Here is a 71,771-nt window from a genome sequence, read left to right as displayed (position 1 = left end):
GTATCTTCAACAATGATGATTAAACAAAACAAATGAGGGACCCTCGGTCTGTCCCAGGCTGACATTTAAAATTTTACTGTTACCACGCTCTTTAAGATAGTAGTGTTTTTCTCCATACCCGTTTCCCACAGAACCGTAAAGATTTGACATTGCTTTCCACCAAAAGTTGAGTAGGGTTCATTACAGTCTGCTAAGGCAATGTCTGATCTACTTGGTATTAAGTGAGAAGAGCGGACGCTTAAGATTATTTAAGGGGGTGGGAGAGTAGAAGAAACTTTTTTTTTAATCTTTGCTGATGCATAGATGAAGAGAGATGGAGTTTGTTGCCAGCACCTGCTCCCTTCCTAAGCTTGAAATAGTCATTCCTCTGAGTCACCGTGAACCACTCTGGTTCAAATTCATTTCATTGCTTGGCCTTCTCCAGACTCCAGACTAACTGCAATTTCTCTCCCAGCAACGAAAGGCTATGCATGAGTAATCCTTGGGACCGTCTGGAAGAAAGAACTCTGAATTAAATCTACCAAATTTACTTAAAGCAAGGTTTCTTAATCTTCTAGGGCACTGGTTCTTAACCTGTGGGTCGTGACCCCTTTAGAGGTTACATATCAGATATCCTATATAACAGATAGATTATGATTCATAATAGTAGCAGAACTACAGGTATGAAGCAGCAATGAAATAATTTTATGGTTAGGGGTCACCACAACATGAGGACCACTATTGAAAGTCACAACATTAGAAAGGTTGAAAATACTGTAAACCTAGAGGTTTCATGATCTTTCAAAGATATTTTGTGGGACAGATAAGCACTGTATATATTAAGGTGTTCACAACGTTTTGATGGGTGGTTATATTGGGCAATGGGTGTGTATATTATCTAACATACTTATGGGATTTGGAGGATAAGAAGATTTAAAATCTATTTTCTTACCAGTTTTCAAGTGTACAGTGCATTGCTGTTACATATCATGTCTAAGGGTTAAAGAGTAGAACACACCCCTAGGGGCTGGGATAAACCCTGGGAAGAGGAAGAGAGAAAGGTTGGGAAACAGATGCAAAACACCCACAGCAGGGACCGTTCCAATGTTCTGCTGCTTGGGATGATAACTGTAGTTACAACAACTAACCACACCTTGAAACAGCCAGAGAAGGGTGGGAAGGTGCCAGCCTGGGGAAGCTTTCACAGGTTAGTGTGAACATCAATACCTCCTTTCTGTAACTGGCTTATTCTGCTTAATGTCCATCCTCACGGCACAAATAACAGGATTTCTTCCTGACCCACAGTGAAATAATATCCCTTTGTGTAAAATTGCTCTCTTTTTTTATCCCTTCCTTTTCCACCAGATGTTGTGGTTGACTCTCTATCCCAGGGAAGGATAAACCTGGGAAGGCAAGCAGGTCTTTGATATGTTGATTTTCTTTGGTTTGTGCCTGTACCCAGTCATGGGATAACTGGGTCGTTGGCGGCTGTATTGTCAGAGGTTTGGGATAACCTTACACGGTTTACCGCAGGGCTGTACTAACGTCTGCTTCCACAAATTCCCCCAGTTTTCTATGTTCTTGTTCACATTTGTTATTTTTTGACTTGACGGATAAATCATTCTAGCTAAGATAAGTTCTCACTGTGACTTTGAATTGGGTCTCTTTAATAATTAGTAATCTGAAATTTTTTTTTAAGTTTTTGTCTCAATTATTCATTTTGTTTCTGGCTGACTTTAACTGTTAAGTAAAAACACGAAACTTGTACATATTAATCTGGAGCCATGTGATGTTATAGTACTTGTTTTAAGTCGTGTGATGTTTAAATTGGGCTAAATATGACTATCTCCTCACACACTGACCATATTACAGCAAGGTCTTTCCCAGATGTCCCTTCCAGATTTTGGAAAGGCACATTGTGTTGCTGTCATCATGGTCACCTCTGCTACACCACCCCGAACTGCTCGCTAACATTCTATCTTACACCTGCTGGGCATTTTGTATGTTCTTTTTACAGAATATAGCTACCTAAGCCATTTGCCTATTTCTAATCCGACGACGTAAGCACTTTGCTAGTAGCCTATGCCCTTGAGATTTTTCTTCTCTTCTTCACTAACTTCCCTCTTAGAAATATTGTTCCTGCCGCCCATGAGCACTGGCACCTTGTCTCCATTGTTCAAACTCTTGACACATTTGGTGGTTTATCTCTAGATTTCTCCTCCATCTGTTGGTTATTTAGAAGCATGTTGCCATGGTTCTGAGCCCTAGCTGCATCCTGCTGTGGTGAGATGCCCCTGCTGAGAGTTCAGTCTTGTTAAATCTGTAATGACTCTTTGTTGCTGTAGGAATTCCTACCGCTAGTAGCCTTTAAGTTACCCACCCACTTGGGTGAGGCCTCTTAAAAATATGCATATGTAAAGTGTGCATCTGGCCTCTTTTCTGGTGGCAAGATTTGGTTCCTGTTCCCCGTTTGTGTAAAGGACTCTAATCTGTGAGTCTACCCCTAAATAACTAGCCCTCTATTATACTCAATTCTGAGCTACTGTGGGATTTCTTTTAAGCATCCTTCTTCATCTGGTGCCCCACATGGATCCGAAATCCACACCTACCAGGTAGACCAGCTTAAAGGCCTAACTGGTCCCACCCTTGCTCACCTGGCTTGCTTTTACCTAAGTGGTTTTTTGTTAAAACACACACACACACACACACACACACACACACACACACACACACACACAGCAAAGCTAACTATGTGTGTCAACTTGAAAATTTCCCAAGCTCGCACACACACCCCCACTGCCGTGTTCCCTGCTGTGGGACGACTTGCACAGCTTCCTGAGTTCTGGGCTTCTTTCTCCATGTACAGAATTGATTAAATTGCTTTTAATTGGTCAAGCAAAGCATATGTCTTAGTATTTAACCAGTACCAAGGCAAAAATAAAGAAAGAAAAAAGTTGCTCAGGACTGTTTGTGGCATCAGCTTGTGCTCCTGGTTACAGCTCTGCAGCCACAACACCTGCTGGACAATAAAGATTATTACACCTAAAACAATTTACCAGATCATATAACAAGTAATTAATAAATCAATAAACTTGAAAGTTATATAATTGCAGACAACATTACCATGGAAATTTTTAGTACCTTTTTTGCTAATACTATGGATTGTATTCTGCAAGACTTATATGGTTATTGTGATACATCCATTTATTGGATATTGGGACTCGGTTTTTTCTTCATGTTATATCCTGAAGAAAATGGTTTGATAACAGAGCCAAGAATGAGGAACTTTAAGAAATGATACAGTCTTTATAGACTAATAATGAACAACTTTCTGATAGGATTAATACCATCGAAAACCAAAATTTACCTGAAAAAAGTAGTATTATAGAAAAGGGTAACATGTCAAAGGATATTGAGAAATTATCTGAAAGAATTTATATTGCTGAATTTGACAATCAAAATTTGTTAAAAAGTTATGATAGGTTAGCAGATAGAGTATCTCTCCTGGAAGGCAATGCTATCCAAATAATGTGCAAGGATGAGGTATTATCTTTAAAGGAGAAACTTCAGACTTTGAAATCACATGTGCAGACTGAGGACCAGAGGCTAGGTGACTCAATGAAATCAGTAGAAATATATATAGGCCTGGAGATTCAGGCTTTACTAAAGACAGTAGTAAAAAGATTGGAAACGATTGAGGAAATTATTGGAGCTGATGAGCAGGCAAACAAGGTACAAGGACAGGATTTAACATCACCAGTAGCTGTCAGATATGAGTTACCCAGGGTTTTAGCTTCCTACCCTGTAATCTACTCTGACAAAGCATCAAGTTCTAAAAGCCCAAAAGGATCCAAAAAAGATAGATGGATATTTATAAGAATGAATGATCTAAAAAAAATTAAGCAAGCAGTAATAACTTACAGCTTGCATTCCACATTTGTTAGGGAAATGGTAAAGACATTGGCTTCTAGAATTAAAGCAACACCACATGGCTGGCTTCAGTTAGTTTCAGCAAGCCTCAACTGATGTTTAAATGTTATTTCAGGGAAGAGGCTAAAATTTTAGAACAACATGGAAAAGCAAAAGAACTTGAGACTTCCCAAGATCAAATTCTTGGTGAGGGCACTTGTGCTGACCCACAGGCACAAGCTCTTCACAATGAACAAATTTTGTCCCTATGCCACAAAGCAGCCTTAAATGCTTGGCACAGGATTCAAGAACTAGAAAAATGAATTGAATCATATACTAGGGTTAAACAGGGCCAGAGAGAAACCTTTAATGACTTTTTACAAAGATTAACTAAGGCTGTACAAATATGAGTAACAGACCCAGAAGCTAGATGAGTACTTATTGAATCTCTGGCTTTTGAAAATGCCAACTTAGAATGCAGAAAGATACTTGGGTCTTTAAAGGTTAGATCAACACTAATGGATGAATGGATCCTGCATACAATGAACATTGAGGCATTTGAATATAATACTGAATCTTGGATAGGAGAAGCAATTTCCAAAGGAATGAGGAGATATCAAAATACCAAATGTTTTAATTGTGGTAGAATAGGACATCTGAGAAGGAGGATTGTAGATAGGGAATTCCTAGGAATAATATTTCCTCTGGGAATGGCAAGAATAAGAAGACTCAGCCTTCAGGTATACGTAGAAGGTGTGGCAAAGGTCAACATTGGACCAATGAATGCAGGTCATCAGAAGACAGACAAGGCAACCCAATACCATTGGGAAACTCCTTGGGGGGGGGACCTCTCGCAGGCCCCCAAGTCAAAAGTGGTCCAGTCATTCCCAGTCACTGTGGAGGACATGACTCACCAAGAAAATTTAAAAATCCAGAGCCTTCTGTAAAAGACCATACTGTTCTGGATGATGTAATAAGCACGGAGGATAAGTCAAAAATTTCAATAGAAAATAGGAAATGTATATTCTGGCAGACTTCTATAAATGATCAAGGACCAAAGCTAAGAATGCATATAAATGGCATTGTAGTTATGGGTTTGATAGACATGGGTGCAGATGTATCATTACTCCAGAATCTTGGCATCCAAATTAGCCTCTTCAAGAGGCAGATATTCAATTACTAGGAATTGGAACCATATCTCAGTGAATCAAAGCACAAGATAGTGAATGCATAGGGCCAGAAGGACAGAGAGGAGGGCTGAAGCTGTATGTGTCTAATATTGCAGTGAATTTATGGGGTCATGACCTGCTGCAGCAATGGAATAACCGGATTAATATTCTTGCAGTCCCAGAAACTCATAATTCTGGGAACGATATTATAAGATATTATATACAAAGGTCACCCAGCCATTCAGGCTGTAAAGAACACAAAGCAACTAGCAAACCTTTAGAGGTATCAACATCCCTACCTTTAAAATGGTTAACCAAAAAACCAATATGGATTAAACAGTGGATGTTAACAGAAGACAAATTGCAGGCTTTAGAACAGCTGGTACAGGAGCAACTAGATGTTCACCATATTGAAGAATCAGCCAGCCCTTGGAATTCTCCTGTATTTGTTGTTAAAAAAATCTGGTAAATGGAGAATGGTGACAGATCTAAGAGCTTTCAATAAGGTAATTCAACCTATGTGCCCTCTACAGTCTGGAATTCCTCTGCCTTCTCTATTACCAAAGGATGGCCTCTTATAGTTACTGATTGAAAAGATTGTTTCTTCACTATACCTTTAGAAGAAAAGGACAGAGAAAAATTTGCCTTTACGATGCCTACTTATAATAATTCTCAACCTACTAGCAGATACCAGTGGACCATCCTTCCACAGGGAATGCTCAATAGCTCTACCTTATGTCAATACATTGTAAGTCATCAATGGAAATAATATGTAAAAAAGTTCCTAAATCTATAATTTACAATTACATGGATGACATTTTGATCAAACATAGATAATTAGAATTTTTGAAGAAGTAAAGAAAGTTTTGCCAAAATGGGGATTACAAATTGCTCCTTGAAAAAAAAAATACAGAGAGGAGAGTCTGTCAATTACCTAGGTTATAAAATAGATTTACAGAAAATTAGAACACAAGAGGCACAAATTAGGAGAGACTGATTGCAGACTCTGAATAACTTTCAAAGATTGTTAGAAAACATTTCCAGTCTACGACCAGCTGTTGGGATAACTCCTGATCTAATAGTTCAGTTAAACAAAACCTTAGATGGTAACAAAGACTTAAATAGTCCCGGAGAATTAACAGTTGAAGCGGAAAAGGATTGATTGTTGTTGAAAAAATTACAGGAGGAACATTTAGATAAGGTGAATCCAAATCTTAATTGTATTCTAATCATATTGCCTTCCAGAATTTTCCCTACAGGAATTTTAATGCAGAGAGATGATATTATCTTGGAATGGATATTTTTACGACATAAACCAAGTAAAAAATTAAAAATTTATGTGGAAAAAGTCTCTGAATTAATTATAAAAGGAAAATTGAAACTTCATCAACTAGCAGGTATAAACCAAGCAGAGATTATAGCACCTTTTACTGCTGATGAAATTTAAAAACCATGGGGAGACAATGAACCTTGGCAAAGAGCTTGTGATATTTTTTTAGTAGTGATTAATATCAATTATCCCAAAAGTGATAGACTTAACCTTATAAAGAGAATTTCTTAGATCCTTCCCTGCATTGTATGGCACACACCGATAACTGGAGTCCATACATTCTATACTGATGCAAATAAATCGGGAAAGGCAGGTTACAAATCAGAAGTTTTAAGTAAGGTGGAACAAAGCCCTTATAATTCTGTCCAAAAGGCAGAATTATATGCTATTCTCATGGTTCCAAGGGATTTTAAAGAACCTCTTAATATAGTTACCGATTCACAATATGCAAAAAGAGTTGTCTTGCATATTGAAAGCAGATGTTACAGAATTGACTTCATTATTCATACAGGTTCAAGACATAATGAGGAATGGGCTTTGTCACATATACAAAACATACATCTGATTCCATACGGGTCTGCCAGGTCCTCTAGCACAAGGTAACCAGGAATTGATTGATTACTGATTAGAAGTGTGTTGAAGGCCTCAGGATTCTATAAGAAACAACATGTCAATAGCAAAGGTTTAAAGAAAAAGTTTTCTATTACATGGCAACAAGCTAAGGAGATTATAAAGAGATCTCCTATTGCTCTTTCTATAACCAAACACCGCTACCTGCAAGGAGTAACCCAAAGGGTACTCAAAGGAATGAAATATGGCAGATGGATGTATTCCACTTTGCAGATTTGGAAAATTAAAATATGTATACCACACCATTGACACTTATTCAAGTTTTCAATGGGCAACTGTTTGAGCTCAGAAAAGACGGATTCAGTAATCACATTTATTAGAAGTTATGGCTATCATGGGTATACCTGCACAAATAAAGACAGATAATGGTCCAACATAAGTCTCTAAGAAAATCAAACAGTTTTTTGCTTATTATAATATAAAGCATACTACAGTTTACCACACAATCCTACAGGTCAGGCAGTTGTAGAAAGATCAAATTGAACTATAAAGGATATATTAAACAAACAGAAAGGGATGGAAAATAACCCCAGAAATAGATTGCATAATGCTTTATTAACCTTGAATTTTCTTAATACTAATGAGAAAGGGACAAAAGCAGCAGAGAGACATTGGATAATAGAAAAGTCTTCTGAATTAAACCAGCTGGTGTGTTTCAAGGATGTGTTGACCTCACAATGGAAACTAGGAGATGTGTTACATTGCGGAAGGAGTTTTGCTCTTGTTTCCACAGGAGAAGAAAAACTATGGATACCATAAAAATTAATAAAGATTTGCTTTGAAAAAAGAGAAATCTCCTGGAGAAAAAGAAATGACAGCTCATCCACAGGGGTGACAACCATACAGGTGGTGAGGAAACCATATAGGGTTGGGGCAGGGTTCTGCTCTTGTCTGTTTGGGAAAATACGTGTCTTCAAAAATACAAGAAAAAAAAATACAAGAGACCCTGGATGTTTGGATGCTGAAAGAAGGAAAAATAACTATCCAATAAGGATCATCAAGAAAAAGGAATATGACTTGTAAGGACAGGTGATCAAAACACACACACACACACACACACACACACACACACACACGTTCCCTGTTAGTGCAGAGGACTGTAATCTGTGAGTCTACCCCTAAATAAATAACCCTCTGTTATACTCAATTCTGAGCTAGTGTGGGATTTCTTTTAAGCGTCCATCTTCACTTTGTGGCCTGACAATTGATGTGACCTTGAGAACCTTCCAGATACATTTGGAAGGAATATGTATTTTCCCTCTGGTGAATAGCGCCCTGTGTGTGTTCTTCACATTATTTTTATTTGCTGGGTAGTTTAACCAAGGTTTTCTTCCACACTTCCTGCTAGATGATGTGTCCTTGTTGGCAGTAGGGTGCAGGCACTCTCTGCTGTTAAAGTACACTAGACTCTGTTGAGATCTACCAACATGGTTTGACATTTAAGTGTCACAATGCTGGGCACATATATAGTTATAGTTACTATATCTCTCCAGTGAAGTCAACCTTTACTATCACATAATGAAGTTTTGTGTCTCTTTGTATGCTTTTTACATAACATTTGTTTTATTGAATGCAAGTACGGTAGCTATTCCTGTTTTCGTTTGGATTCCATTTTCATTAAATATCTTTTTCTACCTTCTCAGTGTGAATCTCTGCGTGCCTGGCTTACTTTGTTTTTTAATGATAGCTCTTTACTGTGTAGCTGTAATACACTAATACATGAGAAACACTTCTATTGTCAATGCTTGAAGAAAGATATGCACTCTGTAAATGTTAATTTGTATGATTGTTGCTACAAGTTTAACCCCTAACAACATTAAGACACAGATGGAAGAAAAGATAATTGGGGCAGAAACAAACTAATACTATAGGTATTGAGGTTTAGAATCTGATCCTAAAGGAGTACTGAAGTTTATTCTATTTTTCTGTACAATCAAAAAGCATTTACTGGGCACCTACATTCTAGACAGATATCTGAGGCTGGTTGTGTGTGTGTGTGTGTGTGTGTGTGTGTGTGTGTGTTATGGGAAAAATAAGTTATATTATTACCATAGAATGCTAAATAAAGGGCAAGGATGATATGAATTTAGAGTCATTTGTTACCACAAGAATAAAGAAAAGATTTCTTCCAAATAATGCTCTTAGGGAGGAAAACTGACATCAACTCTTAGTAATCAGAGAGGCATACCTTTAATCCTAGCCCCCAAGAAATAGATGCAGGAGGTTTGGAAGTTCAAGACCATCCTCTCTGTAGTGAGTTACACTAGCCTAGCTTACAAGGGACCCTGTCTCAAAGAAACAAAACAATTTTTTTAAAAAAAGCAATTAACAAAGAAAATGTATTAAGGGTTTGAACTTCTTAAACAGAGAGACAGAGGAGGCACAAGAACAGAGTACAACAAGGTTCACTCATTGAGTTATGAACATATTCCTTCACTAAGAAATGATGAGCCAGGCGCTAGGGAATGTTGAAGATCCAAGGATGCACCCTGTTCTTATGGGCTTCATCATCAATTAGGAAAATACAGGGAAGCACAAATATAAATTATAAAATATAATGGGAGGGAGTGTCTGGCTATTTATGAGACAAGCTTGTTGCTGGGATGTTTTGAGAGCGGCTGTGGGAAAGAAAGTAAACAGTTATCACAGAGACAAAAAGAATCCTTTTCTTCATCCAGAGTGCGCCGACCCCTTGTGACAGGAAGCCTGCGGCTGAATAGCTGTCCGTACTGGAGAACCTGAGTTGACAGAAATTAAGACTCCTGTGTGAACCTGGCATACTCAGAAAGTGCACACAGTGGAGGAAGGTGACCTGCTGGGAGTGGCCGAGAGGCAAAGCGGAAAAGGTAACCTCTTTGGGGATTGTGAACCAACAGCCGATGCTCGCAGGGATCTGATATCACGAATATCGCCTTAAACCCTATAAACCAGAAGTGTTGTCTGTATTGGGCTCATGCTGGCACTGTCAGCTGGCTTAGGTCTTACAAGTGTCCATATGCCAACTTGCCCTCCACAAATTCTCCAATACCTGAGTTACAATCACTGTGAGCTAGGTTCAAAATTCAAATCACAGAAACAGCTTAAAACGCAGTTGCTAGAATGACCAGAGACTGACTATCAAGTAAGTCTATTTAATGTTTCTAAATTAAAAACTCTTTCAAGTATGATGAAATCATATAAGAAGTTATTAAAACCAGTAAAGCAAATGCCAAGAGAGAGCCTATCTATAAATAAACAACGCGGCAGATAATTGCACGTGTTTGGGACTGGTGACTTTTTCTCTCTAGAGGTTCACTTCTTAATTGCTAGCATGGGGATAGCTCCCTAATTGGGAGCCCACAATAATGTCTCCCTAATTACATCTTTCTCTCTTCCCTCACCTTAGGTTATCTGAAATGTATGAAAAAGAGAAGCTAAAACTAAGAAATAGCATGAGATTTCTAGAATATACCACTTCGCCAAACAGTATCCCATCTGCAAGTTCACCAGCGTACATCTGTCCATGTGCCCCGCCTTGATTTACGAAGGAATGCGTGCCTGCTCGTGCCTTTGGAGTTCTTGGAAGGGACACAGAATCAAACATGCGTGAGTCACTGACTTGTCCCGCTGACAAAAATGTTGACCTTTGATATTTGTTGTCGCAGCAGCCTACTTAGAAGTCAAAAGTGTTCATGAAACCCTTTCTGGAGCTCCAATATTAATGAAAAATTCATGAGCTCACAGATTGCATAAGTCCAGCAGGAAAGTGTTAGCAATACTTTCTATTTATTCCCCCATCTGCCTGCGTGATTCATAATTCCCCTCTGCCCCTCTTCACTGGTGCAATCTATAGCAAGATGCACTCGTGTCGATTATATAAACCCTTCTCTGCCTAGTCATTTCAAAGTTAGAACCACGGACGCCATGTGTTAGAAACCCTCCACAATTAGCCAGCCCGTGGAAACTCCTCAGTGCCGTGGACTTCTAACCCAGGGGTCCTAATGGTAATTCCACCTGCTAAGGGGGCCCGAAGAGGGCCTAATGCCACAGCTGTGGAACTGTGCTGCCGCCTACTGCCTGGAGGGTGTCAATGCAGGGGGAGGGTTCTAGAGTCCGGCTGACAGTCCTCCGGAGAAAGTTATTCAGACACCGCTAGTACCGAAAGCTACTGCGCTAAGAAATTAGACTCTAGCCTAGGGGTGGCGTTTAACTCAGAGGCAAATGCGAGACTCTAAAGCTGTCCTTGAGCCTGACGGCCAGGTCAGATATTGTGGAATAAGTAAAAGCTGCTTGCAATAAGCTGGGGAGTGTAGCTTGCTTTGCATTTATAACAAAGTCAAGAAGGGATAAAGAGCCAGGAATGGTGTTCCTTGGCTCGAGTCAGAGTCCTCTCTTGGCAATATTGAAGATGCTATTTTTCAACGTACAAGTTCTCTCACTTTCCAAGTGAGAATAATAACAGTACATGGGCATCGCCAGGTGGCGCTGTGAAAACTATGTTGGTCAAAATGGTACCAACCAGGAACTAACCACTCCTAGCTAACCACACTTCTATGCTGCTTCCTTCCTATCACTAAAGTCAAATTCTACTGTGCAGAACCAGTTCGCTAGTATCTTAGCCACGTTCTGACACTGTGAAGGGACACCACAACCAAGGCACCTCGTAAAAAAAAAAAAAAGCATTTAATTGGGACTTGGGTACAGTTTCTGAGGTTAGTCCGTTATCACCATGATGAGAAGCATGGTCACATGCAAGTGGACATGGCACTAGAGAAGCAGCTGGGAGCTCTACCTCCTGATCCACAGGCGGAGGAAGAGAAACTGGGCTTGGCACGAGCTTTTCAATCCTCAAAGCCCACTCCCAGGGACATGCTTCCCCCCAACAAGGCCACACCTCCTAATCCTTCTAATCCTATCAAAGAGTTCTACTGCCTCTTGACTAAGCATCCCACTATGTCAGCCTCTGAAAGCCATTCTTACTCAAACCACCACATCAAGTATCAACATTTGCAACAAAAAAGAGAATATTTGGTAAATGAAATGAGCTAGAACAGCTTGAAAAACAGCCCTCTCACGTTCCTTATGCTATCAATTTAAGGTGCTTTTTTGAGTCTGAGCACCCTTGGCATGAGCATCTAATAAACATCATATCACAAACCACTGTAAGCCAACTACAGATGTGAGCTAGCGCCCTGCTCTGTGCCTCCAACGTAGTAGCTCTTATTCCTGATACTTGACAGGAGGAACCTGAATCTGTGGATCATTAAACCACTTAAGGCCATTTGAGGATGGGCATGGAGTTCTAATTGGCATCAAGAACTATAGTGATATTTCATTTGCATTTTAATAAATAAAGCTTGCCTGAAGATCAGAGAGTAAAACAGCCCCACTCATCAGCCTTACAGACCAGGCAGTGGTGACACCTTTAATCCCAGTAGCCACACTAGTTGCCCTAGAAACAGGGTGGTGCATGCCTTTAATCCCAGTGGTGCATGTCTTTAATCCAAGCCCTAGAGAGGAATATAAAACAGGAGGTGACAGCTCTCACTCACAGTCTCATTCTAAGGTTCCTGGAGGCAGGAACACCATTTCAGACTGAGATAAATGTAAGAGCCAGTGACTGGCTGTTTTGCTTTTCTGGTCTTTAGGATGAATCCCAATTTCTATTTCTGAGTTTTTACTATTCATACTACAAAAAATTTCCCAATGGTGTTTCTTGACATGCTGTAGGAATTCCTACTACCAGTAGCTTTTAAGTTACCCACCCACTTGTACGTGGCCTCTTATACTATATATGCCTATGTAAAGTATGTGTCTGGCCTCTTTTCCAGTGTTCCCCATTCCAGCAGAGGATTGTGATCTGTGAGTCTACCCCTAAACAAATAACCATCTATTATACTCAATTCTGAGCTAGTGCGGGATTTCTTTTAAGCATCCTTCTTCACTGACACGAACAGATGAACTTCTCTGCCCTGAAATAACCATTCTGCTAAGAGGTGTGCTAGGCATTCCAAGTCTTGATGAAACAGAATTGAAAACTTCACAGTCTCCAAGATTGGAAGTACATAAATAAATAAAGATAAGTTGACCTTATGCAGTGAGGTCACATCTTTCACTTTACAGAGGATCTTGAGTGGTACCCAATAAAAGGAAATTTAAATAAACTAACTAGAGCCCCTTCACACATATCAAATAGAAATTCAATTTATAAAGGAACCGTTGGCAGGTGATCTTCTCTGTGTGTCATGAGCCATGGGTACTTCTCTCAGCTAATGGCACGTTGACAAGATGAGAAATTCTGGTCATAGTCGCTCTCAATAAACAGAATCAACAGTGTTCACCAGATGTGATGGGCAAGGCCAGATGCACAGAAAAGCTCTTCCTAACTTAGGCTCGTCCAAGATAAGCTACTGAAAAAGCACAGTGACTGTGTTGCATAGAAAGTGGTGCTCTCATTAGTAACGTGTTTTTCATGACATTTTGGTCAGACATGTTTGCAGTATCCTCCCCTCTTCTCTTTGCTTGGTTAGCTTGCAATTGTCTGTCACACCTCACCTTGTGTCCCATCTCCCTGGATTGAGAGCAAGCAAGTGCTCATCTTAGATTCCGCTACACACCTGGGGCTGAATCCTCATGTTACTCTGTGCTGAGGTAACCTGTTTCCTCCCTTGAAAGGACACGGTTTTCACCAGTGCTGTGCCAGCACCTAGGACTGTAGCTATCACATGCGTGAAGAGGTCAACATTTGTTCATGGCATATACCACGGTCTTCACCACACATACCAAGGTCTTCACCACACATACCACGGTCTTCACCACACATACCACGGCCTTCACCACACATACCAAGGTCTTCACCACACATACCACGGTCTTCACCACACATACCAAGGTCTTCACCACACATACCAAGGTCTTCACCACACATACCACAGGCTTCACCGCACATGCCTCTGGCTTCATAGCATCTTCCATGGTCTTCGATGGAGACTTGAAAGGAGACACATTTCACAGTATTGGCATCTGGTCAGCCAGCATCCATTCAATTAACAAACACTGGGGGCACGGAAGTTACAAAAGTGGACAATGCAGAATGAGAATGTCCCCCAAAGGCTCAGGTATTTGATTACTTTGTTGTCAGTTGGTGGAGCAGTTTTGGGAGGGTTAGGAGGTGTGGCCTTGCTGGAGAAAGTGTGTCACTGGAGGCTGGCCTTTGAGAGCAATACACTCTTTCTGTTTCGTGCTTTCAGTTGACAATGTGACCTCTCCTGCCACTGGCTGCCATGCTGTCCCTGTTATCAGGGACTCTAACTCTCTGGAACCATGAGCCAAAATAAACTCTTCTGTAAGTTGTGTTGATCATGGTGTTTTATCTCTGCAACAGGGAAGTCATTAATACAGCAAGCAATAAAGCTTCTCAGAAGCTGTAAATTTCAACCAAATACACACGCTTGTTGTATTATATTAGCTGATGATAACTACCGTGGAAAAAATTGAGAAGACTAAGAGAGGACAGTGTAGCTTGTACCTGCAGTTTACAAGTGTGGTCATGGTGGTCATGCTCCCTGACCAAGGCCATTTGAACCCGGGCCTGAGAGAGAATAGACTTAGCCACAGCAGGAGGAGGAACATTCTAGGTGGAGATGAAAGCACCCACACACCGTTTCTGACATCAGAAAGGCCTTGCTGGTTTTCGGATTGTGTAAATGGTGCAGCCCTTACACGGTGCAACATAGTAGGAACTGAATTAAAAGACGTAACTCAAGGTTCAGCCCATAGCTCAGTGGTAGAGTGCTGGCCTAACACAATGCTCTGGGTTCCACACCCCCAGGAGAAGCAGCTGGGTCCAATGAGCACCAGCAAGCATCACCTTGGAGTGAATCATTTGTGTGATTTGTCTCACTATCAGTATTGACTTCTTGCCTTAACAAAACGACTTCCGTGGCCAGGTGCCGTGGATTTTGCCACGCTTGCCCCATTGCAATCAGAGCGAAGTCTGATGAATGCTCACTGTGTAGTGACTTACACTGTTCCTCTATCTGGGAGCCTTCCACACCTGTGTCCCTCTCGGCTCCACAGGCAGGATTCAGGAGCAATCCCTTTTGTCCAGCAATTCTCCTCTTCCTTACTTAAGGAACCTCTGGAGCTGGAATCAGAAAGCCTGGGACTACAGTTTCCAAAGCATGAACCTTGGCATTGTTCTTCCAGTTTGTGACAGGTCAGATAATTCTCCTTTTCTAAGTCGTGAGTGGAGGGACGGCATGATCCACCCTTCAGGAGTTTTGTAAGAAAATTGGTTATTTAAAAAAAGAATTAAAATGATACCTAGTGCATAGCAAATGCTAAAGAAATAGTTTTAGTGTTTTGGGTGTGTATTTAGTGCCTGACCACTGGCTGAAATGCCTATACATAGACAACAGGTCTATGTATCGAACTTGCTCAGGGAGCTCTTCCCAGTTGGATTTGCATTGTTGGTCACTTGCACCTGTGAAAATTAGAAATGAAAACTCTTGAGTGAGTATAGAGCGCCACAATGTGGTTCCAGTAAGTAAGGACACATACATGTTCATTCAGTGTCGCATACAAAAGACACCCTGGAGGTAAGTGTCTAAGTCCTCTGGTTCTTAAAATCTTTCCAACTCCTTCTCCATAATGAACCCAGACATCACACATGCTAAGTAGATGTTCGACCCCCGAGACACACCATCAGCCCCGCATCTGTGCCAGTGTGGACAACGCCAGAGAGCAGTGGCGAGAAAACAGACAACAATTTCCTTTTGATGAATTTCGGGTCAAGCAATGGCATGGTCTGTTAGGTAGCAGTATTTTCATGTATTTGGGCAAGCTTCATCTCTGCTTCCCTGTGACAGGCGCTGATGCCAGGTTGCATACCTATTTCCTGTGCTCCATAGAGTTCATAGCAAGTTTGGGAGGCAGACAAGGATCACAAGTCCTGGGCAGTGAGACAGCACTCGTGGGAAGTGGAGAGATGCTTGGAGGCAGCAAGCTTTGTGCTGAGGGTGAAGGGTAATGAGCAAACGGCCCAGTGGGCACCACTCAGGAAGGAGGAGCTAGACACAATTCACAGCCCAGACTGAGAGTTTTAGAATTGGGAAGTGGCTCTATGTTATGTGTTGGGCAGACCACTCACTTTTAGGATCTGTTATGTCTGTCTTAGTGTTCCCTTCTCTTCCTATGTCTCTCAGTAGAAAAGAAATAGGCTCTTTTCAATCATGTCACAGCTTCGATAGACAATAGTAGTTTAATTTTCAAAAACAAGGCTCGTATTATTGTCGTACAATCACATAATGTTATGTACTTATTCTCCAGTACAAGATATATTCTGAATTTTGTCCCATTGGAGAAATGAAGTTGCATTAAAAGGCAAACTCAAGAAGGAGGCACTGATGTTGACAGAGGTTTCCTGTCCTGCCCAGTACTGCAATCTTTCAGTTCCAAAGAAACACACAGAGGTCTACATTAATTATAAACTGATTGGCATATTATCTCAGGCTTCTTATTAACTCTTACATCTTATATTAGCCCATAATTCTTGTTTGTTACCCACATGGCTTGGTACCTTTTATTAGCAAGGTGTTCTCATTTTGCTTGCTCTATGTCTGGGTGATGACTGCAGACTGAACTTTTCCTAGAATTCTCCTGTTCTCATCACCCCACCTCTACTTCCTGGCTGGCTACTGGCCAATCAGCATTTTGTTGAAATAATACAAGTTACAGGATAAAAGACCATTGTCCCACAGCACACTAGTGCATAGGAAGCTACTGATTTTTTTTTTCTGTTGTGTCTTGTCACGTCACTGAAAGTGTTTATCACATCTAAAATTTTCTGACATCTGTGAGCTCTTTAAATAAACCCAATACCAGTAATTAGGGGGAGTTGGGCTTTTTTCCTTTCCAATTTTTATATTTTATATTTTTCTCACTTTATTTCTCTAAGACTTTGAGCACTAGGTAGGATAAGGGTGGAGAGAGTAACATTGTATCTTATTCCAGCTATTATAGGAATGCTCTCCATTTCCCCCATTTAATATAATGTTAGCTACAGGTTTGTCATATTTAGTCTTTATTAAGTTGAGGTTGATTCCATCTAAATATAGTTTCTTTGGGTCTTTGATTGTTAAGGCATATTGAACTTTCTCAAATGCCTTTTCCAAAGGTGTTTCTATTTCTATTTTTATTTCTCAAATAGCTTTTCTGGAGCTATGGAGATGATCTTTTGATTTCTGCCTGTAAGTCTATTAATATGGTATATTTATTGGTTTATGTGTATTGAACAAATTTTGTCTCCCTGTGATGAAACCAACTTGATCATTGCATATGACCTTCATGTGACCTTGAATTTGGTTTGCAAGTATTTTGTTGAGAATTTTGTTTATCTGATGATTTTTCTACATTTGTTAGGGAAATTGACCTAGAGGTGTGTGTGTGTGTGTGTGTGTGTGTGTGTGTGCGCGCGCGCGCGCGCATGTGTGTTTTTTTCTCTTTTGTGGAACAGTTTACAAAATGTTGGTTCCATTTAAGTTCAGTAGAGCTCAGGAGTGAACCCAGCCATAACCGGGCCTTTCTGTGTTGAGAAAATTTTAACTACTGTTCAGTTCTGTGGTTCATTTGAGGTATTTTAGCTGTTGGTTTCTTATAGCTTTAAATTTGGTATTCATATACACTTAAAATTTATTTCTTGTAGATTTTTTTCCAACATGTAGGTTATCTTTTAATGGGGAACCTCCTTTAGCCAATAACCTTTAAGAGGCTGGACCAGGTTGGGGGCATGATCTTTTGGGTACCCAGAGAAAACCACCGGCCTGCCCTCTCTCTCTCTCTCTCTCGCTCTCTCTCTCTCTCTCTCTCTCTCTCTCGTTCCCACATTACACACCTGAGGTTGGACTTCTCATTCCTGTTCCGAGAGTTTTCCCCTTACAGTAAAAAATAAAACTGGAATCTGTTGGATTTATCTTGGGATTATTTGACTTTCCTCCTCATCCCCCTTTTTAGTAACAATGTTTCGGGGTGTTACTGAATGATGTTCTGGCTTTTACCGGAGTCTACTTAGCAACTCTGCTTTATCTCTCATTTTAGTAATTTGGGTTCTTTCCTTTATCTATATGTCTGTCTGTCTTTGTCAGCATTCCATTGCTGTGAAGAGACACCATGACCATGGCAACTCTTGTAAAAGAAGGCATTTAATTGGGGTTGACTTACTGTTTCAGAGGTTTAGTTCATTGTCATAGTGGGAGGGAGCATGACAGCAGGCATGGTCCTGGAGAAGTAGTTGAGGGTTCTACATCTGGATCCTCAGGCAGCAGGAGAGAGCCACCTGCTCATCCTTTCAAATAGTGCCACTCCCTGGTGACCAAGCATTGAAATCTATGAGCTTATTGGGAGCCATTCTCATTTAAACTACCAGACTCCAAACTGACTGTCTGTCTGTCTGTCTGTCTGTCTGTCTGTCTATCTATCTATCTATCTATATCTATTGATATAGATAGATATATAGATTTGAAATATATATTTATCCTCTCAGCTAGGGAGTTGGCAATCTTTTTAATATTTTCAAAAATACAACTTTTTATTTGTTAGTTCTACAAGATCTATTTTTTGTTTCTTTATCATTTATTTGTGCCCTGGTCTTTATCACTTCTTGCTGTCCACCTGGTTTGGGTTTCGTTTCTTGTTTTTCTATAGCTTTGAGATTATTTGTTTTAGATCACTGCTTTATTTACTTATTTGTGATCTCTCTAATGTTTTAGAGTAAGTGGTTATAGACGTAAGCTTTCCTCTTAGACGGCCTTGGCTGCTCCCAGAGGGTCTGGTAGGCAGGGTCCTCTTTCTAACTTGACTCTAGAAAAGTACAAATGACTTCCTGGGTTCTTCAGTGACTCACTGTTAATTCAGAAGTGTATTGTTCAATCTCCGAGTATTTACATATTTGTGTATGTGTGGGGGGGTATCCTTGCTAGTTTTATTACACTGTGGTTTGAAAGTATATCCATCAGGTAACTCAGGCTCACAAACACAGAAACTGCACATTCTTTCTCATCCTTGGGTCCTGGCATCTACTCTAGAAGGAAGTGGGGAGGGTGAAGGAATGGCATGGGAGATGTGAGACAGGGAATCCTGGGGTGGGAAGGGTACCCGTGACACGGGGCAGGAGATGTAGGAGAGGGACATGTGGAAAGATCAGGCAGAGCAGATAGGTTCGAAAATACCATAAAAGCCTCCCACTTTGTGGTAGTTAAAAATCAAGTTTAAAATGTTAAAGATGGACATAAAGTGATTTTTGGAAGAATGTTTCCATCTAGTGGTCAAGTTGAGAAATTCATGTAGGCATGATTGTGTTTTCTTAAAATTTATGTTATAGTTTCCTGTCCACTAACTGTTATAATTTCTTTTTGAGCTCAGTTATCAGGATTCCAAAAGGTCTTCACATTATTTGGCCAGGTTCCCAAAGGAAGCAATTTCTCCAGGGACAAGCAAGCTCTGAATTTGTTAATCATTTGGTAAATCTTATCTCATCTGATATTAACACTCTGGACTGCACTTGGATACTTAAATAACGCTATGGACCCTTGACGACTGTGCAATTAACATGAACAGTAAAACTCTGATAGCATCTCACAGCTCCATCTGCTGCCCTGGTTCTAATACTCCGTGCGTCTCCTCATTCTTCCTTTCAGGGAGTGCCTGGTTTCCTTTTAGGGGGTCACCTGTGTTTCATCCATTTAATGTCATATTCCGAGAGCTCATAGAGCTGTATGTCCTTGTAGCTCATTCCTTCAGTGCTGTGCCCTAGCTCTTCCTCTGTGACATTGTGTTTCATCCTCCACTCTCCTCGGCAATGGCATTTTCCCCATCAGTTTTGCTCTTATACCCAAATACAGGGCAAGTTCCCAAGGATCATCTCTCAGTAATGCATTCTTGCTGGTCTCCTAAAGTACCATTCCCTGACCTTTGGTCATCCTGTTTCCCCATCAGTACCTCCTGGTCACCCAAGGCAGGGACCCATGACAGACAAAGGAAATGTTATATCCAAGTCCATCTTGGCAAACAAGTGCCCTTTTTTTTTGTTTTGTTTGTTTGACTGTTGGTTTACATACAGGAGCATGAGCTAGAGTTTGCTTACTGGCGCTTGGGTGATTCTAAAACAGTTGCATGACCGAAGAGTTCCACCCAAGCACAGCCTTCCAGAAGATGCATAAACAGAACCCCACTCCATCAGCCCATACACTTCCATACTCTAGTGTGCCTCTGGAGACTGCTGCAGCTGGGAGGGATTCATGGAGGACTTGTGTGACCGAACCATTGTGTCAGAAAGATACAGCCCTACCGAGAGCGCCTTATAGTTCTGATTTTTGCCATGCCTTTGCATGGCTTGGGTCCCAGAATCCTGACAAAGGGTAGCAAGAGGATGAAGAAAATACAGACATAGACAGGTTGGGATCAAATGGTCTCTGATAGACAAGCTGCACCATCCATTTTATTATATACAACTGAACACAGAGATGGGGTTATTGAATAAAGCTAAACATAGAGGCAATTTTATTATATATACACCTGAGAAAGGAGGCAGGGTTATTAGGCACAGGTGAACAGGAGGCAGGCTTAGCTAATCTGAGTAGGAGGAGCCTGTTGGGGAGTAGTCTTCAGGCTGTAACATCTTGGGTGAAAAAGCTATGGTGGAATTTTGTGCACACACTGTCGTCATTCCCATTCAGGCCTGGGTATAGCTTTGTCGCCCCTACATCTAAAGTACTGGTTCTTGACTTGACCCCACGCATGTCAACAATACACATGAGCTCAGGGCTTCACTCACTCCCTACAGCTTTTAAAATCACATTATATACTTGGAAGATATTTTTACTGTGATTGACTTATGGGTAGCTTTTCTGTCTTTATCATGACTTTGTCCCACAGAACACCTGGTACATGCATAAACATATGTGCATGAAAGCTAATAACAAGCAAGGAGACAGATGCTAAGGGAGGCATGATTTCCCAGAAGGCTGGAATCACAGGAATGCAGAACTTTTATGGTAATGTCACAGTGGTGAGGAGCCATATGAAAATCAAACTGTAGTAGGATTTGGTTGAGAGTCCAGCCACCCCATCAGGGGGTGTGGTCAGTGTGAAGGCAGGAAAGACACAGGGGAAGTCAGTAGACACAGGAAGGTGTGAGGACCAGGGAAAGCAGGGATGCTGAACACTGTAGTGGCAATAGGTAAGTAAAAGAAGACAACTGAAATATACCAGGGTTGGGTAGATGGTTTAGTAAAGGCAAGTAAGAACAAAGGAACTAGAGCAAAGCCTTCTCAATAGTCTGTAGCCAGAGTTTCCCTGTCCCACAGAGGCTCTCAACTAACTGACTCAGAGACTTAGCATAAATTATAAATGCTCAGCAATAGCTCAGGTTTATGACTAACTAGCTCTTAAAACAATGCATTTATGTGCTGCCACGGGGCTCATGGCTTGTTACCTCATTTTGTATATGTCCTGCTTCCTTGGCTGCTGACTGACTGGCAACTCTTCTGACTCCATCCTTCTTCAACCCATCATTCTCAGTTTGGCTTTCCCACCTAACATTATCCTGTTCAACTATTGGCTAGTCAGCGTGTTTATTAAACCAACCATAGCAACATATATTCACACAGAGGGCAGAAGGATTATTCCACAACAATATACTTTTTCAGGTCTTCAGATACACTGTGTTCCTGACTACTCAGTATCTTCTCTCTGTTCCCCTGTCTGTCTGGCCCACCCTGTATCTCTGGTGTAGGAAGCCTTTCTGTTTATGTGTTGTCTTCATTGGTTAATGAATAAAGAAAACGCCTTGGCCTTTTGATAGGGCAGAACTTAGGTAGGTGGGGAAAACAGAACTGAATGCTGGGTGGAAGAATGGCGGGGAGAGAGAAAAGCCATGGATCCTCCGCCTGAGATGGGCGCCAGTTAGAATCTTTCTATTAAGCCACAACCATGTGGCAATACACAGATTAGTAGAAATAAGTTAAATCAAGATGTGAGAATTAGCCAATAAGAGGCTAGAGCTAATGGGCCAAGCAGTAATTTAATTAATACAGTTTCTGTGTGATTATTTTGGAACTAAGCTATCTGGGACAAACAAGTGGGCCCTTTCCCTTGCAACATATCCCATGCACTCTCTTTTGTCTGACTCCTTCTCTTCCCTTATTCGGTTCAATTCACATGTCTTCTAGAGAGCAGCGACTGACTCTCACATTGAGATAACTGCCTTTAGGAGACATGGAGGTCCCTGTGCTCACAGGTAAGCACTAGGAGAACTAGGAATGTCAGACACACAGGGTTGTCTCTTCAGAGAGAGAGATGTATAACCTGCTTTCCACCCAGAAGGCTGGGAGTGGATTGGTTAATAGCCTGGTGACCTTTGCCCTATCTATGTGACTGAGACCTCACCAGATCTCTCCCCAGGTCCTTATTACGAGCTTGTTTTTCTCAGTCAGTTTCTGCAACCTATCCTTATGGAAGATGTCACATGTAGTTTACCAAGAATTTCTATATAGTCATGTCTTAAGCTTTGCGTTTGAGTAACTATCACCAGGAAAATTGTTCACCAAATTGTGCTGTGCTTAAATATTCCTAAGATAAACTACTTGGAATCAGACTCTTGAAATCTGAAACATCAGCCACTGAATCATGTTGAACTGAATTTCCTTTCCACCCGTTGCAGAATGACACTCTGCTGGCCATGGTGTTTGCAGAGATCCCCATACCTGCCCATTAATGTATAACCTAAGCATCACAATAGTTCCTAAATTACTGTTGAAGCTACCTCCCCAAATTCACATCTATAAAATGTTAGCAAATGAGTGTACATTCACTGGAGGGTTCTTGGAAGAGATGGTACCGGCAAGCAAATTACTCTATAATAAAGTGTGTCTACCAGTGGTGTGCATCTGAACACCACACACACACACACACACACACACACACACACCATGCACAGAGGGCAGAGGGTGGTATCTGAAGCCCACAGGAAGAGCAAGGTTACAATAATAATATCATATTTTTTATAGTTGATTCCCTAATGCACGTCTTCATCAGTTTTTTTACCTGATGTAACAGCTGCCGAGCAAGAGACTCCCCTCTTCTTTCTTTCACTTACCAGCTTTTTCTAAACCCCAAGTCTCCCACCAAATAAATATCAGTCTTGCCAAACCTACAATTAAAGAGACGTTGACAATTACCAGCATCTAGAATAGTAAGTCAACGTGTCAGCTTGGCAGATAAGGTCCTGTGCATTACACCTTGCCCTCCTTCCTGTTTCTCTCGGTTCATCCACCCTTAACTCTGTCTTCCAGCATTGCCCCTGGCAATACTGTCAATCATCCTTCCTTCTCAGTTCCCCGGCTACACAATGGCCTCTCCCAGGCATAGTTTTATGCTCTGAGCAGCCTCTCTGGTAAGCAAATCCTCCACAATCATCCTTAAAGAGAAGTTTGAATACTCACTCAACATTCCCCAGACAACTTCACAGGTCACAGGCTCCTCTCTGTTTCCACAGCACTCTGTCCATCCTAATTCACCTTGTGGAACAGTTGCAATTTATACACCACCTTTGAGTTTCTGAGCTCAGCTTCTGAACCCCTCTACAGGTTGTGTAACTGAAGGTGGAGGTCAGGAAAGCTCTGGACGCATTAGAATATTCTTGAATGTGCAGTGACCAAAATTCTGTCCAAAAATCAAACACATAACAAGCCAGGGTGTGTGTGTGTGTGTGTGTGTGTGTGTGTGTGTGTGTGTGTGTGTGTGTGTGTGAGAGAGAGAGAGAGAGAGAGAGAGAGAGAGAGAGAGAGAGAGAGAGAGCGAGCGAGCGCTCTCCTGCGTTGCTCTGTGTGACTTCACTGTGGCTTGGTTCTGAACAAACAGATCGAGCACACACACTTTGTAAGGCATGTGAAGTCACGGGACCCATCAGAGAGGAATGCTGCCCAAAGCATGAGGGTACAGACTGGACACTCATGCGTGGTGAGCTGTAGTGTTTCCACTGCTCCTCGCAACTTCTTCTCTCACAGAAACACCATGGTGTGACCTAGACATGTAGACGTCCAGGGTTTCCCTATTCCTGCTCCTCAGTCTGGACGAGGCTAGAAGGCCCAGGCACCAACCTGTGTGAGACTGCTTGATCTCAAACCGTAGTCTGAGTTGCTCACTTGAGATTCATAAAAAGTGAATCAGTGAATGTTGAGCTGTGTTACAGCACTGTATCTCATGACTTGGAAAACAGCCCTGCATGTGCTTCTGCTGTTTTGAACTTTATCTTTGTGCACAGCAGCCTTCTCAGTATGGACCATAGTGAAACCAAACCAGAACACTGCTGAAAAACATCAGAGGTGCCCTGTAGTCTCCAATAATCAACCAATATTCAATTATGCATGTAAAAATCAGCAAAGACACCTGTCTCAGTATACAAATGGCAAAATTATCTTTACCAAAGAAATGCCTTGTAGTAAATTTCTATCATGCTTTTTAAAACTTGGGTTGGTGATTACTGGTGGAGGGGGCACCTGGGCCTCTGTGTTCATGAGGTGCACAGAGGACAGGTGATGGCGCCGGTTCTCTTTCACCTTCATCTGGGTTCTGGGAGTCAGATTCAGGTACAAATCTTGGGTAGTAAGTGTCTTAACCCATTGAGCCATCTCACTCTCCTCTTTCTGACTTATCAATACATATTTTTATTTGTATACTTTTTCACATATGCATTTGCACAAGGGCTTGCAGAATTTTCTGGGGCTAAAGGATCAGGTCACGAAAGGGAGGTGTTTAAGAAGCTCTGCTTCTTGTGTGCTTAATGAATGACACATGTGTTCAGTAAAGAACAGTTATGTGCCATCCCAGTTAGCAGGAGCTTGGAATTGGCCTCCAGGGTAATGGAAACCAGAGGAAAGACAGTTCTGCCTGTGGTAAGGATTTGTCTCAAAACTAAAGCTCTCAGTTAGAGCCTCCGATCTATTTGCCTTCACCCTTTTGCTTTGCTTCTCTTCCCATGGCTCTCTCAGCTTTGGATTCTGGACTTTTGACCACTTCTTTCCCCTAGTTAGTTCTTCTGAATGTCCTTCTGTGTGCTTGATGGCTCACTGTTAGTCTGCCCTCTGATTCCTCCGAGTGGCACTCAAACCACCTTGCCCAGGGTCAACTGTTCTCTGACCACTGCAGACGGACGTCCTTCACCTCAGGACACATAGGAGGATGGGACAGAATGTCTGGCTTTGTCCATTCCAGGCTCACAGAATGTTCTAGATAAGTTACAAGAAGGGTAGTAAATGAATGAATACGGAGTTTTACACTTTTTCTGCCCCTCAGTGCCTAGCAACTTCAGCAGCGCGCTTACCTCCACAGAAGAGTGAGGGGTCTGCCCTTCTGTGCCCCTCCTGAGAAAGAAAACAGTTCAATCGCAGCCATCCCTGTCGGTCATGTTGCATAGGAAGGAGTCAGGTTCCTCCAGTGTGAAGAAGGACAGAGCAGGACATGTACAGAGCTTGACCCTGCATGGCCTCCTGACCCTGCATGACCTCCTTTTGGCCTAGAGCAGGAAAGGCTGCTTCCCATTCACAGTTCTGCCCTGACCTTTAAAGGGAAAATATCTCAAGAGCAGAACACAGAACAATGTGGACACTGTGAGCTTGTGGCTGTTGTGTATCAAATGGAACACAGAGAGACTTTGTTGAATGTTTTGCCTCTTGGAATTCTGAATCACTGTCCATTGTCTCGTACCTATGACTAATTTGATCAACGGCAGGAGAATAGTTTTTCTCTTTGAACAGAAAATTCTCTTAGTGGTTCCTTGTGTTGTTTTTTCTTCTGTAAAAGTAAAACTTTTAATTTCTGACCTAGGATTGCTCTAGATTGCCCAAAGAGGCCCCATCATATACTGTAGACCTATGCTGGTTACCCTGAAATAGTATTTAATAATTAAATAAATTAAAGAACAGAAGGTCACCCAACAGATGTAGACTATCATCCTGGGGATGATAAGTTAAATCCCGTTTTAGTTCTGCCTACACGTAAGAGATAAAAAGCCCCAGGATAATGATGCTCCCATCCTCCTGAGGAAAAGCCAAATAGTCATTTCCTTTTTGAAAAAGACTTATTTTGGTTTTTTATTATGTGCATGTGTCTGTGTTGGGGGGTGTGTTTTGGAGAGAGGACCACTTGTTTTTGCCAGCTGCCCGGCAAGCTTAGTCCTGAAAAAATCACACAGAAACTGTATTAATTAAACAACTGCTTGGCCCCATTAGCTCCAGCTTCTTATTGGCTAACTCTTACATCTCAGTTTAACCCATCTCCATTAATTTGTGCATCACCATGAGGTTGTGGCCTACCAGTAAAGTTTCAGCATGTCTATCTCCAGCAGCTCCATGGCGTCTCTCCCACTCTGCCTTCTTTCTCCCAGCATTCAGTCCAGGAAACCAGAAGTGGGCCAGGATCCACTGACACTGGAGTCACAGGTGGCAGTGAGCTGCCTGGTGTGGGCACTGGTGCCCTGACCAGGTCCTCTGTGAGAACAGTGTGACTTGTGAGCAGTGAGCTGTCTCAGCAGCTACAGTCTTTTCAAGAGTTCACCAGGGCCCAAGCTACCAAGAAACAAGGAAAGCTGTCTCTGTGAGAGCAGCTCCTCTGGGGTGGGGGCGTTTTACCTTTGGTACAGCCAGGGTGGCCCCTCAAAGAACAGCCACAAAGAAAGGAGTTGATGTGTTGAGTTTTAGTGAAAATTCAATATGCAGAGCCTGTAATTCACTCCTTGCTGTGACCATATGTGGCAGGCAGCAGCCTAAGGAAGGAAAGGTTATTTTGTATTATAGTTTGAAGGGCTATGGTGCATCTTGGAGGGGAGGACATGGCAAAGGCACAGGATGGTGGCTGCATGTGCAGTAGGACTCCGCACTTCCCATCTTGAAAGACCAGTAAGCAGGAAGAAGGCAGGCAGTGGGGCTGGACTGTTAAATCTCAAGGCACACCCCCAGTGCTCCACTCCCTGCAACGGGTTTCCATGGCTCATTGTAGTAGAAGGCTGCTTGTTCATTTCCCGGCTGCCCAGACTCCCAAAATAACCACACAGAAACGGTATTAATTAAATCACTGCTTGGCCAGTCATTATAGCATAGTCCTAGCAAGCTCTTACATAGTAAATTAACACATTTCTATTATTTTATATTTTACCATGAGGTTCGTGGCCTACCAGCAAGGTTCTGTCCCAGCATTTATCTCTGGCGGGACTACATGGCTTCTCCTGACTCCGCCTTCTTCCTTCCATCTATCTGTGTGTGCATGCCCAAGACAGTCCCTTTATTAACCACTGGTATTCACAGCACACAGAGGGGAATCCCGTATCAACTCATGGGTTCACAGCTGTACAAAACTGCAGCACTAGCTTTGGGGGCGGGGCATGGCAGCAGGTTCAAATGCATGAGCCTGTGGGAGCGTTTCTTTGTCATACCACAGCTTTTGAAAGACTGTTATGGATTTCCAGTAGGAGGTTAATCCGTGTTGTTAATGTTCTCATCTGCTCCTTCCTTGACTATTTCTGGTTCTGAATAATGGAAGCTGTCTCTCTGTATGAACACTCATTTCCATATTCTCTTTCAATTAAAGTTAGTATCCTGGCTAGTTTTATGTCAACTTGACACATCTAGAGTCTTCTAAGAGGAGGGAGCCTCAACTGTGAAAATGTCTCTATAAGATCCGGCTGCAGGGAGGCCTACAGGGCATTTTCTTACTTAGTGACTGATGGGGATGGGGGAGCCCAGCCCATTGTGAGTGGTGCCATCCCTGGGCTGGTGGTCCTGGGTTCTCTGAGAAAGCAGCAAGCCAGGGGAAGAAACACTCCTCCATGTCCTCTGCATCAGCTCCTGCCTCCAAATTCCTGTCCTGTTTGAGTTCCTGTCTTTACTTCCTCCATGAATCAAATAAACCCTTTCCTCCCCAGGTTGCTTTTGGCTGTGGTGTTTCATCATTGCAATAGTAACTCGGCCTATGACAGCAGCTTTCTTTCCCATCAGCCTCTCCCACGGGTTTGCCTCATAGCTTCTCTTGCCCCTCTACAGCCATTCTAGAGCATTGTCGGGAACACGATCCCTCTTCAGCATCACAGCAATTTAAACTCTTATACTTTGTGAATTTCATACATGAATACAATGAAATCCAATCAGAACTATTCCCCCCCACCCCCCCCGCCAGTTGTTTGAAACTTCTAGCAAGTTTTTGGATGATTTTAAACCTTACTCTTCTATTTTCAAGGTGGTCCTAGGGCCGATTGGGAGAGTGTTCTGCGTGTATGAAGTTCTGGTTCAGTCCCTACTACTCCCAGTAAAACAAGAATACATACATGCATATATGTGAACCATAGTAAACCCACAATCAGCACAGGTTAACTTCAGTCTTGTCATCATTAGCAGCTAGGGTACACTGCCATAGAAGACTTTAAAAGTATGGTTTAGGGGATGGCCATTAGGTCAGTGGTGCCTAACAAGCATAAAGCCCCTGGTTTGGGGCTGCAGTACATAATGCCGAGAGCAAAAAATCCGAATCAGTAAACAAAAAAAAAAAAAAATGGTGTGTATCTGCGTTCTAGAAACACTTTGCCAGACATGGGTGTTTTTGCTTTCTGAGCAGTGGCAGCATGGAAGTTCTGGACTTTGCAGGTAACGAACTGTGCATGAGACATCAACCCAAACAACTGCCAAGCCTCCTTTGCTCTAGACCCGCCGCCCCCGACCCGCCCGCCGCCTGGAACTCCTCCTTCTGTCAGGCGCCGCCCACTCCGTAGTCAGCGCTGCGCCGTTTTGTCCCACGCGGCTACCCGTCCTCCCGACGGCTGTGGCGGCCGCCATGGAGGCGAGTGGGCCCTGAGGAGAGGCCGGGTTCGGCCGGCGGCCTGTAGCCGCGGGAGGCGGAGGCCGGAGGCACGCAGCGGGGAAGGCTGGTGCGAGCCGGGACGCCGCGGGAGGCTCGGTGCTCCGTGTGTGCTCCGGCCAGCGACCCGCTGCTCCTGGCTTCGGCCCCGGCTCCGGCCGCAGACATGGCGGGCGGGCACTGCGGCGGTTTCGCCGCGGCGGCGGCCAGCAGCGGGGAGATAGTGCAGCTGAACGTAGGGGGGACCAGGTGAGCAGGCGGCCGCGCGGGGTCGGGTGGGGCGGGATAAGCCCAGGATACGCGCTGCAGCGGGGGCGCTGCCTGCAAGTCCAGGTGGAGTGCCAGCTGCTTGCAGGGCGGCGTAATCACGGCGACTAGATGGGGCGCTCGCTGCAGCCTAGGAGGCGTCTGCACCGCCAGGTGGGGTACCCTCTGCAGCGTGGGAGGCGTCTGTACGGCCAGGTGGGGTACCCTCTGCAGCGTGGGAGGCGTCTGCAGGGCCATGTGGGTACGGTACCCGCTGTGGCAGGGCTGCGTCTTCACGACCAGATGGGCTGCCTGCTGCAGGCAGGACGGCATCTTCATGGCCAGATGGGGTACCTGCAGCAGGCGGCGACGCATTTGCACGGTCCAAGCAGCCCCTCCCATTCCTCATAGTCTGGTCCCGGGTCTAGTGTGCTAGAACGCAGTCTTCTTTATTTCTCCTGGTTCCTGAGTGTCGGGCTAGAAAAGCCCAGTGGTACACTGGGTCTGCCTGAGCCAGTGACTCCCGGCCTCTCGCCTGCTAAGCAAGCGAGCTGATACTGGGCTGTGAGCATTCCAGCAGGCTGTAGTCAGTTTCTCTGGGTGCATGGGCAAGGGTCTGTCTGTTCCACTTGTAGAGGAGCGTGTGGCTTGTGAGCACCTTAGGTGTTGGCAAGAGAAAACTAGCTGGACTCTTTTTATCCTCACTTAGGCCCTCCACTTCCATTCTGTGCCTTTTATTAAGTTTGTAAAACAAAAACACCTCCCCCAAAACAACAACCAAATCCATTTTTGTAGGTTCGTCATGGCTTACACATTACTCTTCTCGGAAAAGGGTTATGTGTTGGCCCTAGTTGAGGGGAGCACGGGTTTTAGGCACATAAGGATATAGGGAGTGGGGTACTCTGTAAGACTTTAATGATGTAACGCTTTTGCTTATTTCAAAACTAGAGATTAGCAGCAGTGGAAACAGTGCTGTGACCCTCTGGGTGCTGGAGATTTGTCTTCCTGCTCGCTCTCCTTTTCCCTCCAAAGCAGAGTGTGAACAGGTGAAGCCGTTGCACCTCGCTCTCTCCTTTTCCCTCCAAAGCAGAGTGTGAACAGGTGAAGCCATTGCCCCTCTAACCGCACTGTGTGCATGCCAGGTCACACACAGCTGTGTATCTCCTAATGTAAGAAATGTGGTTTCCCTGCCCACCTAAAATTACATGAACGTACTGCGAGTAGCTCGGTACACAGAGGAGAAATACTCCGCACAAAGTGGTCTGAGGCGTGTGTCACGAGGAGCAGGATTATGATATTTAAAATCTTGACGCTGGATGGCTGACATATTTCTTGTCAGGCATTCAGAAGGACAGAGCATTTTGACAAATCCTAAGCTATATTGTTAGCTTTGAAAAGATTTTGTCTTAAGTGTGTGTGTGTGTGTGTGTGTGTGTGTGTGTGTGTGTGTGAGTGCAGGTTCTGTGGAAGTCAAGACTCCCTTAGAGCTGGAGTTTCAGGTGTGGTGAGTTCTCTTGTGAGCCACCTGACATGGGTGCTGGGAACCGAGCAAGAGCAGCAAGTGTTTCTAATCACTGAGCCATCTCCTCAGGCCTTGTGTTGTTATTTACTGTATACTGGAGATGGATGTGGCCAGCAAGCATGGCTAGGCTGATAGAGGCGCTCAAGGAAGCAAGCCTGGCAACCTGAGTGGCATCCCTGGAACCTGTGTCCAGGTGAAAGAGGAAAGCTGACCCCACAGAGTTGGTCTCTGACCTCATGTGCGCATCGTGGGATGCCCCTCCCCACCCCATCCTACACCTGTATCAATAATAAAAAATAAAATAAAATAATAAAAAAGAAAGTGGGTGTCTTAGCAGCCGATCTCCAAGGACTACAAGTATACTCAAGCTTCGAGTCTTCTGTGGAACTTGATTCTGAATTTTTCAAAGTGCTAACCAGTGGAGAATACAAAATTGGCAGAATTTTATTACTGGTTTAAACATTTTAGAAGACAGATAAAGGTTGTTAGGTGGGAATGAAACAGTTATTAGGGTTGAATACATCACAAGCAATGGCAGCATTTGATGCCAAGGGTTGGAGCCCCACCTTCTAGGTCTTCATCGACCTACATACCCTGTTAGAACTTGAGAGCTAAAAGAGGGCAGAAGTCATGCTTATCTTGTACATGTTGAACACAGTTAAGACAGTCAGGAAAGTAGGGATAGTGAGTGGCTGTGAGAGTCAGCAAAGATGCTGATGGCTGAAGATGGCCTGTGGCTTGGCTTGAAGCTCTGAAGTCACAGAGTAAGACGACAAAGTGTTTGTCCCGAGCACAGGAGAAAGACAGAAGCAAGCTGCTCAAGGAATGAGAAGAACAAGCAAGTTTTTTGTCTGACTCAGTACTTGATGGGGATTTCTTTAAAAACTGGTAGTGTTTATTATTACAGCATCAGTGAAGAATCCCAGTGCCTCAAGATCTATTTACTTAGGTATCAATTTAGGTAAGAGAGGGCCACTTGGTAGGGACCCACTTATGGGCAGTTTGGGAAAGAAGCTGGTTTCTTCTGCGCATAGCAGGCCCTCCCTCTGAGTTAGCACCCTTGGGCAAGTTGCTTGGCCGTGCTCAGTTCCCAGAAACAAAGTAATAAATAAATAGTACCAGACTCAGACTGATAGAACTTGAAATAAACGTGAGGGTTAGTGGCATCATGGTGATATTTTATAACAAATTATTTGACTTGGGTTGCTTTCATATTCTCAGGTTAATTTAGTAGCAAGCCACTAGAGTGGAGGGTAACTGGATATACTAATTTCTTTAGTCATCTTTTTGATATGTTTACCATCCATCTATCTATCCTTGGCATACTTCAGATATAAGATAAAAAATAGGAAAGGCTCTCATATATATGTAACAGAAAGCTATGTTAATCGTATATATCACATATATACATATATATGTGTATATATATACATTCATGTCTCTTTGCCCAAAGTTGCAAATTATCTTCTGGGGTTTGCTTGATACTGATTGACTATATAGTGCAGGCTTCCTTCCTGCTGCCTAACTGTCTCCACCTCTTGAGTGCTGGGATTACAGCAGTGTGCTACCATGCCTAATGGGGGATTATGATTTTAAGCAGGCCTGTGTACTTTAACATGGTTTCCTGAAAGTGATGAACATGGACTATCAGAAGCAATAAACTATGTACTTTTTTTTTTTTTTTTTTTTTTTTTTTTTGCTGTGACGAATACTGACGAAAGCAGCTCACAGAGGTCAGAGCTTCTCTGGGCTCCTTTTGGGGGCTGCAGGCCATGGTGCAGAAGCTTAATGGGGTGGCCACGCTGTCTGCACTCACGCAGGGAGTGATGCCTACTGCTGTTCAGGCCCTTTCCTTATTATTCAGTCCTTTCGCCCAGAAACAGGCAGCATCGCTCCGTGGCCTCTGCTTCAGTTCCTGCCTTGAGTTCCTGAACACCAGCCGACGGAATGGTGCTGGTTGTTTTTATTTTGTATTGTTTTATGTCTGTGTAAGGGAAGAGAGAGTTATCTAGGAAGAGGGAACCTCAGTTGAGAAATTGTCTCCTGGGGCTAGAGAGATGGCTCAGAGGTTAGAGCATTGCCTGCTCTTCCAAAGGTCCTGAGTTCAATTCCCAGCAACCACATGGTGGCTCACAACCATCTGTAATGGGGTCTGGTGCCCTCTTCTGGCCTGCAGGCATACACACAGACAGAATATTATATACATAATAAATAAATAAATTTTTTAAAAAAGAAATTGTCTCCTTCAGATTGGCCTATAGGCAAATCTTTGGGACATTTTCTTGATTAATTGTTGATGTGGGAAGGCCCAGCCCACTGTGGGTGGTACCTCTCTTGGGCAGGTGGTCCTGGGTTGTGCAAAACAAGCTGAACAGCTGTGAGGAACATTTTCTTCATTGCTAATTGATGTAGGAGGCTGTAGGTGGTTCCATCCCTAAGTAGGCAGGTGTAGGCTGTATCAGAAAGGGAGCCAGCAAGTAGCATTGCTCCATGGCTTCTGCTTCAGTTCCTGCCTTGCTTTCCCGCCTTGGCCTCCTTCAGTGATCAACTGAGACCTGGAAGCCAAATACACCCTTTTCCTCCTAGGTTGATTCTGGTCAGTGTTTTATCACAGCAGCAGAAATGAAGCCAGGACTAGGGTGGATCTCCCACTTCATTTAATCTAATCTAGAATTTCTTTGCAGGCACGCCCAAAGGTTTGTGCATTTGCTAAGACATACTGCTAGGAAATATTGGCATGCTTTCTTGAGGATATGAACTCCTTCCTATTTATTATATCTTTATGTATTTATTTGAGACAAAGTCTCACTGGCCTCTAATTTGCTGTGTACCTCAGACTGGCATGAAGCTCAGACCATTCTCCTGCCTCCACCTCTGGATTAGTAGAATTACAGGCATGTACCACCTAACCTGGTTTTAGCTCCTTTCTTTGTCAGATTAATGAGCATAGGAATTGCTTGACAACACTTAGATTATTTATGACTTGTGAAATTAGTTGGGAGTTAGCATCCCTGTGTCTCTGTGAGATCTTTCAATGGAACATATGTAGAGATCTATCTACAGGAAATGAACTATTTTGGGCTGGAGAGTTGGTTCAGTGGTTAAGAGCACTTATTGCTCTTGCAGAAGACCCAGTTTTGAATTGCAGCACCCACATGGTATCTCACAGCTGCTGCCCAGTCCCACTGTGTCATCAGCACGCACATGGTGCACATTGATGATGTGCAGACAAAACACTCATACACACAGATAATACATAAATCTTCAAGGAACCATTATCTCCCTTTTTCCCTCTGTAGGTCAGTGTGAGGGCGTGTTTTTCTCACAGACTGAGTTTGTGGGTGGAGGAGGCAGAGATAAATTTTTTCTCTTTGATTAAGAAGCTTCCTTTGATAACAGTAGGCAATGTCTGTGAGAGAATTGGGTGGTGTCAGACATCCTTATGGAAGGGAACTTGTCCTTTTTTCTGCTGTTACTGACATTAGGTGACAAGGCCTGGTCTTGCCAATGGCCACATGGACAGCTTAGTAACATGTTTCCCAGTACTTTATATAGAAATGTTCTGTTGTAATCATAGAAAGTCCACAGGTTTTACAGAGGAATCCGTGTCTGTCTGTACAAAGCACTTAGTTGTGCATCTGATTATCACACCTCTATTTCAGAGTAGCTGTTGGGTCTGTGCCAGCGTGAGACTACAGGATGACAGGTCATTCTGCAAACACTGCCACCTATGTTTAAAAACATCATCATTACTGTTATAAAACTCCTGAACGTAGCCTTGAAGTTGTACAGTTTTTAGGAATGTTTGAAGCACTTGCTTGTCTCTGCTTAGTGTGCACTCGGCCTCTGCAGTTCTCAGCTTGGCCTGCAGTTGGCTGACATCGGCTGTGCCACTTGGAAGATGAGAAAGGAAAGGAATGACATTGAATGACCGGCTGGGATGAGCAAGGAGCAAACAGCACCCACTTATGAACTGGAGCTAGCTTAAGGTGCTGTATAGAGAGTGTCGGATATAATTTACACGAGTTACTAGTTGCTCAGAAAAGGGCCATACAGGATGGAGTGTCTGGAAACAGCGCTGTGGATTTGGTAACCTCATAGTGTCAGCAAGAAGGCTGGTATTTAGAGTATTGGCCATGGAGAAGGTGGCTGTGGGGCGAAGACACAAGACAGAGCACAAAGTGGAGAGACAGCAGTGGCACCAGAGATTCGCACATAGCTGAGCCCACAAGTTGGGATTTGTTGTGATGAACTAGAAAAGTTGGGGTTTAGGAAGCTTTGCTTTTGATTTTGCTGTTGAAAATCTTAACTCTGATTGCACAGCAGGAAAATTTGTAAGTAGTCATACCCGCTTGTGTGCGTTGCTGTCTCCTGTCGCAAGGTGTTCTCAGTTATAACTCAGGGTGGTTTCAATTGCAGGTTCAGCACCTCAAGACAGACACTTATGTGGATTCCAGACTCCTTTTTTTCCAGGTAATTAATGTGATTCTTTGTTATTATACACTTGAATACTTGCCAAAATATGAAATTTTTTCCTTATTAGTTAAATTAAGTTTTTTTATTGTTAAAAATGTTAACTCTTAAATTAGAAGTTTTATTGTTTTCATACCATTGAGAAGGTTCTACTGTGTATACCAGTCTGATCTTTAACCCTTGTTCCTCCTGCTCAGCTTTCTAATTGTTGGAGTTATAGGCTTACACCCCACACCTGGTTCAAACAGATTGTTTTTAAAGTTGGAGATAGAAAATTTGCTTGTATTGGCTTTGGCATTTAGTAAGGAAATTGCTTATGTTCAGATTTTGTAACTAACTCTAGCTTGTTTTAATGGCTCCTAGTTTGCTGAGTGGGAGAATTTCAACACTTCGGGATGAAACTGGTGCTGTAAGTATAATGTGTTTCTAAATTCAATCAGCAGATGTTTATAATTTTTAGTGTATAGTGACAAGAAGGGTCACATTTTAGTCAACATAAAGTTAGTGTGGCTGTTTTTGTGAATTGTCACATACAGGGTTTCTAAACTGTAGAGAGACCCTTAAGCAGTAACTATCTATTGTATACAGCAGTTTGAGGTGTTTGTGATCAGAGCCATTATAGAGTATAACTTGTATTGACAATTGACAGAATAGTTCTTAGTCAATAATTGAAACTTTAGTAGTCAATAAATATAAATAAGATATTTTGGTATTAGAGTGGCAGGAACTTGCAGGTGGTAGTCTCATAAGTTTTATGAACTGTGAAGCAATACAGTGCGGGAACAAAGGCCTGTGCAGTTGAAGCCAAGAGGTTGGTTTCTGCTCTGAAAACATTGCTGTGGATGCAGTTGTGTTCAGGTAACAGTGTTAACGAGAGTGACAGCCCACAGAAGCATTTGTAGTTGTTTACTTGATGAGATTTGCAGGCAAAACAAAGTAGCAAATCAGATGTGTCTGCATGAAATTATCTTAGTTAAAAATTAAATTAAAAACCCAGTTCTTGGTTTTTCTGATGGAAGCATCTTTGTCCTCTGTACTCTGTGGTCCTCCATCAGTTATCCTCCTGCCCCTTGAAGCAGAGGTGGTGAGGTTGTCAGCAGAGCCTGGGCGGGTCCTCCTTGTGAGTGACAGCATAGGGGAGACACAGAACACCCTTCACCATTCCTGGGTATCACAGAGGCTGCTGCAGTGTGTGCTGCCATAGCATGAGGTTTCCCGGGTGCCTTCCCCCAAGCCTTTCAGTAACTAGAAACAAAAACACTTACGATGACACTGACTGACCACGGCTACACCATTTCAGTTTGAGAAGCATCAAAACCAAGGAAATCTCAGTCTGTCTCTGTTCCTCATTGGTGTTTCAGGTGTTGAAGGAGGGACATACCTTTTTGACTTGATAATAAAACAGTTCTTCACTTGCAGATATTTATTGATAGGGACCCGGCAGCATTCGCCCCTATTTTAAATTTTCTTCGGACAAAAGAACTCGACTTAAGGTAAGAGTCTCGTCGTTTCTGAGGCCTTGCTGGCAGCCAGTGTTTGGGCCTGTTCACAAAGTAGCAGCTTGCCCTAGACTGCTTTTTAGCTGGTGTGTTTGTACTTACCAGCACACCGTGTTCACAGTTAGTAAGATACAAGTGTACAGCGTGTGACAGTCATGGCGGGTAATTACTGCGTCGTCTCCTCAAATGATCTTGTGTTGGGAACCTTTAGTGCGTCCTTGGTAGCTAATTGTAGGCCATAGCGCCAGCCGTGCTATGCACTTTGGCTGACTCTCCACCTGCTTTGTTACCTGCTTCTTGCACTTTCTTTCCTCTCAGTCCCCCTTGCGGCCTCTGAGCATCTCTGATCTACCCTGTGACAACAAGCATCCTCAGCTGAAGTTGGATGGGTACAGGCCAGCAGGCCTCTTTCCTTCAGGATGCTGTGGCAGCTCCCTGGGCAGTTCCCTCCTTTGCACTGCTGTATGCCATTCAGCCCTGCAGTCAGCAGTCAGTCTGATCAGGCTGCTGTTGTGCTGAAAACAGATTATTTCAGACAAATGACTGGTGGTTTGGCCTTGCTCGTCTGTTTTCTGCCTGAGCTTCAGCTCTCTGGTGTCTGTTTCTGCTGTGTTTGCATAGGACTTTGTGCCCGCCAGCGCCTCAGCTCTTGCTGTGTATTCTTACCTTTTTACTGATCTTTCTCCAGCAGACCTCAGCTCCAGAAGGACACCCACTCTTCACTGTGTCCCGAGTCCAGCCTTGTGATAGACATGTAGTAGATTATGGATGGTTATGGATCATGAACGGTTACTTAAACCTTATTTGTGAATTTGCCGTCTTGAATTGGTTTACATTCCTACCAGAAACATTAGTATTTTTGGAAAGGTTTTTGTAGGGTCATCTTTTAGGAACCTTGGAGTTACCATTAGCTGCTACTTCACTTAATTTTGGCTCCTACTCACTGAAGGTGTGCTCTTTTCAGACGAAGCTGTATATTCATTTATTTTGGTCCAGTTTATTCTCTTATATGTATGTGTATATATATATATATACACATACATATACACACACACACACACACACACACACACACACACACACACACACACACAAGCCAGGCACGTATTACGTCAGTGAAGAGTATTGAGGTATGCTTGTTTGTGTTTTCTGTCTGGGCCTGGAGTAAGTAAGAGATGGGCAGTCAGTTTCCTTAGAGAAATTAATTCAAAAGTCTCTGTTTACTTGTGACTGACCCACAGTTCCATCCACAGGAAGGCCCCTGCTTCTTCGCCTCTCTTCATGGCAGCTAACACCTTTTGGTGCTTAAAAGAGGCCCAGCAAATTTAAATTTTATGAGTGGTTTCTTTTAAAAAAGAAAGGAAGAAATTTGTAAAAAAAAATTCTTTTAACCATTTCTTGCATAACATTTTTGTATTGCTTTTACCACTAATTACGAATTTGTTTCCCAGTTGTTCAGGGGACTGCCTGCTGCTCCTTGAGGAGTCCCCTGTTTGTCCTGAACCCTTCGTTGTCTTGGGCCTTTGCCACTGTACCACTGACTTTTGGTTTTAAAGGAGAGTTGGGAAGTTTTCAGCATTTGTGTGTGTGTGTGTGTGTGTGTGTGTGCGCGCGCGCGTGTCCGTGTCCAAACTAAGGTTGATGTCAGGCACCTTGATCTCTCTCTGCCTTTTATTTGGAGGCAGGGTCTCTCAGTTGAGCCCAGATCTTACCATTACTTGGTTTAGTTTAGCTAGCCACTTTGCTTTAAGGTCCTCCTTCTCTGCCTTCCACATTCTGGGGTTACAGGTGGGCTACCACACTCATCCAACTGTCATTTCTGTGATGTGGATGAGTCTGAACTCCTACCGCTTGTGTCCTCATCTTTGGGCTGCAGCTGCCCTACTCCAACCCTTCTTAGCCAATACCTTCTCATAGCAGTTAACTCAGTTATATATGCTAATGCTTCTTAGAGGAGGAGCAGATCACAGCTGAGCTTTCCAGTGCCTCAAGAGTGCTGTGGGCTCTGGAGCTTCCTCTCCTTTCAGTTCTTTATGGGTTCCTAACTTCACTAGGGTGCGATAGCACTGTCTTGATTTGGATAGTGCCCTTGCTGGCCCTTTAAAACCCAAGTCTCACTTGATTTTACTTCACACATTGCAGGTGTGGAAGTGAGCACTGTTGTAGGCACAGTCAGGAGGAGGGGGAGCTTACAGGGTCTTACAGTACAATGGGGTAAGGTTACAGTATGAATAGAAAGAAATCCAGTAAGACAGTGGTTTCTGCTGCTTTCTGCTGGTCAGATTTTCCTTGATAATTTGTTTGTATTAGCCCTCAAATCCCTGTTGCTCACACAAATATGTATGGTCTTTATGTTGGTAACAAAATTTTTTTATTTAAAGTTTTATTTATTGTTTTATGTAGGGGTGTTTTGTCCACACATGAGTCTACACCACGTACATACATTGTGCTCTTGGAGGTCAGGAGAAGTTGGAGCCCCTGGAAGTGGAGTTTCAGGTGGATGTGAGCTGCCCTTCAGGTGGTAGGAACTGAATCCGTCTCCTCTGAAGAGCAGTGCACAGTCCTAGCCTCGAACACCTCTCCAGCCCCAACAGAACACAGTGCTCTGTGATGTTTCTTTCAGGTGTTTAATGGCGTTAGGAAAACAATGTGAGAAAAACAAGATTTAAGCTTGACGCCTGCCCCTTGAGGAGCCTGGTGCTTTCTCAGTCGTCTGAGTGGCAGCCCAGGCTGTCGATGTCAGGAAGCTCACAGCCTTTCTTCGTTTCTTTGTAGGGGAGTGAGCATCAGTGTCCTCAGACACGAAGCCGAGTTTTATGGGATCACTCCGCTAGGTACGTGTTGATCTCCCAGGATTTACCCTGCCTGCAGACTTGCCCAAAGGCAGAGTGTCCTCTATCAGGTCCTCCTGAGAGTGCTCAGTGTTTCCTAGTAAAAAGATGACCTCAGCTGTGAGTTCCCTTAAACGTTCCTCCTTTCTCTTCTCACCGCCCTTAACTAGAGAAAGTCTACGTGAGCAGGTCTGTGTGTGTGTGTGCATGTGTGTCCCCTGACGAGCTTGCGTTGCCTCTTACAGTGCGAAGGCTGCTGCTGTGTGAGGAGCTGGAGAGGTCATCCTGTGGCAGTGTCCTGTTCCATGGCTACTTGCCCCCACCAGGTACTGCTGCTTGCATTTGTTCAGACTTGTTGAGCAGGAACAAGCAGAGAAATTAGAAAAACCATCTTGGTTATTTGAGTTTGGATAAATCTGAATCTCATCAGACTGTGTCCTTTTATGATAGTGAAGTCACACAGTATGTAGAACAGGCAGGGGTTGACGCCTTCTTCTGTAGGGCCAAAGAAGCAAACCATGGCAGCCCCACAGCTGCCATGTTACCACTGACCCCTTAGCCCGAGGCCTTACGCCCTGGAGCTCTGTGGAGTTTGGTTAGTGTCCCCTTGGTTACTTGGTTACTTTGCCTGTGCAGCACTGTGCTTCTGAGGGAGGTGTTGCTTTAGAGAAGATCCTGCTGACAGCATGAGGAAGTGAAGCCTGGAGACGGTGAATTTGGACATGGTTAGGATGGCATGTGACTACCATAAGCCCAAAGAGCAGCTTAGACTAGACGGATTGACTGCTCACTACCCTGAAGCTGGGCCAAGGGCACATCATATGCTAAGTCTTAATCTCACTGGCTGTGAATAGCAAAACTTGCAGGAATTGGTTGGATTGTTTCTTATTTTTTTATTTTTGGTTATAGTTAAATTGTTTGCCATACACTGACATGCTTGGGGACTGGTTGGAGGTGTAACCTCACACTGACGTGCTTGGAGAACTGGTATAGGTGTAACAAAGTTTAGATGTTCATGTCCTTCTGTTACAATGACATATTTTTAATTTGTAGAAGGGAAACAGATAAATTTGTGTCTTCTCCTTTGTAGGCATTCCCAACCGTAAAATAACTAGCACAGCTAGATCCTCAGTGGATGCTAGGAATGGACTGAATTCTGTGGAAGGCGAAGCCCAGGGAAGCGGGACCCAGCCTGTGCTCTCTGGAAATGGAGATGAGACTGTTAGGCTGGGTAAGCCAGGGGTAGGGTGGGGGGTTGGAACCCAGAGGAGAGCTTGTACTTGGTTCTCAGACAGGCTGTGTGAGTTTTGAATATTACTCTTTTGCTCCACACAGACACAGACCACACACACACTCTTAGGGCACTGTGTGTTATACCCATGGCTATAGTACTGAGTGTTGTGATACCAAGCCATATCTAGACTCATCATTTATATCTTGGAAAATCTCATTTAACACACATTTTTATTTGAAGTGTAATATGATCCTCTGACTTTGTTTTTTCTCTTTTTCTTTTGTCTGTAGAGCAGTTGACAAACTGTTGAGAGCTAGCTAGTGAGTTCCCATTAGGCTGCTGGGGCTGTGTGGTATCTGTTGGAACTACTTAACACTGCCTCTGTCTGGTGCAGGCAAGCTCTGTTGTAATAATTTATGAGCCTGCTCTGCTCTGACCCCCTTTCACCCAGACAGGCAGAAAGCCTCAGAGCCAGAACTTTCCAACTCATTTAAGATGTAAATGCTTCTCTCTAAAACCGGCAGGGTTTCCAGTGGACCCACGAAAGGTGCTAATAGTCGCTGGCCACCACAACTGGATCGTAGCTGCGTATGCACACTTCGCTGTGTGCTACAGGTACCTCGTCCTTAAGCATTATTTGGTTTTATTTTAGATCATTTATTGTATATTTAGGTTGAATATCTGTTTCTTTTAGTCATCAGTTTTTCTCCTGTGTGTTTCCCATTTCACTTGGTAAAAATTTGTTTTTACTTGATACCTACTTTAGCCTTACTGAATGTTTCCCAGGTGGTAGAAACTGATGCAGATGAGATATGTTGTTTTTTTCTGGCTGACGACATTAGGCAGGATTATTAATGTGAACCCTCCAATCTCTTTTTTATGATGAGTCAGTCTTGTGCTATGCAGTAGAGTGGAGCTCTGTGCTGTATAGCGGTCACACTGTGGGGCGGAGTCAGGTAGGGCTGCTGTGTGTGAACGACACAGCCCAGTGTCTGTACTATGTGGAGTTTGCAGTTGTTGGATTGGATTGAAGGGCAATGGGGAAGAGTGCAGGGTCCAAAGTTGTAGGAGGAGGAGGAGCGGCAGGCTGCGTCCCACAGCCCAGCTAGCTTAACCCCCAAAATTATCACACAGAAATTGTATTACTTAAATCACTGCCTGAGCTATTATCTCTAGCCTCTTATTGGCTAATTTTTACATCTTGATTTAACCCATTTCTAATAAATCTGTGTATCACCGCAACGTTGTGGCTTACCAGGAAAGATTCTAACCAGCATCCATCTCAGGCAGGAGAACCATGGTGTCTGCCATATTGCCCTTCCCAGCATACAGTTCTGTCTAATCTGCCTACCTAAGTGCTGTCCTATCAAAAGGTCAAGGCAGTTTTTTTATTCAACCAATGAAAGCAACACATAGACTGAAGAACCTTCTACACCACAAAGTGACTTTGTTTGTGTTTAACTGGGGAACATTTGGCTCTCTCTTCAAAGCCCCATGGGCTGTGGACCACAGGCAGTGCTATTACTCTGATGGAAGAGGCAGGAGAGGTGGCCAGAATTTACTCTCTTTAAATTTTGTTGTTGGAAAGTCAAAGAACTTAGAGATTTTTGTCATTTTGGTTAAGGAAAAAAAATAGCTGAAGGTTAAAAGTTTAAAAAAAAATAGCTGAAGGTTAAAAGTTTAAAAAAGGTTAAAAAAAAAATGGGAGTTGTTTATAGTCCCATTGTAAATACTGCAACCTGCCACGCAGGTTTGCCTCTGTAAATACTGCAATGTGCCTTGCAGGTTTGCCTCTGGAAGGAACTGCATGCCACCTGCTTGGGCATGGCTTTGGTTGTAGTTGTGAATAGGTTACTTTGTTCTGACACTTTACAGGGTTTTATGGAGAACGGTGTGGTGGCTACTGACTCCAGTGTGGTTGGGCTTTAGTTCCATGTCCCATTTCCTTCCTGAGTTTGACAGTCTTTGAGTAAATAAAGAACTGTGTAAACTGCTGCCCTCTTGCATCTGGACTCTGTTTTAGATTCTTAATCTCGGCAGAATTTCCTTTGTTGTAGGTGGTATAAAAGTTAAGAATGTGTTTGCTTTCTTCCAAGTGAGTGAGTAATTATGTTGACATCATTTATTATGTAAGTCAGCTTCCTGCTGAATGTGAACCCCCACCGTGTGTGTACATGGATGTGTACATATGTCTGTATATCTGTGTATTCGGGTATCTTGAACTCCTATATGCTTAATACTTAAACACACTTGTTTAATTTGAGAAATAATGTGTTTAGTAATCATACTTAACTAAACCTTGAGGTGAGGTTCAACTATGAAAAGACGATAGATACTCTCTGCCCTGCCTTCCTAACTACAGTGTCATCTGTAAAGAGCTGGGTTGTTAGTTCTCGTTGTCGCGCTGAACCTATTTTCAGTTCCAGGTCACCTCCGTGGAAAATTAGATAGCTGGTAGATTTCTTTGCACGCATTTCAATTTGAAAACACCAGTTCACCCGCCTCATTGGGTTAAAGTCTGCTCCAGTGTAGTCGTGCTTTCAGACTGTATTTCATCCTATAAGGTCCTGATTGTTGCAGACACACAAGTAAAAAGTGTGCACTCTGGAAAAGAGTGTTGTGTGTCCCTACATCTTTGCTTACAAGATCACACCCTCCTCTCTGTTCCCCACATGCCTGTTGGGATCTGTGGGGAGCCGCCCTGTGTCCACATCGCCACACAGCATGTGGCATTAGTCTTGAAGTGTGGATAATCCCTGCTTTGTGCCCAGTCTGAGAGGGCCTAAAAGTCCACCTTTCATTCCTCAATAGCTGGCAGATTTAGTTTATTGGATGAGTATTTTTATTTTATCTTAATACATCACCCCATCTGGTGGCCAAAAAGGGTAATTACAGACCTTAAATTTGGAAAACATATCAATTTATTGCTTTGAAGCTTAAGGCAAGAAAACATTAATTCTCAGTTAAGGCTTAATTTGGGAGCTGTAGTTGCATTACTTGAGCATACTTATTCCAATGAATGTGGTGGCCCATGCCTGCGCATGTGCCAGTTAAGCAGCATATGCTCTACCATGACCCCCAGCTTAGCTTTCACTGCCTGCCAGTGTGAAAAAGCACACTGTCCGCGGACCTGTTGGCGGGACCAGGGTGTACTTTTGCTGACTCCATCTTGTGATGTAATCAGGCTGTAACCTTGGGGGCAGTCACATAGAATACCTGTCAGGAAGACCTAAATTCCCATAGGACAGAGAAATGTATTAAAAGTAGGAGCCAGGCATGGTGGTACCAGTCTACAATACCAGCTCTTGAGAGTCTGAGGCAGGAGGATTGAGTTGGAGACATCATAAGTTCTACTTCAGGCCAGCCTCAGGTACATTAAGAAAGACCTTATCTCAGAAAGAGGGGAGAGGAGGAGAGAGAGAAAGAGGATAACCAAAGAAGCACCTGTAGTTGCTGGGGAAGCTGAAAGATGTTCTTGTCGGGGAATCAGCGGCCTTGTGAAGTGCCACGTCTAGACTCATATAAACCATCTCAGAGAAGACTTCTCAGCCCCACTGTGCATTTGCTCTAAGAATTTAAGGTAGTGATGTGATGTCATCTGGGGTACAGACGACACGTCACACTAGTGACTTCATTAACATGATGTCTAACAGGAAGGGATACAGATTCCATCTAAAATTCTGTCTGTGGTTGGCTGTCATTGTCCATACAGAACAACAGTGTAGTGGCTTTGGGGGTGTGAGAAATACAACTATCTTCATTTTTTTAATTTTTAGAACATTTTATAAAACTTAAATTCTTTGGAGAAATATATATTCTAGTCCTTTTTGTGGTCACATGTTCTATGTTTTGGGTCCATGGGAGTCGTTCTAAGATGAGGACAGACTACCACAGTCTAATAAACCAGAATCAAACTTCATTACAGGAAAAAATAAAAAATAAATCTCCATGGGGCACAAAAAGCTTGTCAGCTAGCTGATACCACAGCCAGAGATGTGGATTGTAAGGCTGTGGCAAAGGCTGATTCTTGACCTCTTCCTTTTATAGCAAGCATTAGGCAATAACAAGAGAATTTTTACAATCTCTGGGTAAAACTCAGATACTAATTGCCCTTCTTTGTAATTTCCATTAACAGAGTTTTGCAGTTAAATTAGTGTTTGTATTTAGTCCATTGTTTTGCCCCGGAGTTCCCTGATAGTAGTGTTTTCCAAGGCTCTGCACCTCCCCTGACACTGACAGTTTCGCATAGCAGGGAAGGGTGTGGGACAATAGAAAACCAAAAAGTCAAAAGTCACGTACATCCCATCATTTAAAAGTCAGTTCACATCAATTTCTGGTCATGAGTGGCCAGGGGGTATCTAAAAGCTGATCCTCAGTTTGCAGAGGGCCACTTCAGCCTCACAAATAGGGTTATGGGCTGTAAAGCAGAGCAACCCACTGTTAATAGTTAATCCTTAGCTGCTGAGAACCAAACTGCTGACAGTTTGCTCTCATTCTCCTGGCTTACAACTTTGTATTTCTTTATTTCTACATTCTTATTTCTGGAATCTACATTTTTATATTCTTAGACTCTTCACTATGGATGTAAATGTAAGATCAGGAATAATACTGTAGATTGTACCAGGCTTTCTCTTTGGGCCACCAACCAGTTCCCAAATCGTGACCCAGGGATTTATTATTATTTGTGGATGTTCAGCCTAGCTTGAGCTCATTTCTGGCCAGCTTTTTAAACTTAAATTAACCTGTTTCTCATTATCGACCTTTGCCCTGGGGCTTTTTACCTTTTTACCTTCTTGCTATTTCTCTGTCTGGCTCACTGATGGCTGCTTGACTTCTTACCCTGGATGTGTCTCTTGTTCTCTTCTTCTCTTCTTCCCTTGAGCCTAAAATTCTCTCTGCCTGGCAGCCCCACCTATCCTTTTCCTGCCTAGCTGTTGGCCTTCAGCATTTCATTAGACCAGTCAGGTACCTTAGTCAGGCAGGGTGAAACAGACGCAACACATCTTTACATCATTAAACACATGCAGCATAAACAAATGTAACACGCCTTTGCCCAATAAAAATAATATTCAATAACAGGAGATGATGCATCAGTTGCATTCAGTAAATATAGGTAGGTGGAGAGTGTGGTCTTTTTTTGCTATGTTGATGTCTGTTCCTTTTCTCATCTACCACTAAGTTTTCTTTTCATGTTTATTCTTAACAGAATCAAAGAGTCTTCCGGGTGGCAGCAAGTGTTTACAAGCCCTTATCTGGACTGGACCATTGAACGCGTGGCTTTAAATGCAAAGGTGGTTGGAGGTCCTCATGGAGACAAAGACAAAATGGTGGCCGTCGCCTCAGAGAGCAGCATCATCCTGTGGAGCGTTCAGGATGGAGGAAGTGGAACTGAGATCGGTAGGAACAATTTTACATTGTGCTTGGCTGTTGTCCATGTAAGTTTGATTGGCTGTAAGTATGTGACACTTCCCACCAGGGCCCAGTAGTCATAGGCCCGCTCAGTGAGAGGATGGTGTGTTAGAGGAAGACACTGATGCTTCAGGAGGGAGCTCTGGGGTTCAATTTGCTCTGATAGAGCCTGGATGCGGCACAGAAAGTCGCTCCTCGGTTTTCCTCCATTCACACTCTAATAGTGGGTAAGTAGTCAGTCAAGTGTTGTACAGGTTGTTATCTACTGGCATTCACCTTCCTAGAAATTAAACTATAGTTCGAAACACTTACGGATATAAGAAAAGCAAGCAGTACTTAACTCATTGCATGGTGATTCAGATTTATCACCATCATTTATGCCCCGGCAATGCTAAGCATGCATGGGCAGCCCGTTTATGGCGGTTCTCCCCTTGTTCCTGTCCTGGGCAGTCCTAGATGCTTATGTTATTGTCACACCCAAGGTTCCACAGTCTTCCTTTATGCCGTCTACCTACCCTTTTTGGGCCTTGCTCTTTGCCTTGTCCTGTGCACTCCTCCAAGCAGTGCTTTCTTCGAGTATCTGCTGTCATTCATTCTTATAATATGGCCACAAAATTTCTCAAGCGCCATTGCTGTATCCTGTAATTTACTTCCTTCGGTAGATGGAGATGTTTCTTATACATGTTAACAGAAAAAAACTTTTGAGACAAGTGATATTGGTTGCAGTTTGTAGATTTCCATGGTGTCTTTTTAAACTTTTGTTTTGTTGTATGTGTGCATATGTGTGGTTTATGCATGCATGCCTATGTACGTGTGCATGTGTGTGGTTTATGCATGCATGCCTATGTACGTGTGCATGTGTGTGGTTTATGCATGCATGCCTATGTACGTGTGCATGTGTATGGTTTATGCATGCATGCCTATGTACGTGTCAGTTTACCTGCTCGTGTACCTGTCTCTGGGAGTCATGGGAAGACTTGGGGGTCCTGCTCTCTCTCTTTCTCTCTCTCCACTTTATTCCCTTGAGGCAGAGTCTCTCCCTACTTGGAGCTTTCTGGGTTTTGCCCAGGCTGACCAACAAACCCAGTGATCCCGCTGTCTACTCATACACTACCACTAATGCTAGGTTATAGGCAGGTAGGACATTTTTCTCTCTTCAGGTATGTGCTGGGGAGGTAAACTTAGGCCCTCGTGCTTATGCAGCAAGCACTGTTTCTAATTTGACCCTTTCCATCCCTGTGTGACATCTTTTGTAGCTCTTAAGTCTGTGTCTGTATTTAGTTTGCTGTGATTCATGGCTTTCATTGGCGTGTGCGAAGACAGGGTGGCCCGAAACAGATGAACAGTTGGAAAGCCCTTTTTCATTCTTGTGAATCTTATCTGATAATTGTGGCTCTTTCTCTTGACTCCTGCACCAGAGCTGTGAAACTTTTCTAGCTCTGCTGAGTTGAAGTCCACCAGCCTGTTTTGTTCTGTGACCAGGCTTTACTCCAGGCCAGGGTTTGTGATGGTGGTGCTGGTCAACTGGACATGTTGGCTTACTGAGTAGGCAGCTTCACCAGATGCTGAGTCCATTCACTGTGAGCTGATTCCAGGGTCACACATCTGACTCCCTGGGTTAGGAAGTGGTCATCCTTGTGTCCGCTGAGAGCTTCGGAATACTAATTTTCTTGAAACTGAGTAGTAGTTTTTTGCCAGCCACCACCCCACACAGAGACTTATTAATTATGAAATCTTAGCCTATAGCTCAGGCTTATTCCTAACTAGCTGTTATAACTTAACCCATTTATATAATTCTGCATTCTATCATGTGGTGTTATGTCTCTTCCATCTTGAACCTCCTGTTTCCTCTCAGAATCTGCTGGCATCTACCCTAGATTTCTCTTCCTCTTCGTCTCCCTGGAAGTCGCAGCTATACTTCTGCCTAGCCATTGGCTGTTGAGCTTTTTATTACACTTTTCACAGTAACACACCTTCACATGGGGCACAAATTCCACAACATGAAACCTTTAAGGTTTATAGCTGGCAACAAATACTATGTGATGCTTTCCTTGAATTAGGTTTGTTTTGTTTATTTGAGGGGAGCAGTATGCCAGATACCAAATCTCTTTCTCCACCTTCTCCCTCTCTCTCTTCCTGTTTCCTCTCCATGAGTATTTGAAGTCTTCAAGTAAGGCATGCCACTCTGAGGTGGTACCTTATCTACTTGGATTCCTGGGATTTCCCACCATTCCACACGCTCATAGCACCCTCCGTCATTCCTGGGATGTCTTTAGTGAAACCCTTGTGCGACGTCTGTGCCCCGGCCTCGTGCCCTCACACACAAAGTGTTCACCTCTGTTTGGTGGTGGGAATCCTGGAAGTAGGAAGACAGAGTTGCTTGTATCTCTCCCTCCCTCCCCCTGCCCCAGTGTTCATCTCTGAATGGTGATGGGACCTTAGCAGAAACCCCTCTGCAATTTTTGTGTCTGTGCGTCTGTGCACGCGCAGGTGTGCATGTGTGTCCCACCACACAGTATTCATCTCTGAATGGTGATGGGAATTCCTGGAAGCAGAAAGACAGAGTTGCTTATACCTTGAGTTCTCTGCTTAAAAATGTCACCTTGTATTTTATCCAATTTCACTGTTAGTGGTTTAAAATGTGTAATAATTTATCTTATCATGGTTGACAGTATAACCTTTGCCCTTCAGTTTGTTAGAAAACACATTTTAACATTAAATACTCAGTGCCATGCTGGCTAGTTTTATGTCAGCTTGACACAAACTAGAGTTATTAGGGGAGAGAGGACCTCAGTTGGGAGAATGCCACCGCCAGACTGGCCTGTGCTACATTTTCCTGATTGATGATTGATGCGAAGGGTTCAGGTCACTACAGGTGGTGCCACCTCTAGGCAGGGGCTCTGCATTATTTAAGAAAAACAGGCTGAGCAACCTTACTAAGCCAGTAAGCAGTACTCTTTCATGACCTCTGTATCAGCTCCTGCCTCCAGCTTCTGCCCTGACTTTCTGAATGGTTTACTCTAAGTTTTGAGATGAAATAAACCTTTCCTTCCCAAGTTGCTTGTGTTCATGGTGTTTATTGCAGCGAGAGACCTGAGCCGGCAGTAAATAAGCAGAGTTAGTTAGGAGCCTCTCCTTTGGAGTCTGTTGTGAGTGGAGTTTACTCCTCACCTTGTTTCCAAAGTCTAGCATGAGGAGGAGCTCAGTAAGAGCTGTGCTATAGCCTGTGACGGTGGCATCTGTGGTGTGCTGGCCTTTGGAATTTGACAACACCATCCAGAGAACACTATTGGAGGGTCCATGATAGGCTCTCCTAAGGCTGAACGCTGCCCTGAGACGCAGCCGAGACTGACTGCTGCTGCAGGCCATACTGTATGCGTGAGCCTAGACAGAGGCTGCATTAGTTCCTGCTGTTGCCTTCCCTGCGGACAGTGGACAAGATCCCGGAGCCTATATGGGAGTGACACTTCCTTCCCGAGACCATTCAGGGTGTCGTCCTCCATTTCCTAAAACCTTCCCCTTCTCTAGAGGAAAGCCAGCTTGCTTTAATTTTTGCCGCAGGACTGAATGCAGTTGGCTTCAGTTGTTTTAAAAGTCGTCCTGCCTCAAAACCATAGTACCACTATGTAAATAATTGTGTAGAATGTAGCTCACTGCTTTCTGCTTGGGTGCATTCTCTTTCTTTGCCTGTTTTTGTCAGGGCAGAAGGGGGTGGTGTGTGCATCTTACAGCTTGCTTTGCTCTGTCCTGGTTGCAAGTGTTGTAGTCGTGTGTCTGATATGGAAATATGTATTATACAGACTCTTAAATGTCTAAGAGGAGATGTTCCCAGCAGGACTTCCCCCAAAATCTTGTGAATTTTGGCTTTGTCCATTAATGGCATCTTTCTTGCTGCTTTATTTCTGACATCTCAGATGTGTGAGTGAGAAGCGTCTGAGGTCAGGGCACATCTCGGAGTTCTAGATTGTGTGGCTCTAACGCCGGCTGTCGACCTGCGCTGCCTGCACTCTTCTGAGCCATCTCACTGGCTCCATTGGCTTCCCTCGGGTTTACTTTAGAATATGCGATGCGATGCACTGGTCTTACCTGTAGTACAGTCCTGAGCTTGAAGAGGCCCAGTGCTGCTAGAGGCCCCGGAGAAACAGTCATCTTGTCTGGGTTGTGCTTTTTAACACACACCGTGTTTCCCCCCTGATTTCTTTAAGGCCTCACGAATCTTTGCTTTGGTAGCTAAATGTTGAAAACAGTTCTTCACATTGGCACACAGGCTCTTCTTTGAAATGCTTTAATGATGGTCCACATGAAGCATATGGTCCTTATACCACCATGGTTATAGTGGAAATGGTGACTGAGGCATTTGACTCGAGCTTTTCATGGATGGCATAGGGAGAGCAGGAAGTGTGGTGATGACAGTGTTATCAGAGCCATGCTTCCTGTGCAGACACAGTGCCTGGGTCCCACGAGTGTCTCTCTCTTGCCTTAGTGTGGGTGTCTCTAGGCCACACTGCCCTTTTCTTACAGCTTAAACTTACCCACTCTCGAGCTCGATGACACTGTAGACTAGACCTTTGAAAGACCTTCTCCTCAGCCCTCTGCCTGTCTGTTATCCCGCTCCACGTTGCTGCCCCTGCACAGCCTTCTGTTATGTTAGAGTTGAATGTACTGTCCTCTGCTAAACTGTTCTTCTGTTAACATCAGTCTCCTTGTTTGTTTCTTCTAGAAATCCTCTGCTTTATACAGTTCCTTTTCAGTTGGTTTGATTGAAATGCAAATACTGGAAAATAGTGGGTTAAAATAAGCTTGGAATTAAAGGCTCAAATGCTTGTTTTGAGCCCATCGTGACTTCTTGGCCTTCTGTTTTCTGCATTTTTTTTCTTTCTGCATTTTTAAAGCCCTTCAGGATAGTTGAGTTGTCCAGTCTGTCTTTAGTCAGTGTCCCCAAGAGCCTCCCCTTAGCAGGGTCAGGGTTCCCAAGATCTGCCCATGAGCTGTGTCTTTAGTCAGTGTCCCCAGTATCTAATCTGTGAGCAGGCCTGCCTTTGAATTTCCAGCAGATTTTACCAGGTCTTACTTAATCCCAGAGTCCTTCTATTCCTGCCTGGCAGGTTACTGTGATGTTGAACTAGGACCCAGCGTGAGACAGCACAGCTATGGGAGATTGCTGGGCAATTGCAGAGTTTAAGAACTTAGAGGTTCTGCCTTATTTCTGGTCCCTATGGGACACAGTCTGTAGGCTTAAATCAGTAACCCTGGAGATGCTTTTAATCTAGGTTATAACTGGCTATAAAAATGACGCCTGATTAATGTCTCTTTTTGCTTTTGCCGTTTAAGGTGTATTCAATCTTGGTGTTCCTGTGGATGCGCTCTTCTTTATTGGGAACCAGTTGGTGGCCACAAGTCACACAGGCAAAGTGGGAGTATGGAATGCTGTCACTCAGCATTGGCAGGTTAGTTTCAATTAATGCTCATTATAGAAGTGAACACAGTTTTGTGCTGACTGCCCCTATTTATAGACTTCTCGCCATGAGTGCTTCCCATGGGAGATTTGCTTCTCCATAGAAATTTTACTGTTTTAAAGGGGTTTGTTTTATTTATATAGTGCTCCCCAGCTCCTTGCGAGTTTTAAGAGCCCTGCTGTGTGCATGGGAATCAAGGCAAACTTCATGTATCGAGGGAGAGCACAGCTGGGACTGGACGGAGACAGGTGTCCAGAGACAGCATGCCGTTGCTAAACAACTCCAGGGCCTAGAGAATGGGACGAGACTGAAAAGAAGGGGGAGGGGGCATAAAGGGCTCCGGATGTAATAATGTGAAGGTCAAGAAAGATTTTCAGGTTTGGTTTGTTTGTTTGATCTTTTGGTCTCTTTTTAAGCTAACTACACAGAGGGTACTAGACTTTTGTTTTCTCTAGGGTAGGTGAAGCTTGTGCATGTCATAGGTGGAGAAAGAGTTGCATAGAGAACCCTGGAGATGGGAGGATGGAGGTGTGGCTTTTCCCCAGAAGTGAGGAGGGTGTGGGATTCAGAGCACAGCTAGAGAGGCTAACCAGACCCCTGCTCTCTGGGACAGATGGTGGGGAAAGAGAGTATGTGGGCGTGTGTATCAAGGATCAAAGGAGTTGTGAATCGTGCAGTCTTCATGGGCTCAGTCTATTAGCACCTAGAACTGGGACGGGAGTGAGGGAAAGAAAGTAGGGTGTTAGCTTGCACTACGTGGAGGGTGTTCCGTTCTGGACGCAGTGTAGCAAGGGCTGAGAAAGTACAACGATGGCAGGGTTGGTGACAGCAAGATAACAATTCTGGGGTGCAGGGAGAGCTGAGGGTGTCGGGACTACAGGGCATGTAAGCGGATTGATAACTTAGAAGGAATTGGGAAGAAAGTGGTGGTGGTGAGGGGTTGGAGCCATTCTCATGCTGCAGCCTGTTTCATTTCCTCTTGAGCTGACTGGAAACTGCGCAGCCAGCTTTCCACATCCCGGGGTTTCACATCTATAGATTCAGCCAGCTGTACAGAAAGCATTCCAGAACAGAACTGACATCTTCCTTATTGTTGTTCCTAAACAACACAGATTTCAGCCGATGGAATAGCATTCACATGAGGAGATGCACGGAGTCTAGAGATGATGGAGTGAGTGGGGGTGACCTGCAGATACTAGGTCTTGTTACATTTGTACATCGAGGTTTTGGCATGTCGTGGGTCTTAGAATGAATCCAGCATATATACTGACGGATGCAAACCCTAGGGGCGTCTGTGTAGGCATCAGAAACAGAAAGTAGGATGCAAGTGAACTGGGCCAGATGACAAGATACTCAGCAGAGGGGAAGGGTGGGGAGGGATAGGACATGACTGACATGAGGTTCTGGAGGAATGTCCTGAGATCTTAGGACTGAGGGAACTGGTAACACTGTGGTTGCATCTCGGGAAAATTGTTTGAATTTCAGTGAAGGTACAGAAATCAGGTTTGCGTAGAAGGGGTTGTAATAACAGGAGCAAAGGCGTTGCAGGGGTTGTCAGTGTGAGTGGAATAGGCTGAGGAACGTGGAGAGGCCCAGGCCTCGGTGGAGCTTGCAGATGGAGAGTTGTCAGGATGCTGCTGCTGCTCTGTGAAGAAGACTGAGTTATGGGACTTTGGCTCTCTGTCAGCTGTGTTAACAGTGCAGCTACATTGTCCACACACGGAAGCGCTGTCCTGTGACCCTGGAATGAGTAGCTCCTTAAATGTCTTCTTGGCCTTTCACTGCTGTTAGAACTGAACTTATATGTTTTCATAGCTCTGAGATTCAGGCTTGAGTTGGTGACATCATGCCAGCCTTGACTTTGGGTGTTTTGTCTGTGCATCACTTGGTTCTTCATGCCTGGTGCAGGCATGACTGAAAACCACATCTGACATGAGGATTTGTTCACATTTCAGAAAGACTCTGGGAAAGTTGTGCATCTGTATGGCAAATGAGCTTTCTAATCCAACTGGTTCCCTTAGTGCGTCTTGGAGGTGGCCTGCCGTGTGGCCTCAGTCTCCCGCCTGCAGATCTCAGTAGACAGCTCTGACTGGGGGCTGACTCCCAGGACTGCTGCAGCACCGGTGGACGAGGTTCCTAGGTGGTCGTTAGCAACAGTCAAATAGCAGAAGAAGATCACAGGGTGACCCTTGAGTTTTTTTACTGTAAACGTACAGTCAGGATGGATTTGAAATATTAGATGACTCACTCAGCTTCACATCTGCATTTAACCTTAAAAAACATTGTAAAATTCATAGTTTTCTATCAGCATCTCAGCTCTGCCTTGATACAATGCTGATGAAATGTTATAAAAACCAGTCTAGTCGAGATATCAATCAGGCTTTATTCTCACTCCCTTTTAATTTAATCTCTCCCTTCTCATATAGCTTACACACACACACACACACACACACACACACACACACACACACACACACACCATGATGTCACAAAGGGTTAGAAATTAAGCATTGGCTCAGCCTAAGTTCCATAGCAGAAAATAACACTGTGTAGGCGTCATTCCCCAAGTTGTGTTTAACACTAAAAAGGTCGATTTTAAACAAAGATTGATTACCCATTTTATTCTCATATCAGAACATGGAGAATCTTGTGAATGTCTGTCCTGGAAAGTAACAGTGGGGTGTATATAGTTTGCCTCTTAAGAGATGGGAGAATGTTTTACGTATTCATTGGGAGGGGTGGAGGCTCACGGCCAAAATGGCTTCGTGATGACTCAGTAGTGGAGGCTGAGCTTGGCAAGGAGACCCTGACCGAGGGTCCAGAGTAAACTCCTGTGGCCATCTTCCTGCAGACCAACTGACAGCATTTTCCTGAGATGAGCCTTGGAAGCTCCAGGCTGCTACCAATCTTAGCAAAAAGCAGCTCCAAAGGGCACAGAGTCTGGGCTGTAGAGACCTGGTGTAGGTGTGGGGTGTGGTGCTGGAGCTAGAGATGCAGCTGGACCAGAGCATGGGTGCATGCAGGCAAAGCCGCCTTCCTCTCAGACTGCTTCACTTCCAGCTGGAAGCGTGGGCAGTGACCGGCCGCATGAGATGCAGTCCTGTTCTCTGAGAAGCCTGGCCCTGGGTTGTCTGCAGAGACTTCCTAATGCAGCCCGTGACTGGAACTGAAAAGTTGTGCACAGAGCAGAGGTCCTGTGTGTGAACAGCTTAGAGGAATTGTTACTTTCTGGGGTCTGCTCCATAGCTAGAGCCGACATAGGCTCTGCTCTGCCTTGCTCCTCCTTTTCTGGAAGATGTTTTTCTTAGTGTGGATTTCTAGAGGTCGTCTGTTCTCTGGTTCCTCTCCTGACCTCTGTTGAGGTTCTCCCCCGCTTTTCTCCCCTGTGATTACACTGCACACGTAGTTAGACGGGCTGTAGCACATGCAGTGCAGGCATGAAGCAGAGCACGTAGATCTGACCTTGCTGGAAAGCAGGCATGAGAAGAGCTTGCTCCTTACTGAGGAGGTCATTGCTGGGGCATGTGCCTTGGCCTTCTGAGCTCACAGCTTCACAACATGGTGCCGTTACTGTTTGTACACACGCTCTGGCCTGGGGGTAGACATTTAATCCTGTCTCCTGCTGCCACCACTTTGTTTCCTTTCCTTGGGTTTATTTTTTGTGATACCTTTAGTCCTTTGGATTTACAGTTACTTCTTTGCAAAGAGACTGATTGCTTTGAAGAGGTGCTGTTTAATTCTAGTACCTGGAGAAGAAGTCGTAGAAGAGTCTTCAGTGAGGACAGAAAAAGCAGGCTACTGTGTACTTGAAGAGATTGTAACAGGCTGTCTGGCAGCTGCACTCTGCCTGAAAGGCACTTGTGCTGGTCATTCGCTCTGATTATGCACTGTGTGGCTTTATTTTATGTGAGTGAGTTGGGAGCAGAGGGTGAGGTTTGCCTTGGCTTCCAGTTTCAGGGTTGTGTTGTAGTATCTGACTTCAGAGATTATGGGCTGCTCTGGGCTGCAGCTCAAACACGTTTCCTCAAAGCTGAATGGGTGCTTTTCTATTCACTGGAGCTTAAGACAGTTCGTTATCTAAGCCTTCCTAAGGACCCAAAACACCAGAGTGTTTTGAAGAAGTTGGATCAGAAACAGAAAAGGTGCTTCCTAACGTGTAACAATCTCACCGTGTCAGGTGCAGGATGTTGTTCCAATAACCAGTTACGACACTGCGGGCTCCTTCCTTCTCCTTGGATGCAATAATGGATCAATATATTACATAGGTGAGCATTGAGCATGCTTTATACATGAAGTCACGGAGACCTCACCCTCTGTGTTCTGACTATGTGTGTTCTTGTCTTCAGACATGCAGAAGTTCCCATTACGGATGAAGGATAATGACCTCCTTGTCACTGAACTCTATCACGACCCCTCCAATGATGCCATCACTGCGCTGAGTGTTTACCTCACCCCCAAAACGAGTCAGTACATGGCCAGCTTGGGGGGTTTTGAGATGCCTTGTGATAAAGGAATGCTGAGAAACACTAGCATGTTAACCTGTGCCTAGGAACAGACCTTGTTCTTGAGTGTGGTTCTTGTGCACAGTGTACTTTTACTGAATCCATTAGATGAGACAGTCGTCAGCACTGAAGACTGGAGCGCACACTGAAATGGCTGGAGGGGTAGTCTTAATTTTAATCGCGTTGTTTTCACCTGGGGACCACAAAGCCGTGGGCTGTTACTCGTGCTAGCTCGCCCTCCCTCCCTCCCTCCNCTCCCGCTCTCTCTCCCTCCCTCCCTCCCTCCCTCCCTCCCTCCCTCCTTCCTTTCTGTTTTCAGTTCTGTGCACTGTCCTTGGCTGCTTTCAGTGATAGAGCTGAGAGGTTTGACACATTGTGGAAAACCAAGTTTGAAATATTTAATTGCTCCATGTCTGTTTAGAGAAAGTTTGCTGGGCTCTGCTCTAGAATGAGTATAATGAAGTATGGATTCCCACCCCAACCTACTTTGCAGTAAGAGGTAAAACTTGGAAAGTTTTAGAAGTCAGAGTCCTTCCTCGTGTTGGCTTAGGAAGCATGAGAATGACATCTCTGGTGGCCGGAGTGCCCCGTTCTCTGCTCTCCCTGTGACGGTGAACGGGAAGTAAAGCTCATGGCTCTTTACCTGAGAAGCTGGCTAGGATGCAGATGTGTGCTGCAGTGTGCACACCTTCTTAAAAGAAAAGAAGAGCTACCAGGGCAGGAATGGGGACTCAGCCTCGGCACTCGCTGCTCTTCTAGAGGAGTCAGTAATTCTGGCTCCAGGAGATCCAGCACCCTCTTGTGGCTCCAGGGAGGACCAGGCATGTAGCTGGTGCACAGATATGCAGCAGGCAAAGCAGCTATACACATGAAAATAAGCCTTTTAAAATAGAGGAAGAGGCATGCAGAGCTGCAGCTGGGCCAGCGGGTTGGAGGAGGCTTCATGGTCGGCAGTGTGGTTGAGCATTGCAGGTTGTGTGCTGGTCTCACTTGGTGCTATCTGCAAGCCTTCGTGTAGGCGACACCTGGTCGCTCAGGGATGGTTTTGTACTGCAGCAGAAGAGCCAAAGCCACTCCAAGCTATAAGCCCAGGAAGTGCTGCTGTGGGTGCTGTTTCCCTATGGGCGTGGCGTAGCAGGGCTTTTGTTTCCCAAATCAGTACTTAGTTAGAACCCTATCTCAGGCATTCTGAAGGGTGGTTGAGTTTCTGTCAATAAGGAGCAGAGGGAGGTAGACACATGAATATGTGGAATTAGCGTGTGATTGCCAAAGCAAAGCCTAAGACAGCGCAGTTTTATTGTAGAGTGTGGGTCAGGAAAGACTTGAAGGGATGCAGACTACAATGGCTGAGCTGTCTAGCACGCGTTCCAGACTCCTACTCCGCGGCAGTCACCACAGGGAGGCTTCACAAGCACCCCTTTCTTTTGGTCATTACATAACATACTGCTTTTGACCTGTGGCTCCTAGGTGTCAGCGGAAACTGGATTGAGATCGCCTACGGTACGAGCTCTGGAGCCGTGCGAGTGATTGTGCAGCACCCGGAGACAGTCGGCTCAGGGCCACAGCTCTTCCAGACCTTCACAGTCCACCGCAGCCCTGTTACAAAGATCATGCTGTCTGAGAAGCACCTGGTGTCAGGTACAGTAGGACTCCTGGCAGGCCTCCTGCTACTGTTCTCCTTTACGTGGACGGGGGAGAGGAGTGGCTCATGCTCGAGCCAGTACTGGAGGGTGTGGCTTTGACTTGACCTGGGTGTACTCTACGGGAAACTTAGGAAATAACATATCTCTGCTAGTCTCTGATATTTCCTCATGGCAAATTTCATTTCAAGCATATCAGATCACTGCTGAGATTTCTGTTTCAAAATTCTAAGCTTGAACTTTAATTTTATTTTGTTATCAGTTTAAAACTAAAGCTGTAGACTTAGATGTATATTTTGATAGTTGATTACCTTGCATAATGTTAAAAATTTGTAACAATATATAAAATTATTTGAAAAAAATAACATTTTTGGGTTTATAGTTTCCTATAATCTCAACACTTTAAATATTTAGATAATGGCCGGGTGGTGGTGGCGCACGCCTTTAATCTCAGCACTCGGGAGGCAGAGGCAGGCGGATCTCTGTGAGTTCGAGGCCAGCCTGGTCTACAAGAGCTAGTTCCAGGACAGGAACCAAAAAGCTACGGAGAAACCCTGTCTCGAAAAAATCTAAAAAAAAAAAAAAATTAGATAATGAAGTAATAAATATTATATGCTAATTTTATAGCATAATGAGGGCCCCTCTTCTTAATTTTTTTTTTCTTTTGTTTTTTTCAAGACAGTGTTTGGCTGTAGCTATTGAGCCTGTCCTAGACCTAGCTCCTGTAGAACAGGCTGGCCTCGAACTCACAGAGATCCACCTGCCTCTGCCTCCCACTTTTTTAACAAAGTCAAATTCCACTGAAGAAATTCACGCTAGGAATTCCTAGATGATGTCTAGACTTGGTGAAATTTGAGTTGTAACTTGTCTGTAGCCCTTGCTTTTGAGGGGTGCTGCCCTCTGTGGAGGAATTTTGCCCAGCTCTTTCGTAAGCATCATTTTCATATGTTGACTGTGCTTATTTGAACAGTACTAAAAGATTTTTGTGTCTTAACACTGTTTGCAGTGAGTGCTGGGTAGAGCGGGGTGCCTATCCATGAGTGAGTGAATAGCTTGACCTCCGTCAAGCGCCTCACTGGACCACAGATGCCTTTAGCACCTGTGTGCTTTTCTGAAGTAGCTCTCACCCACCCGCTCCACCCAACCCTTTTCTCACTTCTCTTGCTGATTCCTTGTTCGTTTGAGAGTGCTTTCTTAGCCTGTGTTTTCCCTGGTGATTGACTGTCGGTACCATACATGCCGGTCATGCTCTGACTTTTCCTCTCTGTCAACACCTAGAGAGTTGAAAATCTATCTGTCCTGTTTCTGTGTCTGTGTGTTCAACAGGCGTTCCAAACCAAACCTCGGCAAATCAGAGGCTTTTATGACTGACAGAGAACTAGGAAGTCACATCATATACAACATCACCATCCACTTACCCACACTCAAAATTTAGGGTTCCCCCTTGATTTTAACCTGAATGTACCCAGTCCACCAGGAAATGGTTTTTGATGATCTTCCCCATTCTTCACCTGAGTGACTCAAGTCTTTCTTCCCTAGGTTCCTACAGGTACTGGGCAGCTCGTCCCAGGCCCTATGGAAATTCAGACTAGATCTGAGTCCCACTGACTCTCCTAGCCAACTCCAGATGTCCTGTTTAGCTTGTAGTCTAGATTTATTTACCTTCTAAATTTTGTTTTCGTGCCAGCCAACTTTCTTTGGATTACGAGGCTCTAAACTATTGGCTTTTCTATTTTGTAAGCATGTCTTAGCGTTTTTTGTTCTTGTTATTTTGTTTGACATGTTTGGCTTTCACATACTTTTTTGGTCATACTGTCTTTCACACACTTACTCCACGCCTTTCAATTTCTCACACACTTCCCTCTGTCCTTGAGTCTCTCAAGCACTTCCTCAGTAAGGTCTCCCAGTCTGTTTAAACTAGCCTTGTCTGCTAAGTCTCCCGTGCGTTCTTCATGAGCTCACCATGTGGTTGTCTCTGGTTTGCCTGTCATCTGTCTCCTCAGCCGCAGTAGTTGTGCTTTCCTCTCTCCTCTCAGCACTCAAGGGTAGCCGTTTACACAAAGACGCTGGGAATGTTGTCTGGTCTAATGGCACTTAGAGCTCTGAGACATGCCGTGCTAGTTAAACATGCGCTGGTCATGGCAGTGTTTGGAGACCCTCATGACCGCCGTTGGTGGCTTTTTTAGTGTAGGGTGAGATGCTAAAGCCTTGCCTAAAACAATTTAGATTTCAACACAGAGTATTTATTACATGTAGTGCTGGATCAGTAAGTTTGTCTGGAGTGTTCTGTGTTCTCTGCCTTTCTGCCCCCTGGTGGCTACTGGCGTAGATGCAGCTGTGTGCTTTTGTAGTGTATTTCAAAGTGAGGCTTCACAGGATGGTGGAGGAAGCTTGACTCATCCAGAATTGCTCCAGTAATTTGTCTTCTACTAAGTTTGTAAAGTCATGGGCATTTCCCATAGGATTGGTTGAACCCCTCACGGTGCCTACTGGACTTCACCACGGGTTTGGAGAACTGAGGATTTCATTACTTCTCCGAAGTGCAGAGGAGTCATTGTTAGTGTCGCCAAAGTGAATTTCTAAAGTTTGCTTTAGAATACAAGCCGTGATTTTTGTATAGAAATTTTACATTTCTAGCATTTATAGATGTTTTCTAAAAATCATTGCAAAATCATTACAAATGGCAAGGTAGTTTTTTTCTTTGTTAGACCAAGCAAAAAAGTACCCTTTCTCCCTGGTTGGCTTCATGTTTTAGGGTATATTTTAGGAGTGCTTGTTCTCGAGGACCCAAGTTTGGTCTCAGCATCCATGTCAGATAGCCAATAACTGCCTGTATTTCCAACACCAGGTCTCTGAGGGTAAGACACACATGATATAAAAGACATTCACATTAAAAAATATAGCCAGATGTTGTGGTGCACACTTTTAATCACAGAACTTGGGGGGCAGAGGTAGTCAGATCTCTCTAAGTTCTAGGCCAGCCTGGTCTACATGGTGAGTTCCAGAAGAGCCAGGGCTACAGAGAAAGGCCCTGTCTCATAACGACCGTCACCCAAATGTAAATAATCATATTAATAATAATTAAAAGGTTTAATTAAAATATTTTTAAAACCTAATTGAAGTGTGTTTATTGATACATACGTTTCTGATAGAACTAGTGCCCAGCTCTAGTACAGACTCTACAGTGACTAGGAATGAGTCATTAACAGCTGGTTCCTGGGAGGTGTTTGGAAAGTCTCGTCACCAGTTTTCAGGCTCTCCTGGCTTAGGCTGATTAGCGTCTTAGTGGCATAAAACATTTCTCTCTCAAATTTAAAAACCTTTCTTCATTTATATCTTACCAGCTTTTGCCTTGGTTTTATTGTTTGTTTCAAATGTGGTCTTCCTGGCCTGCGCTTACTATGTATTCCAGTCTGGCCTGATGCCGTGCTTCCTTCCACATGTGGCCCCTGCTGTTCTAAAGGAACTCACGGGCTTACTTCCATGTCTCATGTTTGCACCAAGAGAGTTCTATTTGGTTCTCTCACTTCAAAACATTATCATTATTATTGTTAGGTTTATTGATTGGTCTTGTGTGCATACGTGTTTATGTTTTTGCACATGCCACAGCCCATGTGTGCAGGTCTGAGGGCACCTTTCAGGAGTCAGTTCTCACTTTTGACCGTGTGGGTCCCAGAGATGGAACTCGGTGCCGTCAGGCTTGGTGACAAGTGTCTATCTGCCAAGTCATCTTCCCAGACCCCGTCTCACTCTTGTTAATTAGAAATAACTGAGCACAGTTGTAGGATAAATATGTGGTCTGCCTTTTAAAATGTACTGTGATCTTTTGAATGTAAAGAGGTTGAATTGTTTCAGGGTGGTGTGTGACCCTATGTTCTTTCCTAGTGTGTGCCGACAACAACCATGTCCGTACATGGACAGTGACACGGTTCAGAGGGATGATCTCCACTCAGCCAGGTTCCACTCCTTTAGCGTCTTTCAAGATCCTGTCCTTGGAGGAGACAGAAAGCCATGGCAGCTATTCCTCTGGCAATGACATAGGTGGGCATCTTCACAAATGGCATATCATGGGAATTATATTTTAATTTTGAAAGTCATTCAAGCAAAGTATATTTGTGTGTGTGTGTGTGTGTGTGTGTAAGTGTAGGCTATAGGACCACCTCAGAACGATGCTGACAGAGGCTCTCTATTGGCCTGACACTCACCAAGCAGTCTAAACTAGCTGGCCACTGAGCTCCAAAGATCTGCCTGTCTCTGCCTCTCCAGCATGGAGATGTCATGCACACAGCACTCAGCCTGGCTTTTTTCCATGCATTCCAGGACTTGAGCTCGGTCTGTGGGCTTTGCCAATGCATCCGTCTTCCCAAGCCCTGTAGTTTTCTTATTAGTTCTGTGAATTCCCAAAATTACATTATTGAAACATTTTTTATTATTTAAAAAGTTAAGATAAACAATTTTCTCTTACTAGCATTTCTTCCTTTAAATATTATATTCAAATGCTAACCAGGTGTTGTTGTTTCTACTAAAGCTGTGATTGATGACTGTGCATAATTGAAACTTTTCATTTTTTTCTTTTGTTTTTAACAATTATTGAGAATACAGTTGAAGCTGGGGAAAGTCATTGTTGTTATGAAATTTGAGTTGTTTGGCCAGTGTGTGCACATCACTCTACTCTGGTCCCAGCGAAAGTGGTACAGTCTGTGTACTGACCTTCTGTAAAATGGGGATAAAGATGGTGCTTTCCTTAGGGAGCACTGTGAAAGCTCATGGGGTGAGTGGGTGTGCCCATACACGTGAGCTGAAGGCTGGGATGTCATTCAGTTTGCTTCCCCAGCATGTCAGCAGCAGCACAGAGCTTGTTATGTGGAAGTTTGTTGTGTGCCACATACTTTTAAGAAAAAATCTGTTATTGAGTGCAATAAAGAAGAGATACTAAACTCCCCAGTGTCTCAGGGCAGGATTCTCTTTTATAGTCTTTGACTTGGTCGTCCCTGCCTTGCCCAGTATAATAGAGGGGAAGTAATTAAAGAATGTATTTTTATTGTATATGTATAGGTGTTTTCCTACATGTGTGTATGTACAAGGTTGGAAGAGGACAGCTAAACCTGGAACTGGGGTTACATACAGTTGTGAGCGATCTTATGGGCACTGGGCACTGAACCCGGGTCCTCTGCTAAAGCAGCAAGTGCTTCTAACTTCTTAGCCATCTCTCTGGCTGAAGCTTTTCATTTTTATATTGAAAACCTTTGTGTGCTGCCCCAAATAGGCCAAGTGTCCATAGTCCAGAGGTCCACACCCCAGTCATCTTTTTCATCTCTTTCAGCCCTGTGTGGAATGTGAAATTCTGCACTGTGCAACATGGTTCCCTTCATTCTGTTAGCTCTTTGTTTAGACTGATGTCCTGTCCGTAAGGTGTCTCATTATGGATGTGAAAATTACAAAAGTCAAAACCCTCCAAACTGAGGAAGCGGTCATCCCGGAGCTCTGGACAGTGTGCTCCTGTGACTCTGCGCAAGCACTTGCTTGGTGGCTACTGTTGGTGTGTTTCTCTGGAACTCAATACAAAATTACTGCTTTGTACTTTGTGTCTTAAGAAAATAGAAACATTACCTCCATTGTGGCAATGGAGGCTTCTGATTACTTTAATTCTTTTGAAAAACATTTTATTACATTCTGTGTGCGCATGTGTGCACTTGAATGTGCACCCCTTTTCCTGTGCTCCTCTTACCAGAGCGCACAGGTGGAGGTCAGAGAGTAAGTTACTGCAGTCAGTTCTCTCCTGCTGTGTGTGTGCTGGGAACCAAATAGAGGTCATCAGGCTTAGTGACAAGCCTTTAACTGATATCTCACCAGCCCCATTACGTTCTAAGTATTGAAGTTAATCTTCAGAAGACCTAAATTTTTATATAGTGGCTTTCAAAATGTAGTAGGGAATACATGAAGTTTATATCTCTACTTGCCCCTTTTGGAGCTAGGGATCCAGTCCATACTCCCAAGCCTTTTTCTAACTTGTCAGAATCTAAGCATGTTGTCACAGGGACCTTCTGGTGCTGATGCTGCAGATCCTTAAGGAACGATTGCCCTCAGTTTATATATCTTTAATGCATAAAATGCAGTTGTGAAGTATTGTGGGACTGAAGAGATGGTTAACAGTTGAAAGGACTCCTGTTCTTCCAGAAGACATGAGTTCAATTCCCAGCATGCACATGGGGATCCAGTGCCTTTTTCTGGCCTCTGTGGACACATACACACTGCCAGACTTAGACATACTCACACTGACACACTCAGACAAACACAGAGGTATACACACACACACACACACACACACACACACACACACACACACACAGGAAGAAATAAATCTTGAAAAATAAATATTGTCTATTTCTATTGTAAAATTTAATGCAGATTAACTTACTTTTGCTGTGTGTGTGTGTGTGTGTGTGTATGTATGTATGTATGTGTGTGTTTGTGTGTATGACATTGATTTAGGGCTTGTGCCACAACAGGCATGACAGTTGTTTGGCGAGAGGAGTGTTAGTATTAATGTCCTTTTATAAGTGAAACCATTCTTGCTCTTGTCCAAGCTTTCTGTTTTCTGACACAGGGCCGTTTGGAGAAAGAGATGATCAGCAAGTGTTTATCCAGAAAGTTGTTCCCATCACTAACAAGCTGTTTGTCAGGCTGTCGTCAACTGGAAAAAGGTAACGCAGGCTTCACAGAAGGACATGTATATTCAGAAGATGCTTTTGTCTCCCAGAACGCAGGTGCAGTTTGCTAGAGGTGGAAGAATGCACAAGAAACATATTGAGACGAAGTTCTGTGCTAGTTAGCTACTAGCATGGTAACACCCACCCAGAATCGCCGCTGACCCTGACGGAACAGACTGAGAGGCCCACAGAAAGAACAAAACCAAACCAAGAAACCTTTGAATTGAAACATTTCCCACCATACACAAATATTATATATATATATATTACTTGTGTTTCTCAGATGGGACACTGCAGATTTCCTGCCAGGGTCGTCCTTGGCTGATGGTCACGTGACCTGCCTGACTGCCATAGCTCCCAGTTGGCATCTGCATCCCAGATCACATTGTCCTCACTCCTGTGCAGTGGCCTGTCTCACTGTGTCCTGTGCTTGTGCAGCAGGCTGCCGCTCTGGTCCTGAGTGCTGCACATTGGGGCTTTCTTTGTCTTCAGAGATGATTTGTCTGATTTCAGTGGTGGATTTCATGGCAGACACATGTACTAAATTCTAAAACCACCCTTGATTATCTACTTAAATTCAACCTAAGTGGCCTCATCGGTTGCCTGACTGATTAAGGTTCTGCTGTCTAGAGAGTACCTTAAGGTAAAGTGATAAAAACAGAAGTCTTTACAGTCGCTGGCTCAGTGGACATTGTAGAATTGAGCTTTCTGTTTTTTTGTTTCACCTTGAAAACCATCATCCCTAGCTTTGCTGATTCCCCACCCCCGTGAGCGAGCCGAATTCCTAGTGGTAGTCATTAAGCAGACAGTTTCTTCTCAAGGGTGCTGGTGCTGTTCCTAGAGTTCCCTGCTTGCTTCTCTTTGGCCTGTCTCTGTTTACATGGCATGTTCCAGAATATACTCTGAGATTGGATAGGTTTTATTTTCATCTAGATTGCATGTAGTCATTAGTAATTATTGACAGAAATCCAGAAAACGACTAATGTACCTAAACCATCCCACAGATGGAGTGTGTCCTTAGAACCGTCCCACAGATGGAGTGTGTCCTTAGAACATCCCACAGATGGAGTGTGTTCTTAGAACATCCCACAGATGGAGTGTGTTCTTAGAACATCCCACAGATGGAGTGTGTCCTTAGAACCGCCCCACAGATGGAGTGTGTTCTTAGAACCGTCCCACAGATGGAGTGTGTCCTTAGAACATCCCACAGATGGAGTGTGTCCTTAGAACATCCCACAGATGGAGTGTGTTCTTAGAACCGTCCCACAGATGGAGTGTGTCCTTAGAACATCCCACAGATGGAGTGTGTCCTTAGAACATCCCACAGATGGTGTGTCCTTAGAACCGTCCTACAGATGGAGTGTGTCCTTAGAACCGTCCTACAGATGGAGTGTGTCCTTAGAACATCCCACAGATGGTGTGTCCTTAGAACTGTCCTACAGATGGAGTGTGTCCTTAGAACCGTCCTACAGATGGAGTGTGTCCTTAGAACCGTCCTACAGATAGTGAGTGCTGCTGGGGCACCAGACATGCATACGTGAATAAAATAAAGCTTTTTGAAATTTCTACTAATTGAAATAAACAAGAAATCACTTAGTCTGCTAGTGTCTTTAAAAGTGATCATAGCAGACCTTACAGGTGGGGAATTAGTTAATGTTTACACCAGATGGTTTACTGCAGCGTGTGTGGCCTGTGTGGCCAACAGGACTGGCTGCTCCGCTGGCTGTGCCCACTGGGCTTCGTCTACACCCCAGTGGCATGGGTGTTTCACGCTCCCCCCGCAGGTGCTGTCCTCTCAATTGCCTGTCCCCAGTTGGCCTTTTTTTGCTGAGCTGCTTCAGTCATATGCAGTTCTGTAACTTTTGTGAGTTTACGTTGTAAAAGGTTGTGCATAAGCTTGAGTGATTTTCTCTCTCAGCATCAGTATATTCCTTTACTCTCATTGCTGCCCCCTTCTTCCCTTTCTCTCTATTTTCTCACCTCTTCCTTCTGAAGACTTCCTCATTCACAAGATGGTTTTTGTGACCAAATTATGTCTCTTTCTTTCAGTTGAGAACACACTAATATATGAGAAGTTTTTCTCATTCAGAAAAACAAGACTTGATTTTTCTGTCAATTCTCTTTGAGCATTTTAAAACTATTTTAGGTACATGTTCATTTGTGTGACTTTAAAAATCAGAACTTACTGAAATGTTTGAGTTGTACAATGTAGGTCATTGCACCCTTCGGTCTACAGTGTTATGTCTTTGCAGGATCTGTGAGATCCAGGCTGTGGATTGCACTACAATATCCTCGTTCACTGTGAGAGAGTGCGAGGGCTCCAGCAGGATGGGCTCACGGCCCAGGCGCTACTTGTTCACCGGCCACACGAACGGCAGCATCCAGATGTGGGACCTGACCACGGCTATGGACATGGTCAACAAGAGCGAGGACAAGGGTAGGCAGCCACGTAGAGACTATATTAACTACAACACTGCTTGGCCTACGGCTCAGGCTTATTCCTACCTAACTCTTATATCTTAAATTAGTCCATTTCTATTAATCTGTGTATTGCTATGAGGCTGTGGCTTACCTGAAAGGTTCTGGCATCTTTCTCCTTTGGGAGCTACATGGCATCTCCCTGACTCTGCCTACTCTCTATATATCTCTTCCAACCTGGCTATATTCTGCCCTGCCATAGGCCAAAGCAACTTCTTTATTAACCAGTGGTAATAAAACATTTTCACAGCATACAGAGGGGAATCCCACATCACAGTACAATTTTGTCACAATCTGACCTTTGACCTCAAGTTTTAATGAATGCTTCCTTCTCTCCTCAGATGCGGGTGGCCCCACTGAGGAAGAGCTGCTCAAGCTTTTGGACCAGTGTGACCTGAGTGCGTCCCGCTGTGCTACCCCCAACATCAGTCCTGCTACCTCTGTCCTGCAGCACAGCCGCCTTCGAGAGTCCAACTCCAGGTGGGTCGGAGAGTAGGGAGTACATCCTAAATGAACTTGGTTTCTCTGAGAAAGTGTCTGTTGCTGTAAGCTTGAAATCAGATTCAATGATATTGAATTGTTCAAATATTAATCAATTTTTATTTGTATGCATAGCACATTCTTTTCATAGGAAAACATTTTAAACTTTTATTGTTTTTTTTTTGACAGTATCATACATGTATAATGTACAAGGAAAAAATATTGTGCTCTTTCATGTATGTGACGTATGCTGTGATTGACCTCTGGGCTTCATACATGCCAAACACACTCTACCACTGCCCCCCCCCCCCCCCCCCCCCCCCCCCCCCCCCCCCCCCCCCCCCCCCCCCCCCCCCCCCCCAGTGACACACTTCCCCAGGAAGACCACAGCTGAGCCTTCACAAGCAGCATCACCAATTGGGGACCAAGTGCTTAAATGCCTGAGACTATGGGGACATTTATCATTCCAACCACTGTAGGGAATGTCATTCTGTGATCAGGAACTCACCGAACATAGAACACGAATCTCTCTATATATAAATATGCAGAATTTACTGATTTACTGGAATGACTGCCAGGCTGCAGTCCATCTATTGCAGCAGTGGCTACCTGAATGGAAAGTCCAAGAATCTAGAGTTGCTCCGTCCCATGAGGCTGGCGTCTCAGCTGGTCTTGTGTGTGTGCTGGAATCCCTAAGAAGTGGACTCCAGTGCCAGTGAGGGAATGGACGTACTGACAAGGAGAGGGCAGGCAGAGAACAAACCCTTTCTGCTTCCATTGTCCCTGTGTAGGCTTCCAGCAGAGGGTGTGGCCCAGATTAAAGGTATGTCTTCCCACCTCAAGATCGGGATCACAACTGTGCCCTCCATTTCTGGATTGTGGTTCATCCCAGATATAGTCAAGTTGACAACCAAGAATAGCCATCACACGTACCCTGAATTAGGAAGATCACTTATCAATTGGTTACTTTGTGGAGTTTCCGTTCTTATTGCTCAGGTTCAAAGCTAATCAAAAGTGTTTAAGTTATCTTGTCTAATTTCATATTAAGGCATTGTGTACTTAATATAATAAAGTGCTTTGCCTTTTTCAATCATATTGACAAAAACTTTCAAATTCTAAGAATCTAAGGGCCAAATAATTGAATTACATTGATTCCTTATTGGTTTTAGCATCTAATTTTCTTTTTCCCTGCTATTCAGAATTTTTGCTTGATTGTGAATGCATGTGTTACATGTTAGTTACATTGATAATGTATGTAATATGGCGTGCTTGTCAAATGCATTCTTATAGAGAGGTGTGGATAGTAATATGCATTAGGTTTTTATGATGTTTTAGTTGGCAGTTTAACTGCTTAAGATATACTCTTGAGACCTGGAAGTAAAGTCATAACTTGTCATTTTAAAATCTGTCTTCCAGCCTTCAGCTCCAGCACCATGAGACCATCCATGAAGCAGCCACTTATGGCGCCACTCGGCCTTACCGAGAGAGCCCCTTGTTAGCCAGAGCGAGGAGAACTGAGAGTTTCCACAGCTACAGAGACTTCCAGACGCTTAATCTCAACAGAAACCTAGAGAGAGCTGTTCCAGAAAATGGTCCCGTGGGCCCCGTGCAGGCTGAAGTGAGAGGGGCAGCGGGGGAGTGTGGTGCGGAGAGAAGGTCCCCTGGGACAGAGCTAAGGTGTGGGAAGGAGTTAGAGGGGGGGCTGGAAGTGCAGAAAACTGCTGAAGGGTTGTCAGAGTCCAAGAAAAGATCAGCGGAGGATGAAACCGAGCATAAAGTGGAGTTACGAAAGAAAGGATTTGAAGCAGCAGGATTCCTTGGAAGAAAGAAGGTTCCCCATCTGGCTTCCTCACCAAGTACCTCCGATGGAGGGACCGACTCTCCTGGTACAGCATCCCCATCTCCAACAAAGACCGCTCCGTCACCTCGGCACAAAAAGAGTGATTCCTCGGGCCAAGAGTACAGCTTGTGAACTCACCCAGTGCATGGTAGTTTCGGGAAATTTACACGGAGAATAAAATTCCCTAGGTTTCTCACTACATTGGCTTTTACATCAAAACACTATAGGATACAATTTGACCAGGTAAGTGTCTTCTGAGCCGGCTCTCCTGAGGCAGGAGCAGAGCAAACCCTCCTAAGGAGGCACAGTGGTGCGATCCTTGGCAGCTCGGAAGTAGCCTACTCCGCAGGTGGGCACACGTAACAGCAGTTTGTAAGTGGAATCATTCCGTGTCCCGTCCATGCTGCTCTTTTGTCCCAGCACCGTGGTAACCATGGTAGTGCCCTTAGAGCATGTGAGGCAATGGGCCATGTTCCTAATCAGTTGCTCAAGACTTGTCTTGCAGTGGTACACTAATGTTAATCACAGAATCTCCTTGGAATGTGGCTCCCAACCCTTGTGATTGCGAAGTGTTTACTAGATACCTGATGCGGTGCTATGTTGTGAAGAAGTCTCATGTAACTCAAACACTATTTCTGGAGCCCAGGTTCCACTGTGCACTACGTCTTTAGGGTTGGTTTGTTTCATTGTGGTCATTTCTGATCCTTGTTGTTGGGAGATGATGCAGCATGCGTCACCAGTGTTTGATACCTGAAGTCTGACGAGTGGGGACAACTGTCCGTTTTTGAATAGATGAGATAATAATGACAGGGAAGCTTGGTGTCCAGAAGGGCGACCCTACACTTGCTGGTCCTCCCTACTTCAGGAGCCATTATGTTTGTGCAGTGTCTCACGGGATTGGAGTTCTAGATTTGGAGTTAATGCTTCCATCTGTAAAACTGTTGTTTTTACTTATTTTGAACTCTGAGGGCAAAAGAAAAATTTTTGTACATTTTCTTCATTCCATTGGGATGGTTTACATATTTCTGCAAATGGAGAAAATGTAACTGTAAACCCATGAGCATTCACTAGTAATGATGTATAATTCCCATTCCCACAAGTATAATGACGTTGGAAAAAAATTCTTTAAAATTAACTATATTGTCAGTGATTTCACAAAAAAAAAATCCCTTGTATTTATTTGTCGATTAAATCAAATGAGAAAGGTTAAGGCAGTGTGTCTTCGGTTCTTTAAGGAACACTATCCTGTTTAAGCTCTACAACATGTGTTTGTAGAAAAGCAACATTGTATTTACCATGTAAGTAGACCACTAAAGAACAGAGTGCAAATTGGTTGGGATTAAAATTTCATAGAAAGATGATGTGAACCTTAATCCCATCCTGACAATTGGAGGCTAGCCTGGGCTCCATCATGAACCTCCGTTTCAAACATGGAAGAGTACCTTGACTAAAGCACAGATTGCAGATTCTGCAGGCCTGCCTAGCCTTGTGTCTCCCATCTGTAGGAGAGTGGGTTCCACTTCTCCAGGTCGCTGTGCCCCCATTGCCAAGGTTGTGACTCAAGTACAATATAAAACACATCTGGTGAAAACAGTGCAAGCCGTTTTGTTGCAGTTCTACTGAGTGAGGTAAGTATTCTCATCTCACAGGGGAATCACAGACAGGGCTTTTGGACTGAGGTCTTCTGTTTGAAAAACCTACAGTTTCCTTCCTGGCTCCCTCATCAGGATTACTTGGCATTAAATAGAGCTGTCCTAGCCCCGTTCCAACCTCTGGTGCATTTGAGTCTCTGGTAGTAGACTCATTTTGGTAAGGGAGTTGCCGTTGGTTTTAATGCACCCTGGATCAGAACATGCTCCCCACATTCTGGTTTCTTTAACCAGGTATGCCTCTCTCGTTTTCTATGTGTAATTCAGGATTGCTAGAATAGTCCTTCATAAGTTTATTAAACTTAGTTCACATTTAAATATCTATTCGCAGCATCTTGGCATGTATTGTGACTATTATTTCGGCTGTCCTTTTCTCACCAGTTGTGTTTTTATGTAGATGCCAACATGAGTGCTAGAGTAGCGTGGTAAACTCTAGATTCCGAAACTCTTGGGTTCTTCATCTGTGGAGCTGATGTCAAAGGAGAGCTAGAGGAGCACAGGCGGACAGGAAGGCTGGAGTCTTGTTCCCAGAAGACAGTGGGAGGAGATATGACAGGAAGGCGTAGGGAAGGTTGTCTAGACAGGACAGACTGGGGAGGGAAAAAAGGGGCTTTATAAAGTACAACCTAAAGTCCCTTCAGCAGACTCTAGACTTTGGGTCCCTCTCAGCCTGAAGGGATAAAGCTGTGCCTTTTGCTTTCCTGGCAGCTGGGTCTTGTGTTTTTCCCAGATGTAGAATTCTTGGTCCAGTCCTGAGAAAGTGCTCAGTGATCCCATAGACAAGCCAGCACCTCATTGCATTTTCTCCGAGACTCACCCAGGATTTTAGATGACATCTGTGCAAGTATGCCTGACTGACAATCAGAAGGACTCGGGTCCCCTTTCCTGCAGTGGAACTCCACTACC

The 71,771-nt window shown here is 43.9% G+C and overlaps 1 protein-coding gene across 2 annotated transcripts; it reads left to right on the top strand.

Moving 5' to 3' along the window:
- The first annotated feature begins 28,822 nt into the window (after window positions 1-28,822).
- Kctd3 (potassium channel tetramerization domain containing 3) lies at window positions 28,823-70,426 on the top strand. 2 transcript variants are annotated; one of them, XM_050148180.1, is made up of 18 exons: window positions 28,823-29,145; window positions 35,084-35,137; window positions 35,501-35,546; window positions 36,557-36,630; window positions 39,412-39,470; window positions 39,713-39,793; window positions 40,558-40,698; window positions 41,226-41,316; window positions 45,908-46,098; window positions 51,442-51,557; window positions 55,744-55,831; window positions 55,913-56,029; window positions 57,536-57,706; window positions 61,594-61,749; window positions 64,316-64,412; window positions 66,671-66,855; window positions 67,238-67,376; window positions 68,793-70,426. In XM_050148180.1, exons 1-18 carry the CDS (start codon window positions 29,063-29,065, stop codon window positions 69,346-69,348), a joined length of 2,445 nt encoding a protein of 814 aa, XP_050004137.1. In that variant the 5' UTR covers window positions 28,823-29,062; the 3' UTR covers window positions 69,349-70,426. The 2 variants fall into 2 exon arrangements, with proteins under 2 accessions (XP_050004137.1, XP_050004138.1); XM_050148181.1 differs by lacking the exons at window positions 45,908-46,098; window positions 55,744-55,831.
- Window positions 70,427-71,771: the final 1,345 nt, after the last annotated feature.

The sequence above is a fragment of the Alexandromys fortis genome, unplaced genomic scaffold (genome assembly GCF_014885135.2).
Source record: "Alexandromys fortis isolate MF-2015 unplaced genomic scaffold, M_Fortis_MF-2015_v1.1 scaffold_62, whole genome shotgun sequence".
Classification (NCBI taxonomy): domain Eukaryota; kingdom Metazoa; phylum Chordata; class Mammalia; order Rodentia; family Cricetidae; genus Alexandromys; species Alexandromys fortis.
Note: the sequence above shows the minus strand (reverse complement) of the source record. Positions and strands in the feature narration are given on the sequence as shown.

Bases quoted from the DNA above. Each gene is read 5' to 3' on its own strand.
- Kctd3 (XM_050148180.1), top strand. From the start codon at position 29,063: ATGGCGGGCGGGCACTGCGGCGGTTTCGCCGCGGCGGCGGCCAGCAGC. The intron at 56,030-57,535 runs GTCAGTACATGG...TGTGGCTCCTAG, and splicing joins TTACCTCACCCCCAAAACGA to GTGTCAGCGGAAACTGGATT. The intron at 66,856-67,237 runs GTAGGCAGCCAC...TTCTCTCCTCAG, and splicing joins CAACAAGAGCGAGGACAAGG to ATGCGGGTGGCCCCACTGAG.